Source organism: Polypterus senegalus, chromosome 1 (genome assembly GCF_016835505.1).
Source record: "Polypterus senegalus isolate Bchr_013 chromosome 1, ASM1683550v1, whole genome shotgun sequence".
NCBI lineage: Eukaryota > Metazoa > Chordata > Cladistia > Polypteriformes > Polypteridae > Polypterus > Polypterus senegalus.
In genome coordinates this window covers 116,579,098-116,651,186 of record NC_053154.1, presented here as the reverse complement: position 1 = coordinate 116,651,186, position 72,089 = coordinate 116,579,098, and the positions used below count along the sequence as shown (strand labels likewise).

The window sequence follows — 72,089 nt, the reverse complement described above, 5'->3', positions numbered from 1 at the left end:
TACAAGAAGCCTTCTATGTCCAGAACATTCCATTTGAATCCACTTATTAAATTTGAGAGATGACTGAACATATCTAAAGAATTGTATTTCAGTAGTAAAGTGTTAGCACCTTCTTCATTCATTTAATATAAAGGGAAACGGTCAGTTATCCCTTTCATATTAGGTGAAGTCTTGCTCTGTGCAATCAGGTATATTTCTAAGAAATCCTCGCTGAAGTAGTCATGAAAAAAATGTAGCTTTTTTTTACCCTAAGGAATCGGTTCATTGAAAAGTACTAGCTGCTATAAAGAGTCAACATGCATCTTAGAGCTTTACAGATTTGTATCAGCATTGTTCCCGTAATTTTTGGCATGTCTGGATTTAAGCTCTGAGCAGAAAGAATACATTAAATCAGAGTGGTTCACTTAGGATTTTGACATATGGGGAGTTTAGCAGACCCAGATGGCTATTGATGTTAGTGCAAAAGGTGTACTACTTCAAAGGCATCGGCTCCAGTTCATACAGGCAAAAAACTACAGAAGAGCGGAACTGCAGCTGGAATTTGAAATTTTAAAGCAAGCATTGATTTTCATAAGAAGGTATCTGAACATACACTTACATAATGTTATTTTTTTCTGAATAAGCCCTGATTTTTTTAATGGATTCAACATCAGTTCTGATCACAGTGAGAGTGTTATGAAGAGAGCAATGGATTCAGCTGCAAAATATATTATTTTCCACATCATTAAATATATATGAGTTATGTCCTAAACCCTTTATGTTTAATATAGATATTATAAACACAGTGTCTTGGTGGATTAACTTTGCATTTCTACCAAAGCTCTAAGAGCCTTGCTGGAGTCTTTATTCATAGCTTTTTCAAGTAAGTTTTAGTCGCATTCTACTGAACATAATCCCCTGGAGACATAATTTGCAAATAGTGCATCCTAAGTTGTAAAGTTTTTATGCAGCTAAACCCATGGCCATTAGTAATGTTTATATTACTTGTAAATTTGTACAATATGATTAACTGAAATTCAAGAGGTGCAATTCAATTAATAAAGCAATGGTTGTTGTTTTCTTTATTAATTGATAAAATATATCTTCTTCCAAATATATTTTTATTGCTATTAAAATGGCTAGTAAGGCATTTGCAGTGAAAAGTTTTTTTTTTCTTTCAAAATAGCATACTTAATTAGAGAACTGACTGACACATTTATCAGGAGAAAGAAGCAAAAAGCTGCTGTTGATCAAATAAAAGCACCATAAAAGTTAATTCAAGCCCAGAAATAAAGCTGGTAAAAATGAAAATAAAAATGCAGTTGGCATTCAAATGAAAATGGTTTTATCTTTAGTGTTTATGGCCATAAGGCTCTATTCGAATGAATTGATAAGCAAAACATACAAAGAATGAATTAGGATCTACATTTCATATGCACAATAACATCTTCATTAAAATTCTGTTTCATAGCGAGCTTTGTTGGACATTGATTGGTAAGAATGAAAGATAAAGCAGACTAAGTGCTGTTCTCTTTCTTACTGCCAGTGCTCAAAGGCTTATTGATTTATGTATTTTGTTGAACAATTTACTATTACTAATGGTATTTTTATGTTTCATACAAAAGGAAAAATTATATTTGAGAAGTGTACAGCATATATTTGCGTTTCAATGTTGTCATTATTTGTTAGCCATTGATTAGTTTTTCAGGCAAGCAAAAATAAAGCGGAAATGAAGTTGCTTGAAAAGCTTACATTTTAATGAGATTATAGTAATTTTTATCACTGACACATATAAGTCATAACATATAAAAGGATGATAAAAATGTTATCTATTCTGCATACATGCTCTTGAATCAACCACTACAAACACCACACCCAAAATGGTGTCAAGGTTTTCAGAAAATGAATGTTTTGTTATGTAGAATGAGTACAGAGACAAAACAAAATTCACCAAAGGAAAATGACAAACATGGCACCCACTGTGGCCTTACCTTAATCTATCAGGCAGGGATGCATGCCCACTGGCACAACTCAAAGCACTGCACAAAGCATTCCTTTCTCTCCCTTTCCCTCTCTTTGTTTCTGTCTGTCTTTAGCCTGGCCTCTCTTCCTCTAATCAAAGGAGTTCTTAAACTAACTCTCTTTCCAGCAGTAGACTACAAGTCTTCTTTGAATTGTAGTGGCTTTAAAATTCTTCACTTTCATTTCCAATAAGACACCTGAATATCTTCTGGGCAAAAATGAGTATATATTTTCTTTCCACAAATAAGAAAAGATCTGCAGAATAGCATTTCAAAGTTGAAATGAAAAAAAATCTTAAAAAAACAAACAAATTGGTGACTGTGTCTCATGGTGTTACAGTGAGACAGACATCAAAGATTTATGTTTATATTGTTGAAAGCTGTCCAGTCCAAGGGGTTGCCATGAGGAAAAATACAGGAGTACCACAAGGCAGCAGATGGATTTGAAAGGAAGGGCCCACATTTGTGACTGAAGTGCTCCTCCAAATACCCATGCAGGTAACTCCATTTTGATAAGTGCTGCCCCAGATGTAATTACACTGAGGGTGCCAACAGAGAGAGAAGTGGGTTAGGGAAGTATAGGATGTCAGCAGAATTTGCAGGCACCGATTCATGGCAATCAATAGTTCCCATATTGTAAAGTCGAAAACCTTCAGTTTGTTACAAAGGAAGCTGTTTAGCATGCCTAGTGCTCTGAACAAAAGTAGGGATTAACTAGTAACACCTGGCACTGCCAGAAAAAACTATGATGGGAAGGCCCATGGACTTTCGTAGTCTACCTCAAATTAAACATGGAAAATCTGAAAAGTAAAGGGCCAGATGTCAGATTTATAAAACTAGCATTTGCACAGTAAGGGCCCAAAATGTATGTATGAAACTTTCCACACAAAATGCAGTATTTCTAAAAGAAAATTTGAATGGACAACGTGTACATATTTACAGCAAATCTGATCCATCCGTAAGCAAACTTTTCTGAGGAACTGTGAAATGACAACACCCTTAATCAAGTGCAAAAATGCAGTAAAACCAGCTAAAACAATGACTTAAACATATAATAATGCATATCACCAAGCCACTATAATAAACTTTAAAATGTTTAAATATGATGGGTAGACTTTATTTTAGTTTCCTTTTCAGAAGAATGATTTTACATATTTGCACTGCAGAACTTTTTTGGTTTTCCATCAGTTCGTATAGGTATAAAGTTTGTTAGGGGTCCTACTCAATGCAGATTTTAGTTAATAAAACCAGTGCAGCTCAGGCTCTGGTGGGCATAGGTGCCTGTGGCTGTGAAACTGTGCTGCCCTGGAGTGTTTAAAGTGGAAACTGGCAGGTTGTGTTTGCATGTGAAGGTGTGATCAGCCTGGCTGGTTTCTTCTTGTGAGTAACTAGGCAAAGCACACCTGCACCCACACATTATAAGAAGAGTCAGGATTGAAAGAGGTTAAGAAAGAATCGTGAATAGCAAGAGAGATTTGTAAAAGAGAGAAGAAAATACTGGCAGAGAAAATCCAAGGTTTTTCCAAGACAGAGATAAGTTAGGAATGGGAAGAGAGCACAGGGTGAGAGATTGTGAAAGCGCTCCATGGGTGGGATGTTCCTCCTGAATGCTCTCTGAAGGATCATTTTACGGGACAGGTTTGGTCATCCCAGCAGTGACCTTCTGAGATGTCTGGTAGGTAAATCATAAATGGTTAACTCCACATTCCGAGACCTGCTAGGTGAGTGAAGCAAGACGGTTTGAAGAAAGGCACTGAGACTCGCAAGAGAGATGAAAAATAGCCTGATTTTAACTTTCTGATTTTTATTCTTGATTTTTAACTTTAATATGGATTATTTATTGTTCTTTGATTTTACTCTCACAGAAGAAAACAGTGTTTATAGATTATTCATGAATTATGTATTTATGTGGGAAAGAGGCACTGCGCTTATTTATTGTACAGTTAAATGTTTGGATTGCTTTAAAGAAAAGCAATAGGCACTTTTGTACCAATCTTGCTATTTCTGTGTTCTTACTAATCGTGCTGGTTGTGTATCCTTATTCACCCTAGTTCATCTCAGTTCATGACTATCAATGAACCGGGTTCAAGGGGGAGATGCCAGCTTTGGGCACAATAGACTTACCTGTTGTCACTTCTCAAGGAACAAAATAGAACTGAATGGGGAGCAAAGATGTGGGGCCTTTATAGGTGGAGTGCAGGAAGAGACAGGTGCATGGAAAGTGCAAGAAGTGAGGTCAGTAGGAGGGCGTGGTCTGGACAGGAAGTTGCTGCCGGTTTAGCTGGGCTTCCCATTCTGTTGATCTGCAGAGGAGAAAAAAAGAGGTTAGTGCACTACATCAAACCCCGAGCTGACATCTTACCCTCAGTTAAGGCCTTTGACTGCTTAATATGTCAATGAGGGACATGGGCGATCCTGCATGTGTGCACTAAGTGCATTGCTGTCCGTTTCTGCATCTTGCACTGAAGTCGCTCAGACCACGCTAACACACCCCACCAGAAGACACTAGCGTTGCTGTTATTTATTTATTTAAAACTTGCCAACCAGACCTCACTTTACCACAGTTTATTGAAGAAATCCAGAAGCTTGGATGTCAAGAGCAATGGTCCATCATTTTTATATCTCCTTTTTGTTTAAATAAAAATAATTAACTTCCAGACATCAACAGCTCCATGCTATCAACAATATGACCGTTGAATCACCAAATGGAGGCAGCTGCTTGAATCAAAGTGTTAGTCATAAATTTAAAAAAAAAATAATAAAAAAACCCAAAATAATCACATAAATAAACAGTAATTTTTAAGAAATAGACGAAATTAGACATAACAACGCTGGCTCCTTCATCATGCTGCCTGAATAAGCTCCACCCCATTACCTTAAATTAGATTAACCAGGGTTTCAGAATGTTTTGTTATATCACAATACATATTACTTTCTGAAATGAAGTTACTGTTACCAGTGAAAAATAAAAATATTTCATTTGTTATTCATCCATCTGCTTGTTTCTGACATCTAAGAAAAGATACAACTTAATATAAGCATCATGAATTTTTGTTTTGAAAATATTCCTTTTATAGTACACATGTTCTTGAGTTGACACATTTGGGTCAGACTGCTTGCTAATCTGTGCCCACATAGTTAATCATATTTTGCTCAGGGTAAATTCTGATCCTTGCATTAAGCCATTTCAAGATACTGTTATGCATTTTGTAGTGTAAATACAACAGGCATTGTTTCTGTGATTCTGTGTTATCTTTTTCTGTATACAACATTATACAGTATACTATAATATACTGCATAGCCTAATGGCATATGAAAATATCAGTTTCAGCCAATTTTTGAGGTTGCATGATAGTGATCAATCACTAACCAGTCACAATTTTCAAGTAAATTTCCTTTCATGATGCTCATTGCCACAGCTATGTGGAAAAAAAGTCACACTTTGCATAATAGCCTGTATTTGCAAAAACAGCAATAACCAAATATTAACAGCAAAACTGTTCTACTGTCCCTATGAGAAGCAAAATAAAGGCAACACAGGAGGAAGAAGTATCAAAAGCTGGCCTTCCATAGTCCAGAAGTTGCTGAATAAGAAGACCTTTGACCCCAACCTGACTGTTAAAGGAGTCCCCAGTCCATCAGAAAACACAGGAAGAAAAAGGGAGAAGCTCTGTTGCACAAAGAGTGAAAATAGAAACAATGCCATTCATTAGATAAATATGATATTAAAGTGAGACTCCAAATTAATTAATTAATTTTTTCTGTCACATGAATGGAAATTTTCGTGGGCTGTGGCTCAAAAGGAGAGAAGGGACACTTTATGGGGCAGGTTTTGTTGTATTTTTGTCCTGGATACAAACATGTTTCCACTTTTATTTCTGCATTTTTGAAGTCATTGGATATATAGAAACATTTTAAGGGTTATTATGATATTCTGCATATTTCAACAATTATATTAAGGGACAGATATTGTTAGTTCCATTTATGCTGATCAGGTTGAAGCTGCTTTGTCTTCCTTTGTAATTAAACAAATCTGTCTTTATGTCATATCATTTTATAACCCACTTAATCCAGGCCAGGCTTGTGAGGGGCTGTGACGGGGATGGGCATAGAATGTTCTAGCTAGCCTACAGTGCAAGGCAAGAACAAACCCTGAACAGGAAGCCAGTTGTTAGCAGGGCAAAAACACACACATACACATCAGGGACAATTCTGCATTGCCAAATAACCTAACAAGCATGTCTTTTGATAAGGTTAGAAAACTGGAGCACTCGGAGGAAACTCACACAGACATGGGGAGAAGAGTCTTTATGTATATGAAGTATATAATTAGTCATTTGTAAAATTTGTTATTGTATTTACTTGTGAATTTGTTACAGCTCTCAGTGCCTGCACTCTGAGTAGAGTGTTATACACAAATCAATTGAATTAAATAAACTTGAAAATTCCATCTTTGTTTGACCATAATTTCGGACTATGTTTAATTATCAGAAATGGCCCTGCACCCTATCTATTGTGCACACTCTTTATTTTCCTAATATAACACATTTTAACAGGAGTAAAAATAAAATAAAAGAATTTCATATAGTTACATGAAATACCAAGTGGTCATTAACAGCAAGACTTCACATAGCACATCAAATCAAATATTTTTGTCCCTCTGTAAAGTACGTATTGTGGGTCAGATACTTAGGTATCCACTAGAACTAATCGTCTTCTATCATATATCACCACCCTTTCTTGGGCAATAACATTTAGCATGGAAAACTAGTATGTCATAGTTGGCCAGGGTCCTTGCCTGGCCAGGATACCTCTGCTATAGATGGATCGGGGGAGCCAGTCTGAACAGAACACTGCCTCCCCCGAAAAAACTAGATGGCAGCCCCCCTCGGTAGCAGCCGTACCTCAGACTCTCGCAGGACTTTATGGGAGATGGAGCCTAATACAGCCCTGTTGTTATCCAGGGGCGCTGTAGCTGTTCCTGAGCCCGTGTGGGCAGTTCTTCCACCACACCCAGAAGTGCTGCCATAAGTAGGGCAACAAGCCCCCCGAGCACTTCCGGGTACCTTATATAAGGTACCAGTGTACAGTACTCGGGGAGCCAGAGAAGGGTGGAAGGTAGACAAAGCTTGCTGAGGAGGAGTGGAGGAGAAAAGTGAAGAAGAGAATTTATTGGTATTATGCTGTTGTGCTTGTGGGACTGTGTTGTGCCTGTTGGAAACAGGGAAGGCATTTCCCATGCGGTGAAGAAAAAAAAAAAAATCTTTGATTTTTATAAGTGTACCTCTAGTGTCTGTCTGTGTCAGGTTGGGTGGCTGGCACACCCCCTAGAGTAGTTACAATATATATATATATATATATATATATATATATATATATATATAGATATATATATATATATAGATATATATATATCCATACATACCCAGCCCGGACACCTGGAAGGACCGGGAGGCGGACTATACATCCCCCGGGCCGCGAGGGGGCAACTGCCCTGGTTAGTGTGGGGACCAAGGGAACGGAGTGTGGAGGCTCAAACCCATTGGGGCCCGTGGCCAACTCCAGGGGGCGCCCTGAACATCACAGAGCCTGGGATGTCTGCACTTCCACCACACCTGGGAGGATTGGCGGAGGACTTTCCAGGGACTTTCAGTGCTTCCGGGTGCTCATATGACACTTCCGCCACACCAGGAAGTGTCGCCAGAAGGATGTCAGGGAGCACCTGGAGCACATCCGGGTGAGAATAAAAGGGACCGCCGTCCTACAGCCGGGGAGCCAGAGTCTGGTACAGGAGGAGGATGAAGCTCCAGAGAGAGGAAGAAAGGTGGCCCATGGACGTTTAAAGTCCCATGCAAGGGTGACTGTTGCGGGGCATTGTATGTGTGCAGGGTTTAAACTGTAAACCATGTGTTTTATAGAACTTCTGGTGTCTGTCTGATGGTGTTCGGGCTACATCTCACTATATAGATATATATATATATATATATATATATATATATATATATTGTCACACACGTGCGCATGGGAGGCAGCTAAAGGGCTTGAGTGACAGCAGTGCTGAGACAGGCCGGGCTGTGGCAGAGTGCACTGACTCTTTTTCTCACTTCCCTGTAGACTATCCCTGGAAGACTCCACCTGGCTCTCGTGACATCACTTCCGGGACCGAACCAATGGAGACAGAACTAACCGGCGCCAGCCCCCCTGATGTCACGTCCGGGCCTGATCCAATGAGTGACGAACACGTGCCCGATTCCCATGACCTCACTTCCTGTCTTCCCCTTTAAAAGCCTGCCCTTTTCCCCCTTTCCCTCAGTCTTGTCTTGGACTCGTTATATGCACATCAGTGCTGTATTTCTATAAAAAGAACAATTTTGCAGCCAGGTTTCGAGATTATACGGGTGTCTGCCCCAAACCTTTCTTTGAGTATGTCTCAGCTTTGTGACATTGGCGTAGTTGGCAGGATGGAGAAGTCCTGGAAGAGAAGGGGACAGGACCTGCAACATGTCCAGGTGGGATCGTACCGGGGCCGAGTTTTCAGGCAGGGAGGGTGGCCCGTGTTTCGGAGTGGCCCGGTACAGGCTCTGCTCCCGGCATGCTCAACTAGGCAATCTAGACAGGCCAGGGAGTGTTCGGGAGGGGCTCACAGACTTGGGCTGCTTCGGAAGAGGGAGGCGAAGAGGGCTGTTTGTGCTCTCTCGGAGGAGAGTGCCTGCCTCCCTGCGAAGCCAGAGCCCCGATTTCCACCTAGGGGTGCCCCAGACTGGCAGGTGAGTAACCTGAAAAACTGGAGGTTTGACCCAGAGCGGCCAACCCCACAGCAAGCCTGGTCCCTATGGGTAAAAGTAGGGCAGTGGCTGCGGCCACAGACACTTAAGCCCTTTCAAGTCATAGAGCAGGTGGCTTGCTACCTGCTTCTGGACACACTACCCCGTGGCTTCACCCAGCCGGTCTGGGGTAAAGAATTTACAAACATGGCAGAGCTCATAGAGCTCGTAGAAAAACAAAGGACGGCCTTGCAATCTGAGGGAGCTGAACCGTCCTTTAGCCAAACTCAACCGGGGTATGTCCCAACACCTAGCCCCCGTGCAACCCAGAGCTTGTGCCGGCGTCCCCGGGGCCGCGGGCGCTCAAACCGCTTGGGAATGAGGTGGAATACGGGTGGAAGGGGAGGAGGGGTTGGTGTGCTCTGATAAACCCGTTGGCAGTTCCACACACAGGCACGGTGGTCGTCAACGGGTACAAAACGTCTGTTCTGTTAGACACCAGCAGCAACACTACCATTGTTGCCCGCCGTTTTGTGCTACCGCAACAGTGGTTAAAGTATAAGGTCGGTATAACCTGTGTCCACGGGGAAACCCGCTGGTACAAGGCCGCCATGTGTAATGAAATTAACTGTGGCAATCCTTTCTGATCCTCCACACCCGGTGATACTGGGGCGGAACTGGCCTGAAATTAAAAGCGGTGAGACACATACCACTCCCGGGAATATTTTGGGCCTTGTTATAGACGGGCATGAGCCGTCTCAGGCTGCCTCCACGCCGTGTAATCAGCCGGCAGAGAGAGACGAAGCGGCTTCCCTGAGTGACGTGGTTACCCTCGGGCCGTCGCGTGCTGGTACGTCATCCACTGAAGCCGAGACGGAACGGGAGGAGGCCACGCCCCTTGAGGTCGACGCTGACCCTCTCTGTATTGCGGTTTCAATTTAAAGAGCGCGGCTTCTTTCAGAAGGGAGCAATGGAATGACGACTCCTGAAATTTGCAAAAAATGCAGTGGTCCTTGTAAATGGCCAGCGCACTGATCAGTCTATACCACAGGGCCCTCACTTTGTATTAGACAACGACCTTCTTTATCGTGTAGCAATGCATGATGGGCAGGAGAGAAAGCTGCTGCTAGTTCCGCGTACCTTCCGGCGGCAGGTCTGCGAGCTAGCACACGCCCACCTCCTAGGTGGCCACTTGGGCACCGAAAAAACTCTGGAGCGGATCAAGCTCCGTTTCTACTGGCCGGGAGTCAATGAGGAGGTTCGTCGCTTTTGCACTTCCTGCCCGGAGTGTCAACTGCGACAAATTCCCAGGAGGGACCGTGCTCCTCTTGTCCCTATTCCCCTGATTGATGTTCCCTTCCAAAGAATCGGGGTCGATTTGGTTGGACCCCTAGAGCCCTCAGCCCGAGGACACAAGTACATTTTAGTCCACGATACCCCGAAGCTGTTCCGCTGCGCTCAGCTACATCCAAAGCTATCGCACGGGAATTACTAGGGGTCTTTTCGCGTGTGGGTGTTCCCAAGGAAGTCTTGACAGACCAGGGGACACCTTTCACCTCGGAGACTTTTAAGGAGACTGCCAAGTTGCTGAAAATAAAGCATTTAAAGACCGCGGTGTATCATCCTCAAACCGGCGGGTTAGTAGAGAGGTTTAATCAGACTCTCAAACAAATGCTACGTAAGGTGGTCAGCGAGGATGGAAGGAACTGGGATCAGCTCCACCCCCTCGTCCTTTTTGCTTATCGGGAAGTCCCACAAGCCTCCACGGGGTTCTCCCCTTTTGAATTACTGTATGGGCGACGACCTCGGGGCATATTAGACATTCTAAAAGAAGGATGGGAATTAGAGGCTCTTCCCTCTACAAACATATTAGAGTATATCGCGCAGTTACGCGATAGATTGGGAAAGATTCGGCCTCTCCTTAAAAGTCACATGGAAGAAGCACAAGCAGCACAGGCCCGTTATTACAACCGCGGCACATCTCTTCGGGAGTTCCACCCGGGAGATCGGGTCATGGTCCTAGTGCCTACCTCCCACTCTAAGCTGCTTGCCCATTGGCAAGGCCCCTACGAAGTTAAGGACAGGAAGGGGCTGGTCGACTATTTGGTGAGTCAACCCAATCGCCAAAGGAGCGGGTTTATCATGTGAACTTGCTGAAGCCGTGGAAGGACAGGGACCCCGATCCCTCCTCCGGCCAGCCCCGCTCACTCTTCGCTCACACACACCGCCTTAACTTCGGTACGGACTTAAGTCCCAGACAACGGCAGGAGCTGAAAACAGTTATCCGGGCTGTCCAGGAGGTAGTCAGTGAACGCCCTGGAAGGACCTCTCTGGTTGAGCACAACATTGTGACAGAGCCCGGGGTTATTGTCCGAGAACACCCGTATCGTCTTCCCGAGGCAAAAAGGGCTGAAGTGGAGCTTGAGATCAAGCGCATGCTGGAGCTAGGTGTGATTGAGGAAAGTTATAGGCCCTGGTCCAGCCCAATTGTGCTCGTCGGTAAGCCTCCTGGCAAAGTCAACTACAAAAGTTTGTTATTTTAAGCAGAGTGAATGTATGACATTGCACCTATCTTCAATTTCATGAAACATTCAAACCATAACTAGCACACAAATATTATTTGTGGAATAAATAGCAATTATCATTATAGATCATGCTCCATATGTGATAGTAGAAAGACTACATGAATTTAACAAGGTGCATTGCTTGTGACTGGAAGTGGTAACAGTAGGAAAGGACACTTGGGACAACAAGGGAAAAAAGCTAGGAGCTTGAACCACACCATAACAATCTATTTCTGGTCATGTTATTGGTTTTCAACCTGTCAATGCCAGACCATAGTGTATTATATAATATGAAGAATACCACAAAAAAGTATTTGTCAGTTGACTGTGCATCTAGTTGGCCAAACAACAGTTTTCAAGAGGCAAACTTTTCACCTTAATATTTTCTGTCATTCTTTGGTTATATAAATGTTAAAGTTGGATGATGTTAGTGACAACAGTTGTTTTAAGATTCCGGGACACCTGTGAAATCCAGTTGAGCAATTCAATACAGCACTGTGATCACAGCTGAGACATGCTTCAAGGATCAGCTTGTCATAGACTGGCTCATGCTCTCAGTTATTCCATGTGTTAATGAATGCTTAATGTTTCTATTCATCTTTGCTTTTACAAGCTGCATCAGACCAGTAAGCAGCAACAGACTCTCAGCACATGCAGCATCTCTCTCATTAGAAATATTCAGCTTCCTAATCTCTTGCTTTATTTGTTGTGTTGTGCGGCTGAGTGATCAGAGCAGCAGTAGACATGCTGTGCCTCATATATGATCTAGAGTGTTACCAAAACTCACACAGAAAGAGTCAGGATGTTCTTGATATACACTGTATGTTTTAACATAGACGTGGTTAGACTGATTGAACGGGAACTGGCCCTGTGAGAGTGAGTGTCCATGTTTCTTTTATTGTTATTTGGGAATGCCATCTTATCCTATGCCAGCCTATTCATGCTTGGTTCCTGCTTTGTTGCGGGATGCTGTCAGAACAGATTCTGTATCTCTGCAAGCCTGTATTAAAGCAACACCATTCAGAAAATGAAGGAATATTCATAATGTTTGATGAAAAGACATGTTACTTTTTATTATTAATATAACAATCTTTTTTTTAAATTTTTGATCTTATTGAAGGTTGTATTCATAAGCTGGTGTTGCCAAGATTAAAATGAAATTAAAATGTGAACCTCATGCTCATTGACATTAGGCGGCTATACACTTCATTATAAAATGTAGTACTTTTATCTTACTAGATTAAAATTTCCTTCCGTAACAACATGCAGAATTTCTTCAGGTTGGTGTTATATACAGTAGCTGTTTTCCTAATATAAATGTCATCCAATTGTAGGTTCACTTAAAGAGGAAGTAATATTATGAGCATAAATATCACAGGAACTGATAATACCTTAATATTAAAAATTGGGCTCTGCCGCTTGCACTGCAAATTTGGCACTGCAGTATTTTGCATACTAGTATACCTTATTATGCCATGGAGATTAATTATTTGTCTTTAATTTAAGGAAAATTTACACTGTTTTGAAAGTAAAAGTTGGAATGTATTACACTTTTTAATAAACATTAATGAAACAGTCTCTTGGATTTTCAGCTCTCACATTTGCTGAACAAAACCTTAAGAGAGTTCCTAAAAACATTTACAATAAAAATAGGGAAGTCTTGTATGTGCCTTACAGTGCTGTGACCATAAGAGTATATTGCAATGGTGGGCCATTGATGTGAGTGTGGCATGTTCTCTTTGTGTTCACATTGGTTTCCTCCCACAATCTGAAGATGTGCTGTACTACTGAACCTAAATTTGGGTTTGCCATTGTTTCAAGTAACATTTTATTGTGTTCAAGGCAAATTCACAGCACCGTCCATCTTCTTCAGACATTGGGTGGTGGTGGGTGGGTAGTTTTAAATTCTTGCTTCACATGCCAGCTTCTGGATTTTAGAGTACTCTCAAGAAGGATGACAGAACTAATAAAGGTCAGCAGTTGATTTAAAAAAGGTAATCATTAAGCAAACAAATAAAAGTAATTAATTAAGAGAACCTAAATGATTACCTTGACATACCTGTTTTATCTGATAAATGTGGAGGAAATTCATCCCTTTGCACTGGAAATGTCTTGTCCCAAACTGCATGTGATTCCCCATTTATTAACATGTATCATTACTTCCTTTGAAAACAGTCTTCTTCTATGTCCAAACTAGAATATTTTATCAGTTTTTTTTTTGTTAATTTATTTAGCAACAATTTTATCAGAGCCTCATATATATTTTTCCTTCAGCAGATATATAAGTTCATGGTAATTCAGATATATTAAATGTGACTGTACACTGTGTATTTATACTGTATGCTAGATCCTGCATGAAAAACAGACAAAATATTGCAACAGAATATTGGCAGATAAGATGGTAGAAAAAAACTCAGATAGAATTCATGCTTAGATGAAGTATGAAAAAATGAACAGAGTGCAACATAAAACTCTCAAACTAGTGTAACTCAATTTAGGATGAGAGGTGGAACAGAGCAAATCTCAGCATCATTGGGTACAAGGCAGAAACCAACAGTGAATTATGACATTTTTCTAAGCAGTGACAATTCTCTGTAGGAACACCTAGAGAAACAATAATGAATTGGGCAGATCTGGTGCCTTGCCTCTTAAATACAAATCTGAAACAAGGATGCAGAAGAACCAGGGCCATCAGGCATCCTTGTGGTAGGTGAACACAGTACTTCAGGGAAGTCCTTGACCCAAGAAGTAATTCCAGAGATGTCCTAAATGTCTCCAGGCTTTATTCAATATATGTGGCATATAAGAGGAATAAAATATTTAACACTCTGTAACAAAAAAAGTAAGCATAAAAGTATAAGACTGTAAATCATACAAAATGGACTTCAATGTGTATTAGAAAGTAAACCTTTCTAAAAATTAGACAATTCTCTATGGAGGAAAAAAATGGGAAGTTATACTACGCACAAATCAAACCTGCTCCAGTAAACAAGCAGCCCTCTTATCAGAGGTTGGGGGGTTCATACTATTCCTGGTAGCATTGGGTTTCTGGAGCTGAACTGTTGGAGAAATTCATCTTCTGTTTCTTTATATAAAAAGCCGTTCTGCTCTGAACTTGTCCTCTTTCACCTTTCTCCTTTCACATGCCATGCTGTGTCCTCTGAGAAATTATTTCATCTGTGTTTAATGTTAGTTTGTGAAATATATGATACAAGTCAAACTTGTTTACTTGTCAGACAAATATTAGAACATAAGAAATTGGTTAGCTTTGACCTAGGTGCACTTGAATTTGCCAAACAGGTAGGCTGAGAAAAATGTTTTATTGGCCCCCCGCCATTATAAAAAACAAAAACAGGCAATGTGGCCTATGAGCAAAAGAAGAAGGGAGACAGTTCAGAACTCACTGTCTCCCTGTGTAACTCTAGGAGAGACACTTAAGTAGCCTCTGCTCCATCTGTAGGGAAGACTATCAAAACATTTTAGTTCTTTGTGATTTTTAAGTCAACCAATGTGATATCTAAAAGCATCCACTAAATAAATGAAGGTAATGTAGGCCTATACTGTATATAGAGAATGTAATGTAAGAAATACAGTACAGTATGTATTTCGTGTAGGAGTAGATTGAAAGTCTATTTTCTCTAATTATGTTTTTAATCCTTTTCATCATATGGCTTCTGATGATATACACTTCTGGTACAGGCAGATTAACAGGTCTATTTCTAGGTTTGGGTCACCAAGTTACTGCTTATGCTAAAATTTCCACCCAGCAAACTTTACAAGAATCTTTTCTAATTAAAAAAAATCTGCTTCAGATATTAAAAATAGATTTGATTAAATCCACTGCTGAGATTCTATCAGCATGTCTCATTTCAGAAATCTTGCAAAACCTTTTAAGGATCAATGCAAACAGAGAGAAGCAATTGATAAAACTGGAAATATTGTTGGATACAAATGGTGACAGAGAGGCTGTGTCATGGTCACTAAAGGTTTCCAATGAGATTCATTTTAATTTAATATATTCTTCTTCCAAAATCAGATTTTTGTTCCTGTTTTGCAGCAGCAACAGTGTTGTCTATCTCATCAGAAACGCTGGCCACCACTCAGATAATGTCAACCAAAGATTGCATGACAGAGATTTTCCAAACTGATCTATAACTTGCCGTAACTAATCTTTTATCTCGCACATAACAGATACTTTATTATTCTTCTTAGAAATAAGTAGTTTAGCAAGCAGGGATTCCATTAACCAGAGATAAGTGCATTCTGCAAAGCATCAGCAAGCAAAACTCAGGTCATTACTTTCTTTTAGATCCAGAAACTTTTATATAAAAGTGTCTGAAATGTTTCAAAAACCCAGCATGTATTAAACATCTTTTGCTATTAAGTAGTTTTCGAGAAATAAAAAAGAAACAAGAATATGAATGTACAGTTTATATATATGTATATATTATATATATTTACTGTATACAGTATATATAGTGATAAACAGCCCAACCAAAGAGAGACAGACACTGGATGTCGAATGCCACACACGTTTATTTACACTATATACACATACCAAATAAGTCTCACACAGTAAACAGTGCCCCCAGCACCAATCACCCTCTCCATGGGTCTCTCTTCTAAATGTCCAAGGGCCGTCTTTCCTCCCCTCACAGGAGCTTCGTCCTGCCCCCGCTCCCGACTCTAGTTCCCTAATTGGAGTGAGGCGGCCGCTTTTTTTCTCACCTGGATGTGGTCCAGGTGCCTGATGACGCTCTTCCTGCAGCACATCCTGGTGTGGCAGAAGTGCTGCCCTTGCACCCAGAAGCACTCTGGGTGTTCCTCGAAGGTCCTTCCTCCACCCTCCCAGGTGTGGCAGAAGTGTCAATCTCCCGGGCTCCACGACGCTCGGGGAGCCCCCTGGCGGTGGCCATGGGCTTCAATTGGGCTTGAGCCTCCTTGCTCCTTTCCCATGGTCCCCTCAACATCCAGGGCGGTTGCCCCCTTGTGGCCCGGGGGACATATAGACCACGTCCTGGTCGTTCCAGGCGTAAACCTGTTGGGTCTGACCCCCAGCCTCCTATGACAATATAGGAGCAGAGAAGTAGTGTGTTAAAGAAGTTATGAAAAAGAAAAGGAAACATTTTAAAAATAACGTAACATGATTGTCAACGTAATTGTTTTGTGACTGTTATGAGTGTTGCTTTTATCAAGGATTTGATTATCATTGTTTGTTTCAATCAGGTTCGTATTTGGAGGATGTGTTGTGTTCAAGTTACATTCCATGTTTGTCTTGTCTATCCCTGACCATCTCATTTTCATTGTCAACCGTTGTAAAGATAACAGGTTTCATTCATCGAAGTGATCACTACCCAAATCTGTATTCGTGAATCTAAGATGTTCAACAAGCATTCCCGGTATTAAGTTGTGGATTTGCCTGCGAATATTTAGCAGCAGCGTGTCTTTTGAACGTAAAAAAGTTTCTCTCACATTTTTGCTGAGTTTGTGCCAAACACTATTCTATCCCTGACCATCTCATCTTCGTTTGCATAAGCACAGTCCTTCACCAGCAATTTTACCTCCGTTACAAAGTGATCAAAAGTCTTGTTTATACCCTGCGGCCTTTCATTAAACTTGAAATCTCGCGAATATTGTATTCGTCTTAGGCAGCGTGTCTATGAACTTAATTTAAAGTTAAGCTTTACACCTTGCTTTCCTATTCGTTTGCATAAGCACAGTCATTCACCATCAATTTTAACTCCGTTACAGCAATTTTAACTCCGTTACAAAGTGATCAAAAATCTTGTTTATACCCTGCATCTTCTCATTAAACCTGTATCTCGCGAATATCGTATTCGTCGTAGGCATGACAAACGCCAGCAGCAGCGTGTCTAACTTAAGGTTTACACCGTACTTTGTTTCCGCAGTAGCTGCACTTATGAATATGCTTGTATGCGTCACTTACTTCGTATTCTTTTCCTGCCTTCTCAATTGTGTAATGCATTTTTTGTTCAGTGCTCTTTGGAGCTCTTGCTTGTTCTATGCGTACTGCGTTCACAGTCAGTTCATATGAGCTGCTCGGACAACATGCATTGAAGGTTCTCAGCTGTTCTTGTGCTATCTCGTGTGATCTTGCTATGTTTAATGTTTCTTTAATGTTAGCTAAGACCCAGCACTTAAAAGTTTCTCTTGCATTTTCGCTGAGTTTGTGCCAAACACTATTTTATCCCTGACCATCTAATTTTTGTTTGCATAAGCACAGTCCTTCACCCACGAATATTTAGTGGCAGTGTGTCTATTGGATTGCTGCTGACGGACGGCCTTATATGGGCAGGCACTCAATTACGTGGGAGGCGTGACGATGAGGGACGCAACTCCACCTCACACGGTGACTGAGCTGCAGGCTATGGCTGTATATATGTACGTAAGTAGGTTCCAGTTATGACTTACTCGTAGAATTTCAAAATGAAACCTGCCTAACTTTTGTAAGTAAGCTGTAAGGAATGAGCCTGCCAAATTACAGCCTTCTACCTACACGGGAAGTTGGAGAATTAGTGATGAGTGAGTGAGTCAGTCACAGTCAGTCAGTGAGGACTTTGCCTTTTAATAGTATATATATATATATATATATATATATATATATATATATATATATATATATATATATATATATATATATATATATATATATTGGTTCGAGCATCACAGGGGCTGGAGCCGGCAAGGTCTCGCTCCATAGGCTCGGTCCTGGAAGTGATGTCAAGAGAGCCAAGTGGAATCTCCCGTGAATGGTCTGCAGGCAAAGGGAGAAAAAGAGTCAGTGCACTCTGCCACATCCCGGTATACCTCGGAACTGCCCTTACTCAAGTCCTTTAGCTGCCTTCCATGCGCACGTGTGTGACACTATATATATATACTGGATGTCACCCACGGCTCTGCCCATGTAGTAGTGAAACAGGACAAACTTTAAAAATCAATACAAAGATTAAAAAAAAAATGTTATTCTGGCCAAGCGAAAGGTAGGTACGCTCCAATGTCAAATGATGGCACTGTATCTGATTGTTTTCAGTTCTGATGGGGAGAAAAGCATGTGGCCATGCTATCTCTGGAAATCAGCAGCTACCCTTTAAAACACACATAGCTCTGATCACTTTCTATCAAAAACGTTACTCCTTACCAATCTGTGGATGATAATGTCTGTTGAACAAACAGGTATTGCTAGCTAAGCGGAGGCAAAGTCTGCTCCAACACGTTGTGAGAGGTAGACTGAATCAAACAGAGGCTGACACGAGAGTAAGTGAGGAGGGCCCCACCCCCCTCCCCTTGGCCCACAGCCTCTCTCCCAGATTCATGCAAATAAATCGGTACCACAAGCGAACTATGATGCATCGCACAATGAGAGAAGCTGTAAAATCAACCGGAATGTTCAAGCGAATTATAGTAAAAAACCCAATCTAAATTCATTGAGTAGTTCCATGTATAGTGACACAGTGACACTATGTTTACATGCATTTCTTCCTTTCTTTTCTTTTTATTCTTGGATGGCCCTTTTCCTTTTCATTCCTTCACTTGGGCCATCGAACCGACTGGCTGTAGTTTCTCATACTTTAAAAAGACCCAATTGTGACGAAGAAGCAAAGAATTTGTGAGGTTATAAATGAAGTGTTACATGGGCGGTTACTTTTAATGGCATGACATTACCATTAACCCACATTGATCTTCAACAATATCCCTGTATATCGGACAATGCTTAAGGTTGTCTTTTTATTTTGAGCTTAGGCCTTTCAATTACAGTCCAAAACATCATTTCTCCCAGGTGTGAAACATCTGCATAGTAACAATTAAATATCAGTATCATCCAAATGTGCATCACGTAAGGATTAATGGGACTTCAGCAATCTGTCAAACAGATGTGTTTGACTCTTAAGGCCATCCAAAACAAGTGCACTGCATTGTGAATGTCCAGCATGAGATTGTCATTTGTTAGATCCACTATGTTATATTATTGGTGAACAGACTATAGATACTTTTATTGCTTGCATGTACAGAAGCAAGTATTAATACTTTTCTAAGTGAGTTCATCTGTCAGTGGCTTCAAGTATGTATCAAGCAAGCAAACCTGTTTGATCTTCCAGAAGTGTTTCAGAATAGCCAGGTACCATTCAGACTAACATTTATTGTAATGGGGTGAGACCAAGAATGTCACCTTTTTTGATTAGTCTTAACTTTAACATTTTCAGACTATTACTCCAACATCAGTTCATATACAGTATCTTTTAAAATTATGTAGGTGAGAGCTCCAAACATTCATTCTGAAAACCTTCAGAATGTACTTCATTGCCTAGACAAGTTTCAACTGAAAATGAGTATTTAAAAGTGAAAGAACATTATCAGGAATGAATTCATGAGACAACCTCTCCTCCAATTGCAGTACTTATTATGTTTTTTATTCAAATATCTGATATTTTCAATGTTTAACATTCCCAGTTAGCCTCATTATGGATTAGAATTTGAGAATTTGAGCTTACAGTTTATTGAGCTGTATGAGAAGCCCCTTTCATATGTAAATACTTGTATCTTTAGACAGATTACAAGACAAGACTAAACTGAAGATCAAGAACAAGATCATTAATATAACTAAAACATTCCAAAATCTTCTGGTTAGAGACAGGAAATAAACACGTTTTCATTAAAAATATTTGAACAAGAAGATAAAAAAATACTTGACTGTCCTTCTGTTCTTTGCAATAGTTCTTTTGGAACTCATCAAGCTATTGAGCCTTTGGACTTTTTCTCAATTAAAGGAGAAGTAAAAAGCAAAATAAACCCTACAGCCACTGTGGTCCCCAAGAGTTGCACCTTCTGTTGTATTTTAATACATTGTGTCTCCAGAGAATGCATAACACAAATCCAATTCTGTTACAACATACTGCATCAAGATTTTTTTTTTAAAGTTCATTGAATCATACAGAAGTCACATTAGCCAGAGGGTGAATGTATGTGAGAAAAAAATGCCAATCAGTAAGTCCACATGATTAAACAAAGGCAATGAGAGAACAATATGCCTTGTTAGGGTAAAAAGTGTTCCAATAAGGAGCACACTCAGGGAGCACTAGATTCAAAGAGATTGGCAAGATGACACCATTATTTCCCAAATGAGCAGAGTAAATTCAGGCTTTTATAATATCTCCACATATGAAAATAAATTAGCCATTCCCACCCAGTGGACAATGGGAAGGTGAGAAAGCACAGCCATAGACTGAGACCTGGAGCTGACTTGGAGCCTGACACTGGAGTGGGGTGTGGTGTAATGTGACCATGTGGGTGGGTCACTGGGACAAGGACAAAATCTTGTATATAGTTAGGCCCAGTGAATCAAGCTCAGTTACAGGATGCACTGTGGACCCCAAGTAGAAAGTTAAAAAAAAAATAAGTGCCATTATGAACAATGCTGTAAATCCTCTCTGTGACACACTAACACTGAATACTTTCAGACAATGAATTATTCAGCAAAAGTGTGTCAAGAAACGCTCCTGGGGCTCCTTTATACCAACAGCAATACGTCTGCATAATGCCTCACTGAGACTGTGACAGCCAAGCCAGAAGTTTTCTTTCTTTTGAATCTGCTTCTGTGTGTTCAGACCAAAGTGTGTGTGTATATTCATTTACTTGTTTACTTACTTGCAGGGAAAACTTGTGGGTTGGTGGCAGGATTGTAAAAAAAACTTCACACTGTTTCATTCCCTTCAAACTAGTATGGCGCTGAGGTGTCACCCGATGGATGGCTGCGCTCAGGTCCTATTCTGGGATCTTGAGGAGGTTTGTCGTGTGGTGGGTGCGTCAACACACTGCATCAGTGCATGCTCCCAACCTCTCTTACTTACTTATGTACCTTTTCATGTATTTATTTATATTAAGTTCAGTCTTTAGAGACCATTTTATTGGTTTCTGATGAGTGGGTATTCCAAAAAAAAGAGTGTAAGAACACCACTCACTTTTGTTTGATCTGTTTCTTTAGAATGTCTCCTATTTCACCCAAAAAGCTAGGCCCCTTCTGGTTTTCAGCAGTAAAGAACTAAAGCTGTCACTGGAGGTTAGCATTCACTTTTAGGACTAGTTTTATATGAGAATGGACACCCGAAACTCTGAAGTTTATAACTGAAGGTGAAATGCCAAGCCTTTAGTTCAGCATATTTGTGCTCTATCTTCGTCGTCTCTTGGACAACAAAATAGACTACTCACTGGAACCCCAACCCTAATTTCCTTGCTCTGATTTTCCAGTAATATATAACAGTATATATGCCAATAATGTCTTCATAACTACATGGCATTTGATTTTACACACAACCAAATCTGTTGCAGCTTGCTTCATTATTTACTGTATATTCCAAACAACTGTAAAATAGCTAACATTAGGTTTGACGTTGTCACAACAGGAATAGTTTTATATAGATCTATGTAGCCGTAGCCATTATTGTCATGTCCTCATGCCTAAATATGCTGAACAACATTCAACAGACTACAATTTGCAGCTTCACTTTCCTGGGCATCCACGACCACTTTATTCACCAAATCTGACACAATGAGTCTTTCTTCTTTCCCATAAGTTGAAGATTCAATGAACTTGAACTAGAATGTATTTTGAACTTCACAAATTTCTAGCTACTTTTCATATATTTAAATATGTACTGTATGTGTAGTGTGTGTATGTGTGAGCTTATATAGTCAATTTTAACATTTGTTTTATATTGTTCCATGTTACACCGTGGAGCGGCTGCTGCTTAAACCACCTGAGGCCACAGGTCTGCCATGCCCTCGACCCTCTGCACAAACTGATGAGGAAGGCAGGCTCTATTGTAGGCACGGAGCTGGACAGTTTGACATCCGTGGCAGAGCGGCGGGTGCTGAGCAGGCTCCTGTCAATCATAGAGAATCCACTGCATCCACTGAACAGGATCATCTCCAGACAGAGGACCAGCTTCAGCGACAGACTGCTGTCACTGTCCTGCTCCACTGACAGACTGAGGAGATCGTTCCTCCCCCACACTATGCGACTCTTCAATTCCACCCGGTTTGTAAACGTTAACATTATACAAAATTATTGTCTGTTATACCTGAATTTTTATCACAATTTAATATTGTTTTTTATCAGTATGCTGCTTCTGGAGTATGTGAATTTCCCCTTGGGATTAATAAAGTATCTATCTATCTATCTATCTATCTATCTATCTATCTATCTATCTATCTATCTATCCATCTAATGTTACTTCAGATTTTTTATTTAAAATTTTATCATTTATTATAGATGCAGTCACTGTTTACATGTCCTTATAAAATTTCATGAAAAGTCAAAATTGCTAGATGTCAGAGCAGTAAATGCTCATTAAATCTGACAAGGCAGGGAAATAAAGCTATAAAGCAGTACTTTGGAAGTCCCACACTGGCATTAAGTATGAACGTATATATCTAGATGTAAAGTAAAAAGCTTTGGTGTTCCAAATGTCATCTGACATAAGCATAAATTCCTTTTAAGGAACATGTTGCAGCCTCTCTTCTCATCTAAAGAGAAGGGGACTTGAGGCACATAAGACAATTAAGTGTTGTGTGCTTTGACAAAGTAAATAGAAAAGGCAGCTAGACATCGAACGGGCAGACTGCAATGATAGATTGAGAGAGATTTACTTTAAATATAATAATAATAATGTTTCTGGGTATATATCATAATGCAAGAATGCTCATTTTACTGCAATTTCCTTCCATACATAACTGAATTAAAATGTGTATGCAGTATATTATTGTATATACTATAATTATTAAATAATTAAGTACTTTGCCTGAGATGATACCTCACTTATTCCAAGAAATACTGTTAAAGATCTATAATTTATTTAACTGGAATAAGGCCTGATTAAAAACAGATAGGTGGATGAATAAATGACTTACAATTAGGTCACTTGAGAGGACTAAGTAGTAAAATGAACTGTCGGTGGAATGTTTCATGAAATCTGCATGAGGGTCTTTTATGGTTTTCCATGTGACAGAGCAGTTTATCTTTTTCACATTCTCAGACCTGTTTAATCCAATTCAGGGTTGCAGAGCACAAGATTCTATCCAAGCAGCAATGAGCATAAATCAGAAAACAGCCCCTGGACAAGGCACCAGTCCACTAGAGTGAAACACACACATACCAACACTCACAATTCAGACAATATGGAATCCGCAATCTACCAAGTCAGCAGGTCTTTGGAGATGAAGGAGAATGCAAATTCTGCATGAACAGTGACCATAGCACAAGTCACTGCCCATCATCATTATTTTACCAAATAAATACCATTATATTGGGCACTTAACCGTATTGTCTTATTACTCTGCCAGTTAAATGCCAATTATATTCAAAAGTGTTTACAGACCCCAGTAACACTTTCAATATCTGATTTTAGTGTACTTCTATACCAGGCCAATTTAGAATTGTCAATCAGCTTGACAGCATGTCCTTAGACTGTGAAGTGACATTACTGGAAGAAACCCACAATGACACAGAGAAATGATGCAAACTCCATATACAATATACATACATTAGCAATGAGAACTGTTCTTCTACTGAGCCTTTCCTAATTTTAATATTTCAAACAGAGTGTATGATTTAAGCAAATGTTATTTTCAAGTTAAACATTTCAGTGTTAAACACAAATAAGCAGATTTAAGGGCATCATTTAGATTTTCAACTACCAATATGTTTGGTTGGCTCAATAACTTAAGTATCAGCAACCTTGACATTTTTTCATAAAGCAATGTGCTCATCATTCAGGCTTATGATGGTGTAAAGGCAATGTAAATGTTTTCATTTGCACACATGCTGGGAATGAGTAATGGTTATCCTGAACGGCTTGTACTTGACTTGGACTGTCTTATATTTGATTAAACTGCCAAAAAGGCATGGAACGGGAGAGAAAAAAATGCAAATTGTATATGTTAGTTTTGACCCCTCTATTAAAAGTCATTTGTCTCCTTATGACTTTCCCTCACATTCTATGCAGACATCCAGGCTTTGTGACATTCTTACATTTGGTGCAAGTGACATATTTTCATGTTAACATAATAACAAAGTTTAATTCTTAAGAAAAAAAAAACTTTCACACTGAACCACATATTGTTACATGGCAAGCCTTTCTCAGGAAATGTTTTCAGTCACCTTATAGAATCGAGATAGGAAATGATTAATGTGCTGCCACAACCGATTAGGGCTTCATTGCCGAGTTCTGGAAAACAGCCTAGAGAAAGATCAGAATTCTGTGAAACAAGATCAGATGGTGCCTGTAGTTTTTAAATATAAATGGCAAATCAGCTGTAATGATATTGCAAAGCATCACTTTACCATATCTTAACTTTACTTAACTTTTTTTCCACATTACATCATTTGAAGTACATATCAAAATTGTTCTAGAATGAAAATAGTTTATCAATTTCCATGAATTGCATTGTGCTATTTTGTAATTATTATGTTTTGTAAAGCATCTTGAGATGATGCACACAATGAAAAGGGGTCCTGTAAAATAAAGACAGGTTAATTCAAGTACAAAATTCATTGCTTAAATGAATGACGTCATTAACTAACTGAAATTCAAATTCAACAGTCCAATTCAAGTTGCTCAAGTGTTTTTATTTGTACACCTATGTCCTGACACCATACAGCCTATTAATTTAATTTTAGTTTATCTTTTGTATGACACTCTTCACTGACAGCAAGGGTAGACTGCATGCACAAAAGCTAAATCATCCAACAATTACATACATGATCACATAAAAATCATTAAGCCCACAATAAGAACATATAGCACAACTACATAAAAGCCATTAACATTATAAGTGAGTAGATGTGAGATAGCAACGGGATCTCGGACATCTGGCAACATTTTCTTGAGAACTTTGTTTTGAGTTACAACCCAGAGCAACATTTTACTGTTGATGAGCAACTGTTTCCAACCAAGGTCCGTTGTCCTTTCTTGCAATATATCTCAACCAAGCTTAACAATTTTTAGATTTTGGCAGACTTGTAGACAAAGTACATGTGCAACGCCATTCCTTATTTAGGAAAAGATTCCAGTTGTCCCTCGGGAGAAAGACTTTTCAAGACTCTGATCATGAAGCTTATGGAGCTGTTTCTGGACAAAGGCAGAACCATAACAACAGACAGCTTCTTCATGTCACTTTCGCTGGCTTATAGACTGCTTGGCACCATAAATAAAGTGGGATGGGAACTTTCACCTGCAGCTAAAGTTACTTCAGTACGCAAGCAATTCTCCATGCTCTTTTTGAGATCTGGCAGTGCCATGCTGTCGGTGTACATGCCCAAAAAGAAGAAGTCTCCCTGCATTCTATGCACCATAATGTGGAGACTGGGGAAGATCAGAAAAAAATAAACATGTTCAAATAACATTTTCATGCATGGATGTTGTGTGCATATGAGAGAGGCAGAGACAGATTTGATGTCATTCAGGTGGTTGCTGGAATATAAAATAAACACTTTTGCAAAGGTATAATGAAACAAGTGTGCTTTTATTCAAGAATAAAACTGAATTAAAAAAAACTCAAGTAACAACAAGATACCAAGAAGACATGATTCACCAGCATTTGTGTGTCTGCTTTTATCCTTTCAGTGATATCTTTTACAAGTAGCAAAAATGTACACCGGCTGTTACAGACTTAGATTAAATGTATGTTTTTATTATATGACAGTATAACAATAATAGAAGCTCATTATTCAAAACAGTAAGTGTGTGGAGAACCCGGGATTGAACCTACAACCTCTTGATACAAGGCAGCAGGTCTTACCTGTGCCCCAGTCAAGTCTACTTTGTGTCAATTGATATTTGGGCTTCCGTTTCTACACTTTGACAGCAACATATACATTGAATAATTTCTTTTTCTTCGGTTATATTCCTGAATACAAAATACACTTATTTTGTTAAACCTTTCGTGAAAAGGTTTATTTGATATTTTGACTTCAGTCTTCACACATTATACACTTTACATGAACATTTTGTATATAATTCTATTCACCTAACTCCCAGATAAATGGACTTCAACTTTGAGAATTTTGTGTTTGACCTCAGCTGCCTCGGTGGGAGAATGGGAGAGCAGGCTATGTGGTGCTTGTGCTGATTGACACAATTTCAAAACAAAGATGGTGAGGAGGAGGTGCAAGGAAATTTAAGGTGGCCCGGTATTACAAATATTTTCTTAAGCTTCAGGGATTCTAGTGTTAGGGATGTTAAATATTCTATTTCTTCCAGGTCACAACCTCCTTTATCTTTTCAAGCCATGCTTTCAATTATAAAGATTAATGTATTCCCCAGATATTACACTGAGGTCATATCTGTGTTATCCTCATTTCTGTGAAATGGCAAACATCCCGAAGTCAATGAGACTACATTGATTCCTGTAAGGTCGGAAGGTTTGGGCGGGTCTCTATTCCAGAACTAGAACTGTGTCACTTGGCATTCAGATTGGACAAACCTGGAATTGGATTCATTTATGGTTTATGGTGGCAACAGCTAGTTTCTAATAAGATCAAAGCATTGTCCACCATGTTTAGTCCCATTGGAACTTATGCTCACCACATGTAGTATCAAGTTAAAAAAAATATTTATGTAGCTTGGAATTAGCACAGTCTAACTCCATTGGTTCACAACACTGCTTTTATTACTGGAGGCTACACAGGATATTTGCATACTTGTTGCTGTCTTTGGTGATGAAGGAATCAACACATTCCAATAACTTAGGTTCTGATATTCAATTCCTCCTAATTACTTATTTTTTCCACTAGCTACAATCAGTTAAGACATGTGGCATCCCATAAACCTCCCCCCTTCCCAACTATCCCCTTTTCTCTTTTGCATCATATCACTCATTTAAATCCAAAGTGGTATCCCTTGTATATGAGTTACTAATTAAAGAGTCTCTCAAATCTCTCTGAAACATTATAAACTGAACAAGTGCTGATCACCAGCACACACAATTTAAAAATTGTACATCGATTATATCCTACTCCATGAACCCAACACCTAATGGGTCTAGCCCCTGATTGTATATGCCATCTTTGCTGTTTCAGTGTACTTAGATCCTTTCTCGACATGTTCTGGGACTGCCCCATTGTGGTTTCTCATTGGTGCTATGTTGATGACTCCCTCTCTTCAATTCTTTTCTGCTCAAGTGTTGCCATTGCTTGATTTTTCATCCTTATCTGTCTCTTCTCTCCAGTGGAGACTTGTAATAATATATAATAGTACTAAAATATAAGTATTACAATATTTATAAACTTTTACTAACTGTTACTGTTATTCTGTTTCTGTTCCCAGTATCCTCATATCACACTTAGGGCAACTGCTCTACTACCAAGTTGTTTACCTGCATATGGAAACGTCATCTCAGATAAAGGAACACAGAAATCATCAGGTAGAAGGATCTTGTCATCAGATCGATCAGTCTTGCACTGACTCAACTGTAAAACGGCCATTAGTGGGGAGGCAGATTGTTGGATGAGATCTCTAGGACTCTGACTGTGTCCGGCTTGTCTCTGACTCATTTTCTACAATCTGGCCGTGGTTCTACAATTAGCTGATGGACAGATATTGTTGTTCTTTATTTACATTAATTAGTTTGTACTTTGTTTTTGATATATTTAAACAAATCTATATCCTTATATGTGATAGTTCTGTATTTAGTGGGTGGTATAATCTATTCTTCAATTTTGCCTTGAATGTTCGACAGTGCTCTGTGCCTGCAATTGATGAGGAACAAAGCTGAACAAATAACAAAATAGTCTGTATTATTGTACGTCTGAGGTGGGAATGATACTGTAGATTGGCCATCTAGCTCTGTGAAATGAACTACTTGTATTCTGTTTTGTGTGCAGTTTTTGACACCCATTGCACTCCCAACCTATCTGGAATGGGGTGTCTCTCTTAATTGCATTTTCCAAGATTTCTTCCATTTTTTTCCCTACAAGGTTTTTTGGGAGTTTATCTTGTCATCTTAGAGAATCAATGCTGATTGGCTTTCAAAAAAACAGGGCCTGGTAAACACCATTAAGGCATTCCTTGTGAGATTTTGGGCTATAAAAGAAATAAATTGTTGTTATTGTACTATTTAATGGCTTCATTGGCAGCAGAGGTGCTATTAGCTTCATGCTGGAAGCATCCTGAACTGTGCTCTCCCCTCACTTTGAAATCCATCCATCCATCCATTTCCTAACCCCCTGAATCCGAATACAGGGTCACGGGGGTCTGGTGGAGCCAATCCCAGCCAACACAGGGCACAAGGCAGGAACCAATCCCGAGCAGGGTGCCAACCCACCGCAGACTTTGAAATCTTCTTTCTAAAATTTCTCTGACATTTAGAAATTTTGGCTGCCCAGATCAACCACTCACCAAGCTCCAATATTCAGTCTTGGACTAATACAATTCAGTTTGTTAAGGGATGGGCAGTAGTTTATGTTAAGGGATGGGCATAATTCATGTTTCTGTCCCTTTCCTTTTTGTTCTCTCTTCTTGCTTCTGTCTTTACTGGCAAAGACCACCATGGTGGCCTGGGCCTGCAGTTTCTATGTTACTCTTGGCTTGAGATACAAGCTTATTCTTTGTCACTTTTCAAGGCAGATGGGTGGGTTGGGTGATGTTGGATGGTGGTTGCCAGTGAGTGTTTTTCAATTTTGTTTGTTTATTATATTATCATAATTCATTGTTTTCTTTTTTGGCCATATGTTTTATGTTCATTTGAATGCATATTACATTACCTTGACTTATTTTGACCAATGAATATTATATACATAGGAGAGATCTCCCTTCAATGGTATCAGGTCAAGTCAAGGTGGGTAGCATGCACTGGTACAGTGCGTTGCCGCACCAACTAAATGACGAAACAACTCTGGATCCCGGTTGGCATCCCCCCCAGGCAGACACGCGGTCCAGTCCCATCATCCAAAATGACCCTCTATCTGCTGCAGCCAGGTGTTACGTGGGTGACCCCTTGGCCTGGTCAGGCCACTCGGGTCCCCAACAATGAGGATCTTACGAGGATCACCCTCGGGGAAATGCGGCACATGGCCGTAGTGCCGTAACTGACACTCCCTCACAATGCAGGTAATGTGCCTCATTGGGAACTCCATGAGCAACCGCTCATTCAAAACAAAGTCAAACCAGCAGTACCCAAGGATTTTCCGGAGAGAAACGGTACCAAAGGAGTCCTGTCTTTGTCTCAGATCACAGGATAGCGTCCATGTCTCGCAACCGTATAGCAGGACAGGAAGCACCAGGACTCTAAAGACTTGGACCTTCGTCCTTTTGCATAGATATCAGGAGCGCCACACACCCCTATCCAGCGATCTCATGACCCCCAATGCTCTTCCAATCCGTCTACTGACTTCATAGCAAGAGTCACCAGAGACATGAAAGTCACTCCCAAGGTAAGTAAACCTCTCGATAAGGTCAACACTATCTCCGCAGACAGACACGCTGCTGATGGCTGTGCCCAAGAGGTCATTTAATGACGTTCAATAGTATGTTCAGGGAAAATAAAATTTGGTGATTCACAATGTTTATAACAGGTAAGTTACAAAGTCAGACAAAGGCACAATTCTGATGACATAGGTCAACTAGCCAGCAATGACCCACTTTGTATTCTACAATATCATAAGTACATGCCAGACAGTAAAAAGAAGGATGAAAATCTTTCACTGCTGAAACAGGAAGACTTCCAATATTTCTAATAACATATGCTATGGGTAGTAGTAGTTTGGTAAAATAGTATTGGCAAGAAATGTCACAGCAGGATACTGAGTAGAAACGTGGGATAAGGGAATGTCATATGAGAATGCCTGTTATGAGTTTGACAACTTCTTGAACATTATTTTGGTTCATTTTTTGGAATTTCATATTAATATTATTTATTAAATATTGTTTTGCCACAACTTTTTTGCTTTACCATTTCATGGTTACAGCCATGTGTAATCGCACATTACATGATGACACATCCACAGAAAAAATTTATAAGTAACAGATTGTTTGCCCTACCAGAGCACATGCTGGATGATGAAGAAAAGAAATGAGCACACACACACTTTGATCTGTGAATGTGGACATGGACAGACGCATTAAGCCACCCCTGTACCAATCTGTCTATTTATGCAGCTTGTTTACTTCATTTGACCTAATGTGTTTAGCTTCAAATTATTATTAAAGTTATTCACACAGGTCAATTTCCTGTTCATTTTACACTACATTTTTGTGTATGTCAAGGTTAATGTAGTTGATTGGATATTTTATATGGTGCAATTGGTTGTATTAAATTATAAAATCTATGGTTAGTATCTTTTTGCTCTTGTTTTGAGTTTGACTTTGTAATACACCTTGGCTTCTTTCATGCTTCCATTTGATACAAACTACACCTTTATGTTCAAATCCTGCTATGTTTGGCCCTTGAGTTTTTCCTTCGTCCCCTGATATTGAGCTCTTTCTGTCCTTTTTATGGACTAACCAAATAACACTCAGTAGCTATACTGCTAAGCTTTTATTATTGAGCAACCCTCACAATGGCTGGGTCAAGTTGTACTCATTTGGTGTAATTTGTATTGTAGTATTGCAGAGATTGTAGAGAAACCCATAGAAAGTCACTTAACCTATTGAATCTATTGAGCAAGAATACACCTCAGGACACATGGATGCATTACTTTAGGAAATTAAGCAGGTATTTTCCACAAAAGGCACAATATCAAAATGGGTGCTTTTAGGATTTCATTTATTACTTTAAACTACAGAATATACTGGACTTTTACACATTACACATGGATCGTCAGGTGGCCTAGCTTAAAAATGTGTATTTGCCTGTTATAAAATGTGACGCCCCCTCCGTTTTTTTCTCCAAGAACAATGTTCACTGGACCTAACTGTTTTTTTCTTTGCTCTGAACTGGCCATAATAATTTTTGTTAGCAGGAGTCTGTAGCAAACCCTGACTTTCAGTTGGTGATGAAATTACAGACAGAATTGAGTAGTGATTGTGCAGTTTACTGAGAAAATAAGGAAAATATGAATCAATGCTTAAGCCCTCCTGTATACTTCCACATACAACTGGAAAATGTTTAAGTAAATATTTACAAACATAACAACAAAAAGTAACAATAAATATGTACTGCTTAAAAAATTAAAGGAACATTTTAATCAGAATATAGCATCAAGTCAGTGAAACTTCTGGGCTATTGATCTGGTCAGTTAAGTAGCAGAGGGGGTTGTTAATCAGTTTCAGCTGCTTTGGTGTTAATGAAATTAACCTCAGGTGCACTAGAGGGGCCACAATGACATGACCCCCAACATAGGAATGGTTTAATCAGTGGAGGCCACTGACATTTTTCCCTCCTCATCTTTTCAGGCTGTTTTTTCATTAGTTTTGGAATTGGCTACAGTCAATGTCACTACTGATAGCATGAGGCGATACTTGGATCCTGCACAGGTTGCACAGGTAGTCCATCTTCTAAAGGATGGCACATCAATACGTGCCATTTCCAGAAAGTTTGCTGTGTCTCCCAGCACAGTTACAAGGACATGGAGGAGATTCCAGGAGACATACATTTTTTCTAGGAGAGCTGGACAGGTACTTAACCCAACAGCAGGGCTGGTGTCTGCTCCTTTCGGCAAGGAGGAACACTGCCAGAGCCCTGTAAAATGACCTCGAGTAGGCCACTGTTGTGAATGTCTCTGACCAAACAATCAGAAACAGACTTCATGAGGGTGGCCTGAGGGCTCGACGTCCTCTAGTGGGGCTTGTGCTCACTCCCCGGCACCATGGAGCTTGATTGGCATTTGCCATAGAATACCAGAATTGCCAGGCCCACCGCTGGTGCCCTATGCTTTTCACAGATGACAGCAGGTTCACCCTGAGCATACGTGACAGACATGAAAGGATCTGCCATTATGCTGCCTGTAACATCGTTCAGCATGACCGTTTTGGTGGTGAGTCAGTGCTGGTCTGGAGAGGCATATCCATGAATACCCAGCCTCATGTGGTAAGAGTATGCAGGCAGTTCCTGGAGGATGAAGGAATTGGTACCATTGACTGGCCCCCACGCTCACCTGACCTAAATCCAATAGAACACCTCTGGGACATTGTGTTTCAGTCCAGGTTGCACCTTAGACTGTCCAGGAGCTCAGTGAGGCTCTGGTCCATATGGGAGGAGATCCCCCAGGACACCATCCATTGTCTCATTAGGAGCATGCACTGACGTTGTCAGGCATGCATACAAGCATGTGGGGGCCATACAAACTACTGAGTACGATTTTGAATTGCTGCAATGAAATTTCAGCAAAATGGACTAGCCTGCCGCATCATTTTTTCACTTTGATTTTCAGGGTGTCTTTGAATTCAACCCTCTGTAGGTTGATAATTTTCATTTCCATCAAACACAGATCTGATGTGTTTTCAAAGTGTTCCTTTAATTTTTTGAGCAGTTTATAAAATGTAAGCTCATTGTCATTCTCCCAGACAATATATACAATCCAAAACGTCCTTTCTGTAGTCGGCATGTGTAACTCTCAAAATGCAGTTTATCTGATTCAAAAAATATGATGGATAGTCACGCGTTTAAAAGTGCTTCCCGAAAAAGTTAATTAAATCATCCAATCTTACCACTAGTATCCAGAGGTTTTTAGAGTTTTCTGAGGAGTGCATCTTCCATGAAGAGCACAAGGACAGGTATAGTGAAAATGCTCGCTGCTGTCCCTGTACCTGATGGCAGCGCAAATTCTTCTCAGGTGTGCTAGGTAGTTTAAAGAAAAGTCACCTTACTACTTAAAATGGTTGAGTAAATAGAAAAGTCTAAAGTCCCATTGTATCCTCCTCTTCTGGTTTTTATATTCAAAGTGCATACAAACACAAACTACAATTCCTATAAGTCCCACTGCATCCATGCAAACCCTGTTTAAAGCCACAGACCATGTATTCTACAATCTAGGAATGTGTGTAATCAATATTGTTAATGAGAAATACCTAACAATAAATAGGACACACTAAAAGAAACAAAAACCCAACACTACAAGTTTACATTGCTTATGTTAACCAATTAATTTATGTTGATGTCGGTGTTTAGGATTCCACATGCTGATTACAGATTTATATGTTAGTGTTAATGCATTATTTTTATGATTTTACTGGGGTTTCATCTCTGGTCAATTCTTTGGCCTGCAATTAGTACCTGGCCCTCTTATCTGGGTCAACAAATCATGTAATGGCAGAGGAAAAAGAGATAAAAGGGAAAGCACGAATGAAGCTCATTGTACTGCTATCATAGTCATTAGTCATGTTCTACTTTTGTTATAGTGTTTTTTAACCTTTATTTTAGTTTTTAGATTCCTTATGTCTTGTGCTTATTTAGAAGTATTTTCCTGTTTCTTTTGTCCTATTTCTTTAGAATCATGTTCATGTTTCAATACTATTCCTTGGATTGCAGACTTAAGCAAATAACTGTTCTTTTACTATTTTGACATGTATATTTTAAAGTCAAATCTTTAAGATTTACACACCAGTTGTGTCTCACAGGACTGAGCTGAAATTCTGTGTCTCAGCTTTTCTTAGGGGTGTACATCCAATTTCGTGTGTCTGAAAATTACATTTCTAAATCTGTATAAGTACTCTCAGCCTGTACACAGTGAACTAAGATTATTAATGTGAAAAAGATTATTAACCAATATAGGCAAGGATTAAGTATTCATTGGCAGAAAAATTTGTGTAATACATTGCAACATTCTACCTGCATTTTCAGAACCCACTTTGTTCTATTCAGAGTCACATTACAGGCTAAGCCTGTCCCGTCAGCATTGGGCATGAGACAGGAAACAACCCTGGATGGATGCCATTCTATCATGTGGCAAATTCCTTCACCCATAATTATATAATATATACTGAGCTAATTTATAGGTGCCTGTTAATTTTACCTTTATGTTTTTGGGATGTAGTTGGAAGATTGGGATACCAATGTAGAGGCAGGAATAATCATTGTCACTTGTTTTCCGGTAATAACCATATTAGTCAGTCAACCTCCCACTCATTTTTAATCCACTAAAAACACTTTACATGAAATTTATTGGGCTGAAGCACATTCTTTTCTTACCATCATATACCTCAAGTGTTTTCTTTAGTCTCTCTCTTTGTCTCGTCCCCTTCTACATCCATCCTTGTGTACCTCTTGACTTCACTCATCAGTCAGCCTTTAACTCCACATGCCCTAAAGACCTGAGATTGTTTCTCTTCAAAACAACATTTATTGCCCCCCAAGTCCTAACTTGGTATTTGCTTTCCTCTCCCTCTGTAACAATCCACACATCCATCTGGTTATTCACATCTCTTCTATTCTTTCCAGCCATGCTTCATATTAGACTTTCAACAGCCATGCCTGAATCCCTAAGATCAATCGTGTTACTTCTCACACAATTTTCAAATACTTTGCTCTTCAATAACAACGGGCAGGGAGAATCTTTTAGAAGTCAGAATGGTTGGCAGCTTCCTGGATTTTTTTTCCATGCCCCTCTAACCTTTGCAATCACTACTGTGCTTACATCTCAGTCTGCACTCATGTCCTGTCAGTAGCAGAATTTCCCGGCATTTTCCAAAGCAACTGTACTGCAAATATTACACTTGTTAAATCAGCAGTCTGCTCCACTCTCACAAACATTCTTTAAAGAATGCACTTATTTCCCGCAGATCAACCTGTGCTCCACTACATCTTTTGTCCACTCACTTCTCACAGACTATGCACTGGATTTCTCACAATACCCATACCACAAGCGCTGCGTGGCCATAAACTCACTTCTTCCATGCCTTCTGCCTTTTCACCTCCAATCATCACCTTAGTCTTTCTTGCATTTACATTGAGGCCTTTGTTCTGAAATAACTTTCCATTTTATTATTTTCTCCTTCAGCTTGTCTTCACTTTTTGTAATCAACATGAAATCATCAACATACAAGAGCGTCCATGGCAGTCCTTCACACACTTTAATGCTTACCACCTCCATTTCTATCACAACAGACCGAATAAATCCATGGTGCAGCCCCTGAATCCTCCTTTCACATATAATTTTGTTGCACATGTCTGTCAACCATTTAATTCCAGGTAGTCCGGCTGCTTTCAGCATTTCTGACACCACTCTGGATTCTTTACATACAGTGGGTGGAAAATAGCATTGAACACGTGAACACGTCAACATTTTTTTCAGTAAATAAATTTCCAATGAGGCTAGTCACATGAAATTCTCAAAAGACATTGATATTAACTCAAGAAATCCACAAATATAAACAACTAGTTGAAATACCAGACATTGCCCGGGAGGAAAATAAAGTTCTTTTTTTATTATTATTATTATTTGAGAAAATATAATTAAAAAAAACACAACTTGACAGATTAATTTTTGTTTTGTGGTGTAGTAATAGGTTTTTACATACAGAATTTTTGATGACAAAAAAAATACATCAATTAATATTATTATTAGGTTGATTTAATTCTGTTACCACTACAACATTGTTACAATAAGAATAATGCAAGATGAAAATATAGTTAACAAAAACAAATATTAAATGACAAACAAATAATACTATGAATTTTTCATAATAAAACTGTCGTTTGCTTTTACAGAGTACGCCAGAAACGTTCTGAGCATCAACTGGATGATAAAAAATGTAATTAAAAAAACACAATTTGACAGATTAATTTTTGTTTTGTGATGTAGTAATAAGTTTTTATATGTAGAATATTTGACGATGAAAAAAATGTCAATTAAATGAATATTATTATAAGGTTGATTTAATTCTATTACCAGTACAACATTGTTTTTGTTAACTATATTTTCATCTTGCATTATTCTTATTGTAACAAATATTAAATGACAAACAAATAATTCTACAGATTTTTCAGGATAAAACTGTCAGTTGCTTTTATGGAGCACACCAGAAACGTTCCAAGATGCTAACATACATACAAGATTGCAAGATTGTTAGAGTCTGCTTAATATATAAGATTGTGGCTAATTGTTGGAGAGGTGTTCATTGGAAGGTGCTTTGTGGAATAAAAACTATTGTATTTATATTCTTATATTGTGGAATGTATTGCTGTGTCTGGGGCTCTATGGTGCCTCTTTGTGGTTACTAATCATGGATGATAACATACACCACGCAAGATTGTTACAGTCTGCTTTATATATAAGATTCACAACATTAAAGGTACTCCTACATAACCAACATTCATCTTGACAAATACAACAGGTGTTTTCACCTTCTTTACCCCCATGATTTTTTCTGCCTATTTTTTGAGACACAAGTACATGAGCCCCACCATTGCCATTACTTTTTACCTGCCAGAAAAATGTGTACCTACCTTTACTTTCACCTTTCTGTCTTGTCTCCTGGATGAAAGTTACAACTTTCCTTCTGTTCGCCATTACTTTGCCCAATGTTCCTATCATTCTGCCATTATTTCAGGTGCTTCATCACAAATTTTACTGACTACCTCAACTTAATCTCCAATACCACCAAAGCAACCCCCACAGTTCATCAAATCTAGAACCATTATATTTTTACCCCCTCTGTTGCTTGGTTGGATTCCCTGATTTTCTGTATGACGTAGGCAGGTGAGGACACACATGGTACACTATGGGCTGTACTCTGATCATGCTTGGTAACTCTCATCACTGTATCTTATTATCAAGGGGGTGCCAGAGCACACGTTTGTAGGGCCAGATACCTTTCATAACCTCAATCTTCTTTAGTTGCCTTTACAACACACCAGAGGGGACTGGGCGGTCTCGTGGTCTGGAACCCCTACAGATTTTATTTTTTTTCTCCAGCCTTTGGAGTTTTTTTTTTTTGTTTTTTCTGTCCACCCTGGCCATCGGACCTTACTTATTCTATGTTAATTAATCTTGACCTATGTTTATTTTTTATTGCGTCTTCTATTTTTCTATTCATTTTGTAAAGCACTTTGAGCTACATTTTTTGTATGAATATGTGCTATATAAATAAATGTTGATTGATTGATTGATTGAGGAGCAGTCAAAGAGAAAGCAAAATTGATTGAATAATAATTAAAATAATTTCATTTGCAACAATGAAACTACTCTGATGACCTTCACAGTTTTGAAAAGCCTCCCAACATTACTCCCAATGAAAAGCCTTTTAACATTTGAGAATATCCCTCGGTTTCCAGCCAAATAAGTTTACTGTCTAAATCTATATGGAATTTTAGAATCATTTCATTCACTGTTTACTAAAAAATCATTTAATTAGAAGCACTTGATGACAAACATCCATCTATCTTTGCAATTATTATATTATGTTTCTGAAGCTTGCACAATATCTAACTTGCATATATGCATGAGAATAGTCTAAAGTTGCCAGCAGTAAAATTTATATTGTTCGTTCATATAAACCTTCAAGAATGTTTACTAAAATTATCTTTCAACAAAATTCCAAATGGCTATATGACAGACCTCACAGAATTGTGAAGACATAAGAAGAATGTACAAATTCCATACAAACAGTGAACTCATTGAAATTTTATTCCACTGTCCTGGAGCTGTGAGGAAACTCACAGAGAACATCATCACAGAAAGGCACTTTACATGTTCAATAATTACCTATAACCTACTTATTTGCTTAAGGCGAAAGCTGTATCAGGTTTAGAGACAACTGAGGTGAACACAGTCACATGGATTGAATCAGTTACCTTGATGTCTGTAGCCCAAAGCATTAGCCATTTATCACATTTCTTGTCCAGTACCATGTCAACTGGGAGAAGGATTTGGCATGACTTGTTCAGCTCAAAGCCTCACTGAATGGTCTGGATGATATTAAATATAACTTAGCAAAGGTTGCACTGTACTGTTGTATAATCCAAGTAACAACTCTAAAATAAGTGGCAAAGTGGTTGAGTAGTTAGTACTGTCTCATGCCAGTTTATTCCCTTCCCAGTTCCTGTAGGTGTGGGTATTTGTAAGGTTTCAGAATGCACACAGTATGTGAAATTTAATTTGAGAGTCTCTAATTGCCCCAATCTGCGGTGGGTTGGCACCCTGCCCAGGATTGGTTCCTGCCTTGTGCCCTGTGTTGGCTGGGATTGGCTTCAGCGGACCCCCGTGACCCTGTAGTTAGGATTCAGTGGGTTGGAGAATGGATGGATGGATGGATAATTGCCCCAATGTGGGTGTGACCTGTCAGAGACTAACTGCCAATCCAGGGTTGACTTGTACCTTGCACCTAAGCCAGTACAGAAAAAGAATCAAGGACTATGTCAAAAATATTGTGTACACTAACAAAACCTTGTACTTATTTTGTAATAGAAATAAACAGCAGTACAACTGACAAATGAATATACAATATTAAATGCAATATATAATTGTGTTGCTGTTTTATTTCCTTAGTGTGACATTACACCCAACAATCTGAAATAGAAGCTGAATGAAATTAATATGTATTAGATTAGGCTGGAAATATGCTCAGTACACTGATAAAAATAAAGATGCCAGAATGGTTCTTCAGAGTGGTGCCATAGGGGAAACATTTTTTTTATTTATTTAGATTGTTTTTTATTTATTTTGATCTGTAGCAGGGTCCATGCAGTAAATAACTATGAATAGATGGTAACAGATTTGTGAAATACCAAAGGAGGATGATTTTATATAAACTCTCGCCGTGTACAATAACACAGTTTAAATCCAGGTTTTCTTAATCTGTTAAGTGTCCTACTAAGTAGCCTGAAAACATTTTTCAAAAAACTTTTTATAACAAAAAGAACCTACTTCAAAGAACCTGTCAGATAATGAAATGGTGCTTTGTCAAGCAATTGCTCTACGAGGAACCAAACTACCCAGTAAAGACCCATAAAATCACTGTATTATAAAAAAAAAATCCTGAAAAGGAAAAGCAGGGCGACGGGACGTGATCTTCTCGGAAGACACTTAAAAGACCTGCGAGACGCAAACAATATCAAATAAGAGCATGGCCAGCAAAACACTCAGTCATGTAAATGCACGTAGCACACACACATCCTGTGCTCTCAGCATATAAGGACAATACGTTCTACATGAAACGTCAACGACTAAGCAAAGAAGAAAGAGCAGCGCAGAGAAAAGAGCCCCAAAAGCACTGGAGAGAAAAAATGCAGATAAGAGATTATGAAAGCAGTGGAATTTGAAAGGCTCAAACAAATGATGGCGCTATACACATGCAGAGAAAGGTAAAGACTATGAAAGCAGTAAAATTCGAAAGTATTGTAGCGTCCCAGCCAGGTTGAAGCCTTTTTTGTTTTAAGTGACTGTTAGGTCAGATTGAGGGAAGACGGAGTACAGCACGGAAGAATGATAACGGGGTATTGATTGATACGGGGGATGGGGCGAGACACAGGGGATTAGGGGTTGGAGAGGGTGCTAGAAAGTTCTGTAGGAGGACAAAGCAAGGTCAGAAATAAAAGGCAAAGAGCAGAAAACAAAGTCTTTTCACCTTTGCATCATTTAATGCACAAAACGTAGACATACACAATAATGGACCATATGCTATGAGAATCTGTGATGCTGCAACAGTTAAAGCAACAACAAGTTTAATTAAAAAAAAAAACACAATTCGGTCAGGTGTATATTTATGATCACGGAGAAGCGATCACAATGCGAGCAGCAGAGACACAAGTGGCAAAAAGGATAGCGGCTGTACAGGGTTTAAAATGATCGACGGGCAGCGCAATAGCAGCTGACCGCTTCACAACGCGAGCAGCATTATACGTCCTGCGAGAAAGAGATTTAACAATGCTCAGGGCCGAAAATAAAGGACAAGTATTGTTTTTACAACGTCATGCAAGACAAAGCAGTGAGCCATCATTTAAAACAAGGCCATGGACATCTAACATAACAGTTAGAGCATAAACAGCATAACAGGACAAGTATTGTTTTTACAAATGTTTTTAAAGTAAAAGTGAAAATAATGCATATATAACAATTCCCATGAAAATAACAATCTCTTTAAATTTTATATCCGGTAAACCAAACACGGGGGTGGGCGAGCGAAGCGAGCAAGGGGTGAAGGCCTCTAATGCTATTAAAGAACCTGTATTTTATGAGTATAGTTAATGCAGCTTCACATACAGTTGGAAGCTATGTATATTGGACTTGTGTTGGTTTCCTCAATTCTTGACTTTGTATTCCCTTCACTTGTTGCTTGTCGGATGCATCTCAGCTTCAGAAGGTTCTGAAGTAAATAAGTAAAGAATATGAATAACTGCATTTATAAAGCAACATCAGGACAAATGAAATCATCATGTAAAGAAAGCAGTCTAATACTAATAATTTTTGCTCTGTTGTGAACTACTCCATTCTATAGGACTGGCCAATTGGAAAATTTCCACATTGGGGAACAGTTAAGTAAGAAAGAAGAAAATACAAATGGCATTTCACTTCACTCCTCAAATTAATGGACTGTAGCACTATAAAGCAGTTTCTTCAGGATTTTACAAGGTTGTTTTCACACACTCCATCATATTGACAGAAGACAGCTATAAAATCTTTGTGCTTGGTGTTTTAAGGAGTGGACAGCAATTAGCAATTTAAAATTGACTTACTTTTGTTATTAAATATCATACTATTCGCATTAGTGCACTTGTCAACCAGAATGTAAAAGTGACAAATTCATGTTAATCAGTTTAAAGAGTGACCCTGTGTAAAATAGTGCACATTTGATCTGAAGATACTTTGTACTTTTAAAGAGTGAACAAACAAATCTAAAAATAGCATTACTAGAAGTAGAAAACTGTGGCATTATTTTGTATTTTTGTTTACTTTGTTAAAACACATGATGATGGGTTGCTGTGAAAAGCACTTAATTGATTGATATTTCAAAAAAAATAGCAACAAAATCAATATGCAGCACTAGCAGTGTATGGTTTTGCTAAAGTCATTTGAGTCTTTGAAGGTTTAGTCCAATTGCAACAGATGCATTAGGTTATGGAATGAAGCAGGATGAATGAATACATTAAAGAAAGTGCAAAAAAAAAAACGTATATACTGTATGTAACTGATGTTAATTAGAAAACAAATAAATGAGAATGAAGTTGGACTGTCAATAAAAAAAGAAACAGGACTGTAAATAATGAATGAAAAGAGTTAGATATATAACATGGCAGTTACAGTATATAAGTAAGCTGATAAATCTGAATGTACACTGTAAATAAATAAAAAGCACAACGGAAAACAATTCTCTCTATATATAAAATCCAACATCTGTCTGTCTGTATGTCTGTCATGAGAGAACTACTTTACGGATTTAGATCTGGTTTTTTTTTTCTATAATTTGCTTGAACATTAATTTTGCGACTTCTTTCATTGTGCTAAGTATCATAGTTCACTTGCAGGAGCAATTTATTTGCAGAAAACTGAGACGGAGGGAGGGCAAAGGGAGGGGAGAAACATGATGTCAGAAGTTGGGAGTCAGGCAGGGCCCTCCTCACTCACGCGACAACCTCTGTTCGAATCGTACCTTGCTTCTGCTTAGCTAGCAATACCTGTTTTTTATTTTTATTTTATTTTATTGATTTTTAAAGTTTGTCTTGTTTCACTACTATGCAAGCAGAGCCACTGGGGATAGCTAGTCAGTCAGTCAGTCATCGTCCAACCCGCTATATCCTAACACAAGGTCACGGGGTCTGCTGGAGCCAATACCAGCCAACACAGGATGCAAGGTAGGAACAAATCTCGGGCAGGGTGCCAGCCCACCACAGGACACACACACCAACATACCAAGCACACACTAGGGACAATTTAGAATCACCAATGCAGCTAACCTGCATGTCTTTGGACTGTGGGAGGAAACCGGACCACCCGGAGGAAACCCACGCAGACACGGGAAGAACATGCAAACTACATACAGGGAGGACCTAGGAAGCGAACCCAGGTCTCCTTGCTGCAAGTGCAACGCTACCACTGCACCACCGTGCCACTCAGGGATAGCTAGTTAATACATAAATGAAACAACCAACAAATAACCAAAAATACAAATTTACTGATAAAAGTAAAAAAGAGAAACACATGCACACATACGCAGAAAATGTGAACAAAGAAGCACAAAATGATTGTAGTGCATAGTACAATTCCTCACAGCAAGTATTCATCCATGTCAAAGATAGTTTACTTTGTTTGTTAGTAAAAATAGAATTCAGTATATGAAAAATAATTGAAATTTAGTAAAGAAACATTTTGGGATTCTGTGTGCTTCTTTGTATATGCAGAAATGCTGTAACTTGAGACCACCCTAATCTGAAACCAGCCTGTACATGTATATTATTGCGTTTGGGCTGCTAAGTTTCACAAAAGACAGCCAGGAGAGAAATGAGCAAAGAGACTTTGTATTCTGGCAATTGAAGGAACAGTACTGGAGTTTCATTCTGTTTTGGAGGTTTATTTAAACGCTCAGCAAACATGACAAATTTTTAGTTAGCTTGCTCCTGTGGTGATTCCTTTGGATTAAATTAAGTTAAATTCATCTTTCTCTGGAGCGTTCAGTTGAAAAGAGGTTGTAGAGGAAGGAATGGAGCTGCCGGTAGTCTACACAAGACAGAGAATAAAATACTATGTAAATGAGCTGGCTTTAAAGCCTCGTAACACCAGCTCCAGTGAACGAAAGTGAAGTGCAATTGGCCACTAAAAAAATATATATATATATATATATAGATATATATATATATATATATATATATATATAGATATATATATATATATATAGATATATATATATATATATAGATATATATATATATATATAGATATATATATATATATATATATATATATATACACATACAGTTGGTATGGAAAGTATTCAGACCCCCTTCAATTTTTCACTCTTTGTTATATTGCAGCCATTTGCTAAAATCATTTAAATTAATTTTTTTCCTCATTAATGTACACACAGCACCCCATATTGACAGACAAAAAAGAATTTTTGAAATTGTTGCAGATTTATTAAAAAAGAAAAACTGAAATATCACATGGTCCTAAGTATTCAGACCCTTTGCTCAGTATTTAGTAGAAGCACCCTTTTGAGCTAATACAGCCATGAGTCTTCTTGGGAAAGATGCAACAAGTTTTTCACACCTGGATTTGGGGATCCTCTGCCATTCCTCCTTGCAGATCCTCTCCAGTTCTATCAGGTTGGATGGTAAACGTTGGTGGACAGCCATTTTTAGGTCTCTCCAGAGATGCTCAATTGGGTTTAAGTCAGGGCTCTGGCTGGGCCATTCAAGAACAGTCACAGAGTTGTTGTGAAGCCACTCCTTCATTATTTTCAGAATCAGTGATAATAGGAAAAAAGTCATTCACGGATTATTTTGGTTTGAGCATTCACTTTGTTATCTCTCCACATGCCATTTTAGAAGCTGTTTGCTCTTCACTACTAATGCACGGGCAGGGAATCGAGGTCAAATCAACAAAGCTAACTTTCCTTCTAGCAAAAATGTATCGAAAGTGCTGTAACAAGAAGATCACTGATCTCTATTGATTGCTAGCAAGACTGAGGCTTTCAAAATAATAATAACAAAAACTGCGTTAACAATAAAATAATTGTCACCATTAATTAATTAATGCATTAACGTGTGGGAGAGGTTGCCCGAACACCATCAGACAGACACCGGCAGTTCTACAAAACACACGTTTATTTCCAGCAAAATCACTGCACACACACACTGCCCCTGCACCAATCACCCTTACACGAGCCTTTAAACGTCCCTGGAACACGTTTCTTTTTCACTCTTGAGCTTCGTCCTCTTCCACCCGATGTGGTATGCTTCAGATCATGAGCCTTTCCTTCACTTCTCCATACTCTTCCCATCATTCTAGTACATGTTGATCTTTCATCTGTCCAAAGAATATTGTTCCAGAACTGGGCAGCCTTTTTCAGATGTTTTCTGGCAAAGTCAAATGTGGCCTTCCTATTCTTGAGGCTTAATTATTTATGTTCATGGAATTTTATCTTGAGTGTAGACTTTAACAATGACATGTTTACTTCCTCAAGAGTGTCACTGACTTGGTTAAATATTGTGAAAGGTTTGCTTTACTGCATCAAGGAAAGAATGTGCTCCATTAAATACACAGTACCAGAAGAAACCAGCCCTTCAATATAACATCAGTCCATTACAGGGCAAAATTACATTAACTCTAACTCATAATGGAGAATTTAAAACTAGCAAGTAGCCTAACACATATCTTTAGGATATGGGAGGAAAGACAAGTTGCTGAAAGAAATCCCACATAAACACAAAGAGAACATGCCAGATTTACATGTATAGCGGCAAAGGAGTAAAATTAGGATGTCTAAATCAAAGAGGCATCAGTGCCAAGGTACCAGGTTACAAATAAATAATAATATAAAAATAAACAATAAACTTGCTACAGAAATACATGATTAAACAAATAAGTGGTTACATTAACTAAAAAAATCAGCCAATAAATAAATGGGAAATTAAACTGTTGAATGAGTAAATCAATCAATTAATCAGTCAATTACTTATTGGTAATATTCTTTTAGAATAAGCAGTGAAACAGTTACATTTCCTTCAGTCATGAAGTAAGATGATCAAATTCAATTTTGCCTTGCATATTTTTGTGTAATAAAAGCAGTAAATGGCATTTCTTCATTCCGCCTCAGTCAGTCCCCTGGCCAGCAGGCAGTTAATAGTCTCTTTTATTTGATTGTGTCTCACTTTTAACTGGAGGCTGCACATTACAATCAGGCAATTGCACTAAAGCTAGAAGGCATTTGGGCCATATTATCTGAGCACATCACGTGTCAATATCTTTTTGTTCATTCTCATTCACACGTTATGTGTCAGGATGACAAATCTGAAAACACTGCAGAAGAAACAGGCATTTAACAGCACTGAAGGACAACAGAATATTAATGTCTGAAACAAAATGTGACAAATAAAAGCACCTATGTGTTCTCTTTGTATTTTACTTTAAGAAGAAAAAAATATTTTGTCTAATTGTAGCAAAGGACAACGAGATTCAATCTGATCACACTGCGCATAAGAACATTGATTTTACCGGAGAAAATTACTGAGAGAGAGAATATGAAAAATGGAGAGAGAATATGAAAAAATAAACAGAGCAGTCCATTAGTGTGACAGCAGTTGTTTCACTCGTAACATACCAGAGACAAGGTTTATGCTTTCGGCAACAAATCTCGCCAGTGTAGCTGAACTTTTATTAAAAGCCTAGCTACTCCAAGGTCACAATACTCTAGGCTCAAGCTCTTTTACTGGCCTGGTGTGTATTAACAGGAGTGACTCCACTTTTCTACTTGCTTTTATAACTGCAGAACACCACACAGATAAGATTTTTTTTATTTCTAACTAGGTGAGTTAATATCGGGTGGCACGGTGGCGCAGTGGTAGCGCTGCTGCCTTGCAGTTAGGAGACCCGGGTTTGCTTCCTGCATGGAGTTTGCATGTTCTCCCCGTGTCTGTGTGGGTTTCCTCTGGGCGCTCCAGTTTCCTCCCACAGTCCGAAGACATGCAGGTTAGGTGGATTGGTGATTCTAAATTGGCCCTAGTGTGTGCTTGGTGTGTGGGTTTGTGTGTGTCCTGCGGAGGGTTGGCACCCTGCCCAGGATTGGTTCCTGCCTTGTGCCCTGTGTTGGCTGGGATTGGCTCCTGTGACCCTGTGTTCAGATTCAGTGGGTTGGAAATGGATGGATGGATGGAAGGATTCTTAGACTTCTAGAAACATGTTTGAGCAGTTTATAAAGCATACAGTAGATTGATTTAGTAAAAACAAATGAAAAAGTTATAAAATATAAAAAGTTATAAGATAAAAAGCAGTGTATTCAAGACCAAAAAATTACAATGTTTCTGAAAACATTTAAGCAGCTTATCCTAGAGAGTGTTAAGAGGAGACAAACAGTGTGAAAGGGTTGGGGCACCACCCTGGTGAAACCCGTATAATTGAAAGAAAATTGCAGTGAACAGGTTGTGGATAATGTCTTTTCAGACAGGAGGGCAGAATTGAACTGCCTCAAAAATGGTTCTGGTCACAGGGGTTCCAGGCAGGAAGGGTTGAGCCATGGAGGACAGATAACGGAAGTGTCATCGATGGTGGAACGGCCATCAATCTTCTGTTCTACAGACAGAGGAAGAGAGAAGACATTAGAACACAGCACCAAGCACTGGTAATTACTATCACCAGAGTACTTAAGATGTCTCCCATGCGCACATGTGTGACAACAGGTTATAGAACATTTAAAATGACATGTTACTAAATTATGGTAGAACACTTTTGCAACAATTGCCAGTGCCTTTTCACAATGATTCCCAGCCAGGCATGTTTTGTGTCCCCATTTTCAATCTTTTTCTTGTACTTAAATAGACTTCCTCCCAGGCCTATCCCTCATACTTAGGTTAATTTTCCCTTTTTATGTGAATATGGCTTATGATAGACTGGTTCACTCTTCAGGACTGGTTTCTTCTTTTCACCACTTGCAGTTTGGAAAGGGTATGGCTTTCCATAACGAAAGGTTTTGAAAATAACTCTGTCCATCATAACTAGTTTTCACCAAGGAGTGAAGACCTAACTTCTTTGAATTTATTTTCATGTATTTTGTGCCCTAGCACTGCACATTGTACATTCTTTTATACTCTTGGATGCTGTATTGTTTTTCCCTAGGTCTAGTATTTTGTAAGAAGTATGCTACATTTACTAGTGTACAATTACAAATCATTATATTATTGTACTTTTTAATTACTATTATTATGTATTTATTTATTAATTTTGTTTTGGCTCAGTGAAAACCATAAATACATTTTCTAATGCATAGCTTGTACAAGGCACCGTATGTACACCTTGAATATTATTAACTCCCTGGATACTGTTTTTATCTTTTTTTATACGAATTCTTAAATTGAAATCCTTAATTTTCCTCTAATTTTGCTGTTATTGAAAAAATACCTATTTAACTTGTACTTGAAGGGAATGTCCATTACGCCAGTGATTTTCAAATGTAGTCCTCACTGATCCTGGCAGTTGTAGGTTTTTGTTCCAACCAGTTTTACAATCTGTTTAATTTAATTCTAAATAAAATCATTAATTAATTTTTTCATTTCTCATTCTGTGTTCAGAAAAGCACAGTAGTGTGAGATTTACGATTGTAATAAATTTGTAGATATTTGTTTTTTTGCCATAGTACTTCACTGTGTTTTGTTGTTGTACGTTTAAGTCACCTTTTTGCTTCTTTAATCTGCATACACAAAAAGCTAAGGTCTGTCTTTCTGTCACACAGCTACTAGAATACTGATCTTAGTTTTATTTGAAAGTTTATGTCCTCATCTGTTTGAAAATTCAAAAAAGTTTAGATAGCAACAATCTCAACAAAGTGACCTGTGATTGTGCTTTATTATGGCAAATGACACAGCAGAAAAAAAAAATAGAGCAGTAACATTAGCTGTGCATCAAGCAAATTGCAGAAGCTTATTAAGCGACAAAGAGCACCACAATAGGAAGAAGAAGAAGAAGAAGAAAAACAAGAAAAAGTAGAGAAGTAACATTCCATGAGAAAATATGGGAATCCAAGAACAACAATGAACTAAAAATAAAGTTGAAAAAATGTATGTATTTGCACTCTGGTGGCCATGGTCTGTGGTTGTGTGTTTATAGCAAAGCGATTGAGAAACCAAGTGAGAGCCATGATAACGGTAGAAAGGAAAAGAAGAGCGTCAAGCACATCATAGAAGGTGATCAAGTGATGAAGAACAAGAAAGAAAAAGAATACAAGACACTAAAGCACATAGATTAGCAAGAACTAATCCTGAATATACTGTAGCCTGATATATTCTGGAAACTCAATAAATTTTAGATTGCAGCACCTGGTGACCAGGAAAGTTTAGAGTAAACTTGTGAGAATGCCCTAGAGACAGAAATGCATGGCAACAATCAATGTTTCTTTGAAGACCACTCTACTTTTCAAAGTTGCATTAGTGATGTGATCTCTGTCGAACCATATTCTTTATGTTGAAAACCAAAGAATGTGATGCCAAAATAGAAAAATGGAAAAGTTCCACCACCTCTAGGTAAGCTACCAGCAGTAATACAATAAATTATGACCTCTAGAGAAAATGAAAGAAGTAACTATGTAGGAAACAAAAGAAATGTGAACAGTTCCTTATCTTTAGCAAAGTTTTATTTGCATTTTATCTTAGGACCGTAGGTTCACATGTTTCACTAGTTATACCCAATAGTGCGTTTGTCTATAAATAATGACTTAAATAACCAGAACACCTGTAAAAGTGGAAAAAAACTGATGGTGATGATAATAATGAAAACCTTAAAAATGACATAAAAACATTAAATTATCTCCATGTAGCATTAAAAAAATGCTCGCTACATTCAAAAAAAAAAAAAATAGAAACCCGAGTTTTGTAATTTCTCTACTAACAACAAAATACAGACACTGGGTAATAACTTGCTTAATTACGGCAGAAGTTTAATTAAAAGCAGATGTTGGTTGAGAAAAATGTATGCAGCCGTAAGTGTCTCCTAGAACTGAGCTTGGGATCCTCTGTTTTCTATCATTTTGTGAAAATACCTGTGGAATAATGCAGTTTTCTGTATACACCGTAGTCCTTACACCTGCTCACAGCATTGCAAATATCCCAAAAGGCTTTCATAATGACTCTGTCATTCTGTGCTGGTAGTATTTAAAACAGCACCACCTTCTGTGTGCAATATATGTCCATTGAAATCAGTATTTTACAGTCCATCCTTACAGCATACCGTTACATTACATAACATTCTCAAACCCGGTTAATCACATTTAGTGTTGAAACAGACAACGGCCTTTCCCAACAGCACTAGGCACAAGGCAGGAGCCAACTTTGGACAGGGCGCCAGCTCACTGCAGGACAGCAGAATATAAAAGATTTTTTAATTTCCTGAACAATTAAAATAACAATATTAAATGCATCATAATCTTCCTTATTTCAATTACATACAAGTTAAATGCATCCATTTTTCATTAAAGTAAAAATGGTCTACTGTAACCAGCTTCAGCCAGTACGGCTTTTGTTCTTGAGTATGACTGTTGTCTGTATATGCACATACTAAAACTGATTTCTGAACTTGTCTGCTAAACTGGCATAAATCAGGAACAATCCATGCAAAGGACACTAGCGCATGGCAGGACAAACGCATATACATGATTGGCCAGTTTAGGACTGCTAATCCAGCTATCACACTATATGGACACATAGGGAACTTGCAAACTCCACACCGGCAGCACCCTTTTATACAGTATCTATTACTTGATAAAAAGTGTTTACTAAGATTATGCTACCCCCAGCTCCTCATAGAAACCCACTCAATATTAAAATTCATGTCATAATCCATAAACACACTCCAATCAGTTGTATTTACACAATCGTTTTCATATCATTTTTCAAAAATATATATTATTTACATTATGCATGGTTCAATAAAATGATATACAGTAACAATGTGTAGCATCTTTTACGGGAATGAAGTCTTGGAATTTAAATTGTATTGGACTTCACTATAATGGTCATCTTATTTCCAGTCTTGAAGACCAAGTGGAACTTCTCCTCCTATAGTAAATTTACTATACTTAGAAGATAGCACTGATGAAAAAAAATGACATTGTTTTTGTCTGAAAGTGATATATTGATACTAACACAATTAACCAAAGCCAGTCAGTCAGGTATAGTGTTGTAACCTTTGGGCTTTGGACCTCAGACACTGAAGATGTGAGATCAAATTCTGCTACTGACACTGTGTGACTTTGAGCAAATAACTTCATCTGCCTGTGCTCCAATTATTGAAACAAAAGAAATGCAACCAATTGTATCTCTCAAATGTTTTAAGTTGCCTTGGATAAAGCAAATAAGCAAGTGTAACTTTTTAGTCCATTTTAATATTCCTAAAAATAAACATGTTAAAAAGAAAATACAGCTCATTAAAATTCAAGCAACATGTATTTAACAGCTTGAGCCATAAGTGTTACAGGGTACGCATGTCAAAAAAGGTGTTTTTCTCCTTTATTCTTTTTTTAATGTACTTGGGGTTTTCACTTTGGAAAAACATGTAAAATGTAAGAAGTAAGAAATGAAGAAGTCTGGAATATTGTTTGACATAGGTGACTGTTCTCTGTCTGAATCAAAGAATATTATAAGATCAGAAGACTATGTCATGAAAGAGAAATGATGAAACTAAAATGAAACAGAAAAATGTCAGCACTCATTTTGATACCCAACAGTCCTAAAATCCAAATAAATTACAAAATGAATAAATAGAGTAATATGTGAATAACTTATTTATTTACGTCTGAGTCACATTTAGCTGGTCATTCCAGCAGCACTGGGTCCTGTTTGGAGGCACCAACCCTACACTAGGTGCCCCTCCAGTACACTCACAAACACATATCCACATTACTTATATTGGGCCTCTAGGATATAGGAGGAAAACTTTAAATGAAAATGAAGAAATATGGAAAACTCTGTACAAGCAGTGATTGTGCCTGAAGTTTAACCCAAGACTCTAGAGCTGTGATGCAGGAGTGCTGACCACATTATTAATAAACAATGTACAGTATTTTAATTTTATCATATAGTTTTTATCACAGTGCTCTGTCCTGTGATGCAGTTGTTTTTTATATTGTCTTTTACCCAGCATTCTGTTTATTTTAGGTCATGTTGGATACATATTTTTAGAAATAAGAACTAATAATGTGTGTTTTCTCTGAGTTCAATAAGGGTATAATCTTGTGTTGTTTTCACAATATTGATATTACATAGCATGTTGTGTGGGTGTTCACTTTGAAAGCCATTACATAAAATAAATAAATACTGATCACCTATCTTGGTTAAATCTCTTCACGTCTGCGGGCAGAAAGACAGAGATAAAGCAAGTAGATTAGTGATATTACAAAATACAAATATAGGTTCAATTATTTGTACACTAACATCAAATATACACTAGCAATCAAAAGTTTATAATTTAGTATTTATTACTCACATACATCTGCAATGCCCCCGTTTTCAGCAGCCATTACTCCAGTGCCCTAATGGTAAATGCTCTTGGCATATCCTTTATAAATCAGGTTAACTCTTATTGGGTTAGTATTGTAATTGTGTTACCTCAGCTATAACCTGTTATTCTTTTCAGTAAAGCAGGTAAATTGTCTTTCTTTGGCTTGTAATGTACATTAAGTTCAATTGTACTATCAAAAATGGCAAAAACAGAAAAGCTTTGTCTAGAAATGTATGAGTCTATTGGTTTTTTTTTTGCAAAATTAAGGTTATTCAATGCAACAGATTGCAGAGAATCTGTAGATTTCATACAAAGGTGTCCACTACTGTCTAGACAAACTGGATTTAAGTAGATGAGGAAGGCTCAGATGAGCAACTGAAGGAAAATATAAATACATCAGAAGATGAGAAACAGACACATTACAGGTCCTAGTTTGTTGCTTCCTTAACTCTTTGATGGCTGAATATTTTTTACAGAAAACAGTTTTCTGAAAAGCAATATAGAAATCAAAATAAAACATCTGTTACTGCATGCTGGGGCTGCTAGCTTGCCAAGAATGTGCGGCAGGCTTGCTGCCAGGCTGTCTTTGTGTGGCTGGGGCAGCAGTGGTTACGGTTGCAGTGTATTGTAATCTGGTTTCTACCTCTTACCATTGTTAAGTGGCAGTTCTCCCAGGCAAACAGTGCCTTAGGTGTGTCAGCTACTTGAACCTATTCAGCACCATGATTAGTTGGGGACCAGTCATCTGAAGCTGGAACCTCACATTCTTTTTCGATCACTTGTATCAGAATTGGAGTCGAACAAGTCATAGTACAATTCAGAAGGAATAGGAAAAACGTTGTTCACTGAATATTTTGATCTCTCACCAGATGTCAGTGCCATTTTTGCCATTGTTTGTAGCTTGCTACTCACGGGAGCACAGGAAATCTCGGTCAAAACTCAATGAAGCTAACTTTACTTCGAGCAATGTAATGGTTGGTTTTGTCACTGTTTACAGTTGATTACCGTCGTCAACTCCTCCTTTTGACAAAAGTCGACATCAGCCCTGAAAGAGTTAAATAGTACAAATCACTGCAACAATCAAAAAGGTTACAATGGGCAGAAGTTTGTAAACACCCACAAATCCACCATCCAATATCTGTCATCTTTTGTACATTTTAATCTTTTTTTATTTTCCAATTTCAGGTATAGTTTTTTTCTTTGAAACTCTGCCTTTACACCCAGCAACCTGCATTCATATTTTTACTGTTGATGTTTTAGACCAGGAAATGTAGGCAAAATCACAACATAGAACTGAAAGGAAGAGTTTAAGCATGATGAGGAAGTCTAAAAAAAAGAGAAAACTGACAAAATTCAAAGTCAAACAAGTATACCAAGTTCCTGGCTGTCTATTGGCCATCAGGTATATAACTTGACACAAACAAAAGTTTGCTTTTAAAATTTTTAATGGCTTTCTGAAACACTTGGCAATCAAAGGACCAAGCTCAGGACAGCTAAAAGGAAATTGAGAAAGTCCAAATCTTGGACAGACTAAGTATCAGTCCCTTCTCGCATCCTTTTTTCTGCCACCATCAATGCTAAGGTAAGGTTCTACCAGACCAGAATTAACAGCACCACTGACACACACTTTCTGTTCTCTGCTATTCCTTCCCTTCTTAACCCTCCTCCACCTCCTCCCCCAACTTCCTTGTTTGCTGATGATTTTTCCACATTTTTCCAGGATAGGGTGGCTGCTATCAGCTGTGAATTCTCACCCTTGCTGCCACCCATTATGCCTGCTTCCAAGCAACACCCAACATTCTCTCTGCATTCTACCACTGATGTTTTCAACCTCCTCTCCAATCACCTCACTTTCTTTCCACTCAATCCTATTCCCTTACATCTCCGCCTTACTCATTCCTGTAATTACACACATCATTAACACTTCACTCAGCTCAAGAATATTTCCTAATGTCTACAAACACGCTCTGATAACTCCCACTTCTCAAAAAAACCAACACTCAATCCATCCCAAGTTAACAACTACAGGCCTGCCTCTCTCCTGTCCTTTCTTTCCAGAACACTTGAACATGCTGTTTCTGTCTGAATCTCTTCCTTCCTTGTACACAATGAATTGCTTGATACCAACCAGTCCGGTTTTAATAAGAACCACTCAACTGAGCTCTACTGACTGTGGTTGACCAGCTATGCTGTGCTAGAGCTAACAACATGTCATCAGTCCTGATTCTGCTAGATCTGTGTACCACCTTGTTCGACTCCATCATCTAATCATATGGGTTCTCTTATCAGTGCTGTGCCGATGATACACAGCAGTATCTGGCATTTCTCTGGGAGGACAATACAGTATCAACTAGAGTGTCTGCATTTCTTATTGATATCTCAACCTGGATGAAGGACCACCACCTAGAGCTCAACCTGACAAAAAACTGAGCTTCTTGTGATGCTGGCCAGCCAGTCTGTTCAACTTCCAATCTCTGTACAGCTTGGCTCACTGTCGCTAACACCCACCAGGTCAGTTTGCAACCTTGGTGTGGTGATTGATGAGCAGCAATCTTTTTCTGACCACATTTCTACTGTTTCTTGTTCATCCAGGTTTGTGCTGTACAATACCCACAGGATCAGAACTTTTCTGACAGAGTATGCAGCACAACCTCTGGTTCAGGCTTTGGTCTTGTTGCATCTGGACTACAGCATCTCACTTCTGGCAGGAGATGATTAAAAATGCAGTGGCCATCTTGTATTTAACCAGCCGAGACAAGCACATGTCACTCCTCTCTTTGGGTCACTACATTGGCTCCCTGTAGCAGCATGCATCAAGTTCAAATCCCTGATGCTTCCCTGATGGTTGCCTACACAGTAGTCAATAGTTCAGCACCCAAGTATATGAAGACAATGGTGAAGTGCTATGGATCTTCTTGCCCACTCAGGTATGCCAGTGAACAGCGTCTGGTGATGCCACCTCTATGTGGTATCAAATCTCAATCCAGACTCTTTTCATGTATGGTTCGAGGTGATGGAACAGGCTGCCCACCTCCATCAGTACTGCTGATTCCCTCAATGTATTCATGAAGCAATTGAAGACCTACCTGTTTTATGAATATCTGTCAAATTGTGCAATCAACTTTTGTTACCTGTCCTATTACACTTGCTGAACAAACAGACCCTAGTCTAATGTTACTTGGTTGTTCACCTCTTTTGTAAGTCGCTTTGGATAAAAGTGTCTGCTAATCAAATAAATGTAAATATAAATATACAGTATAGCCATGAAATAAAACCCAAAGTGGCAATGTCCACACAAACATTTGTTTCTATAATGGCATTATGTTAACGTCATAAAAGTAACATTAAAATATAATAACAATAAAAAAGGTGTAATTATCAAAAATTATCTGATCAAAAAATCAGTTTCATAACAGCAACTTGGTTTAAAGCAACATAAACTTTTATTCTACATAATTTGTTATTAGTTCTTCTGTATAGTTTATTTTCTGTTCCCTATTTTGGGCAGCATTGGAATTTCTTGCTATCCCCTTAATCTTTTTATGTTGATTCAAAGTCAACTTGGCCTTGAGCATATGACTGCTTCACAGCACAAATTTAAAATTTATAGCCAAAAAAAGCCAAAATACTAAGATCTCAGCATTTTTTCTTACAGGCAGTATAATACAACAAAGACACAGGAAAATCCATGTAGAGGTGTTTTTTTTCTTAATTAAGTTTATTGAATCACATTGATGCTCATTAGCATGTTTGCAGCCTTCTGAAAGTTAAATTGCTAATATTATTGAAAATGATACTCAACAGAAAATTCTTAATTAAAACTGTGTAACCAACACACGAACGAGGAAATAAATTATCCCAAAATCCCAAATTAAAATTCCCAGCTAATTAAATGATAAACAATAAGAAGCTGGCAATGAAAAAACTCTTTTTTATTCCTTGTTTGCTTAGGTTTGATAATAGTGCTAGCAGTCTTTACATGAGAATGTATTAAACATAACCTGATGGTTACCATTCTACATTAAGCACATGTATATAATGTGGCAGAAGTAGTATGCGTTCATGTTTTCTATATAAAATGGTTAAATGAATTTTAGTAGTAAGATCCAAGTTTTATAAACAGAGCCAAACAATGTTTGAAAGCATATCTGTTACTCCTTATTGCCCAGACAGGGATGAAGACATTAGCAGTAATATAATAAAGAGAAGAAAAGTTACTCTCTCTTGTTGAGCTTATTTTCACAATAGTAAAGATGGAACTTTACGTGTTGTGGATAAACAATTTGTCCAATACAAAACAGCAAGTTTCCTCTCTCTAACCTGAGAATCACTGACCTTTCCAATTATTCCCAGGCTAAACTGTGCTGTTGAATATTGAAGCCGGCAAGCTGATATAATGTGAAGCAAGTAAGGTGACCCAGGTCTAAATCAATTAGTAATGCTGCCGCTACATCCATCTACTGTGCGGTCATGTCCTACAGGTAGGAAAAGCTACTTGACTTTGTCAATAATCCTAAAATTTCAACATACAAATAATACATTGTATACCTTGAACACAGAAACAACAGAGGATCCAGATTATGCTAACACATTAGCTATTTGGCTTTGATTTAAATGTTCAGACTATTGGGGCATACTGTACATTCTACAGTTTTGGAGGTCAAGCACAATATGCATGGCCTTCCTAACATACTACTTATGAGGTTGACTGCACCCTTGATTATAGGCTGGAGTACAGGACAGCAGGGATATCTGGAACCAATAGGGGAATTCTAGGAAGATAGCACCGGGATTTCCTGTAGACAATTTGGATCCCCAGAAGTAGATAAGAAGGTGATCCTAGAAGTAATTTTTGACTAGGATTTAAAAGTCTCTCGATCTGGTGAATGTGTACTAAGAAAAAGCTGCAAAAGGGGTTCGAGAAGAGCACCTTATCAAACAGACATAGATAGGTCCAGTGGGCATCCAGCATTTTGTTTTTGTATGCTTAATTTGTGCATTTCTTGTGTTCTTGCTTTTGTTAATAAACACACTCATTTTCTTTTTCTATGTTTTGACCATTGGCCTTTCTCTCTGAGTTGTGTATAGCTTAGGAGCACCACCTATTATCTATAATATAATTAATTCTTTTGGCAGCCAGATGTTTTCAAAGTGCTATTTTAATTTCACTTTTTACATAAAAACACAGTGGCATTCACATTTTTAAATTAACGTACATCTAATGTTGTGTTATTATCTTATCTATCTTTTGATCGTTTTGTTTTAATGCAGAATTTTGTCGACAGCCACTTCAACGTAAACTCAAAATATCAAGAACAATTATGAGTGTTATTGATATCAGCCTGGTCTGATCTGCTTTATCTGTTCATTGTCTTTGTTAAGGTGTCCTGTTGCCTTTTGCCTACCACAGTTATTTCAGCTAAGAAAGACAGAAGTTTCAAAGTAAGGAAGACAAGTTTCAAGGTAAGAGACAAATACTCACTGATCATGGTGCCAGATAGTGGTGAAATGTTGCATGTTGATTAGCAAATGCAAGTAAGAATTTCACAACACTTTGTACATGTGACAACATTGATCCTATGAACCTATGTGACTCTGTTTTATCAGCTGGACATTTCATTTTCAGTTAACTATATGATGTTTTTAATATTGATGATAGCATCAACCTCAGTACTTCTCATTACATTTTACAACAAACATACTTTTCTGCAAATAATCAAATGTACTTCCCTTCATTTAATTAATATAATGCACTCACGACAGAAACATTCCTGAATACAGAGATTATCCATCAGGAATCGCATTCATACATATTAGGACAATTTAAAATTAACATCAGCCTAACAACATGTCTTTCTACTGTTTAAAGAAATTGACTTCCATAAAGGAAACATGGACAAAAGACAAAATGATAACACCAGGGACATCCTAGGCCAGAATCAAGCCAGGATTTGCACATTAAGAAGCAGCAGATCTGCCATTTAATATTTGTATGGACTTAACTAAAGCTTATGGAAATAAAAATAAAAAAGTACAGACTTTAAAATATACAAAATCTTCAAGTTTTTGAGCTACCTTCTGATTATTTGGGCCCTTCAGGTAAGAAAGGGCTGATCTGAGCCTTACAAGGACATTAAAACTCTTGCTCAAGGACACACTGCCAGTCGGGGCTTAACAAAGGATTTCATCCGCTAACCTTCTAGCTGCAAACCTTTCCCTATAACCACTAGACCAGACAGTCTGTAGAAGTCTAATACTAGTATATGCACTCTTCCTGCGTGTTGGGGATTTTGAGCATTCAATCAAGCATAAATTCCAACCTCTCAGTATTGATGTCCATGATCATTAGTGCACAATGATTTTCTTTGAAGCAAACAAGACTGTCTATAGTATAATGAATTTTGAATGTTCTTAGGGATGGTGAAATAGATATTGATTGTGAATATTTGGATCCATCTGTGGCTCACTGGGGATTATCACAGAAACTAAAGAATCGGACTAAGCACCAAGCAATATATGGTGTACAAAAGCAAATGACAATTTCCACTCTAAATAATAGAAATATTGCACTGACATTCTTTGACTGTTTTATACGTACCACCTTGAAACATATTATATCCAGTTTGAAATTATTGCAATTATGTTTATTTCTATTCTATATTAAAGTACTGGATCCGAAGACATGGATTTGATATCTTCCTTTTTAAGAAAAAGTGAGGCTTATGGAAACAGATTTTTTTAATTTAATGAACTCAACTTGTTTACCCTTTTGCTTTCCACACATCATGCTTTCCCACAACATAATAAAGTTTTGACAGGTTAGCTGACATGCACCTGTTTGTTTCCTTTGTATAACTGTGTCTTTTTAACTGACAGACAGACATTCAATTTTAGTGGAATTCTAACCTTATGCCTATTGCAAAAGGGATTCCAAAAACCCCAAATTGAAATTTTTTGGTTAAAACTTACATTCATATACTTTTCAGTAATTCACAGCATTAAAGATGCAATGGAATATCTGAGCAGACATTGAATTTTAAACATTCTTCATGGAGTGTGGGCCTTGATAGGTTTACTTTCACCAAATTTCACATTATAATGTTGTTTTATTATTCCTCTCTTTTATTACAATCTGTCATTCAGTGCCTTTAGCATATTAAGCAATGTAATGGATGTCTGGCTGGCATGAGGTTGTTGGGCAATGGCACCTCCCTTGGCATACACAGTGGATCTGTGTGCCTGAAGAATCAATTTGCTGTTTAAAAATAAAGCTTAAAATACTTGCAAAAGTCTTTATTGGGAGAGAGCCATGCATAACTGCATGGTCTGTGTTAGTTTCTCACTTAGAACTAACTCCACAGTAATACAGCAAGGATTATCAAGCTTATTTGAAGATTGGAGTTGTAACCTAATTTGTTATTGTCTTGTTCATTTCACAATGACTCTAATAAATGCATTACATTGAAATAAATTGTACTTTAACAATTTCTTTGCCTGTAAAATAACTGTGATATGTTAAACTTTATCATTTTGCCATAATGGCTCTTTTCTGAAAACATATTAAGCTGTAAATGTAACATTTATTTAATCAGCATCAGTGTCAAGAAGAGCCTATGTTTAAATTTGCTGTTGTAATAGATTGATAAAGCCTTGCACCTTACAGTCTCTGGGTGAGAGATATGTAATATTTTTACTACGTTTTGTTTTTATTGATTTCTAAACATGCTCATATTACTCTTTATGAATAGGCATTTTCGTGAATGTAATTTTTTGTTGAAGAAGTGGAAAATAATTATAAATATGCTATTAAAACAGTAATGAGAAGTTCCAAAAATTAAGATAACATCTGATAACCCAGAGATTCTCAGCATGTGTCTCATGATATCCTGGTAGGTGCTTTTTCTGCTCTTTACATTTCACCCTTTTTGTTTTTGAAAGTCATCTTCAATAAAGGAGCCTGTTAAAGAAGTAATAATAATGATCAAAATACAACATACAAAGCTGCAGAGAGGTAAAGGAGTAGATCTATCATACACTATGATTTGTAGAAATGCACACTATGGACTCTAGAATTAGATTTTGAAGTGAGCTTCATTACAAACATTAGGTTGGGTGCACATCAAATAATACTGCATTAATTGTAGCCAGATCTGGAAAATGAAATTTGCTTTTTGATCCACATCTATTGCAGACAAGCCCTATGAGTTTTCATAAACACACACTGTTGTATGTTTACTGTATTTTTTTTTCTAGGACACCCTCCAAAGACAAAACCGATCAGGTCAAAGAAATTAAGCCTAACTCTACCTGACCCACTCAAAATATTATCTCACTTGACCTGCACGTGATATGAGGAGCAGAGAATTAACCTGACAAGATGAAATTCCTGCCCTCTTCCTGGAACGAAATCAAATATTTCCAATAGAAGGACCTTTTTTGTGCTACAAGTTAATATGAGGTTATACTATATTGATATAAGATAAAATCTGACAATCAAGATAGATAGTAAAGTAACCCCCCAAACCAAGGCACCCAAATGTCCCGCCTTTAGAGGATGAACAATTATGACGTCTGTGCAAAATGGCATGAAAGACACATCAAGCACAAATGCAGAGAAGACACACAGCAAAAGGGATCAAATAAGATGAGTTCTCTGTCAATTTTAGGAAATCAATTTTCATTGACTTAGCCTTATTTGAACTTGGTGTGGATCAAATGATTTTCTGGCTGTTACATTGAGAAGTAGCAGTCCACTGAAAAATTTGTTTGGGGTCTATGAAACAATTTACCAAACTACTGTGATCATTTTCTGAATGGCAATAAGCACAGCCCCATTTACATTAAAAGCTATAAACATTTTACATTTTTACATCTAATATTGAAAGACCAAAGGCAAGTTTGAAAGGACTAAGAGATGAAACGTAGGTCAAAAACAAAACAAGAGCTAGTTACTAAAAAATTAAGAAAATCAAAGTTGCCAGTTGTCAAAATGATATCCAAAAATCAAAAGTCTAAAAACATAACAAAAGTCAAAATCCTGAATACCTGAAATTCATTAACTCTTACTACATAACATTCCAATTCATTTTTGTTTATTTATGTACAAACGTGGACAACCGGTAATACTGCACCATCATCTTTAACAAAGTGACATTATGCATCAGAGTTTCAATAGTCATGAAGTAGCAATAGGGAGCTACCATTAGTAATAATCTGGTTCCTCCCATAAAAAAAAACTAAAAATATGGCAGAATTCATGAGTGAAAAATATTCAAAAAAGTGTTACAAAAATATAAAAAGTTGACAAAAAACAACAATAGAATGAAAATGATTTGATTCATAAAATTAGCATTGAATATGTTCTGAAACCCCTAATAATAAGACACACAATCAGAAAACTGACTCAAAATCCGCATATTAGTAATAAATATTTGTGTGTCTCCCACTTAAAATTTTGAATGTGGAAAATGCTCTGTTTTTATGTTTCAATGAACCTGATTTCTGCTGTTGTGTCTAATCTCTCATGCAAACACATCACATAAAAGTGTGAATCATAGCACTTCAATGTGTACTGCCACATCAGTCCAGATTAACAAGCACCACAACCAGGGACCTCTTGCATAACACCGTGCATAGAATTCACACTCTAACATGGTATATGGACAAAAGCGGAAATGTGCTTACGCACAAAAAATCTGTGCGAACACCAACTTCCACGTTCTTCCACTCCATTAATCCCGGTCAGCATGAAAAGTAACAACATGCACCTGCTGCCGGTTCCTAACTCCTCCCAGAATTATGTCTACTTGAATATGCAAATTAATATAAATAGCCCTTAAGCTCAGGGTTCTGTGAAAAGACAATGCCAAAAGCACAGGGAAAATAGAAGAATTTCAGTGAATACCAAGTGGAGGCAAGAAAAAACGTACTATTTGTTGGTTTAAACAGTGGTATAAACAACAAAAGGAAGTTGATCGATTGACAGGGTGTCGGAGAAACTCTAAAACTCAAGTTCACAAACTCACACAGTGCCCGAAATAAAAAAGAAGTTGTCAGATATCAAATTTACTGTGAAAAGGAAAGTCGCAGCCCAACATTCTGAGAATTATACAAAGAGCACTTGATGGACTGATTGATTGCATTTATAGTTCTTGGGATGAAACTGTTCCTGAAACACGAGGTCAGTACAGGAAAGGCTCTGAAGCGCTGCCATATGAGAGCAGTTCAAATAGGCAGCATGGCTGAGACATCGTGTGCTAGATGCTGTATACCGATAATTCTCTTTCTGATCAGCTGCTGTAGAGCTGTGATTCCATACTCAGATACAGTGACAAAAATACTCTGAGTGAGAGTAATATGGAAAAAGATGATCTGCTATGGCAACCCCTGCAACATATAAATGCATTGTTTATACATGAGGCCCCGGGAAATAACTGAAAGAAACTCTGCCTTAAAACTAGTAAAACTCAGAAGTCCAAAGATTATTTGTATACCAAAATATGAAAGACCAAAACGCCAGCCAAACTCACAGTCAAAAGGAACTCATAAAAACCTTTCTCCCAGAAGAGATTTCACTAACTAAACACAAGTGATGGTTTTAACACAACTTTCACAAACTACCAGAGGTGGGCAGTAACAAGTTACACTTATTCTGTTACATTTACTTGAGTAAGAAACGGTACTCTTACTCCACTACATTGGGCAACACTCGAATCGCTATTTTTTTTCCATTATATACGCTATATTTCAAACATGCACGGCCCGGCCTCCACGTATTCTTTAGCTAAAACTCCCTAAACCGTTTCCCATTCATTCTCTATGGTAGTGCTAAACCACTACAAATGCTTTTTATTTTCTGCCACTTCCATTTCAGGGGGCACTGTTCTGCGCTTTTCACCACTTTGCCTGCCTGCCTACAGTGTCTGCCTTCATAGACGTGCTGGGGTGTTTTTCTTTTTTGTTTTTCTTAAGTAAATCGTCAAGCTAAAAATGTCAATCACGGTTATTTTTGTTGATTAATTCATGCTTTTATTGATTATAGCTAATACTGCTATCAAGTGGTCACTATTTTTGCCTGTTGTATACAATCTATCTACAGTATTGTCTTTCATATTTATCTCCACTCTCACTGCCCGCTTGCCTGCGTGCATCGATTGATGTATCATTTAATGTATTTCTTTTTGACATAATTCTCAGTGTTGTAAAATACATATACATTATATATAAAATCCATCCATCCATCCATTTTCTAACCCGCTGAATCCGAATACAGGGTCACGGGGGTCTGCTGGAGCCAATCCCAGCCAACACAGGGCACAAGGCAGGAACCAATCCTGGGCAGGGTGCCAACCCACCGCAGGACACACACAAACACACCCACACACCAAGCACACACTAGGGCCAATTTAGAACCACCAATCCACCTAACCTGCATGTCTTTGGATTGTGAGAGGAAACCGGAGTGCCCGGAGGAAACCCACGCAGACACGGGGAGAACATGCAAACTCCACGCAGGGAGGACCTGGGAAGCGAACCCGGGTCTCCTAACTGCGAGGCAGCAGCGCTACCACTGCGCCACCGTGCCGCCCCTATATATAAAATGAAACTACTATATAGCTAATACTGTTATGCATCTGTCCAGTGCCTTCTCTGTCTGCCTATTATATATTGTAAGTGCCTTCCCTGTCTATCCGTTTATCTAGTGCCTTTCACATGTGAATGTACTCTCACTGTCTGCTTGCCTTTCTGCAGCACCTGTCATATAGTGCCTTCACATCTATCTATCTATCTATCTATCTATCTATCTATCTATCTATCTATCTATCTATCTATCTATCTATCTATCTATCCCTCTAGCTGTTTTTTTTTTCTCCTGACAGTTTTATATCTTCTATTATACAGTGCCTTCTTAATCTGACCACAATCATCACAAGTTTTGCGACTGAGAGGTTCGGCTTAGAGGAGCCTAAGTTGAGTAAACGTACCTATACCAGGAACTGCAGGTCAGAAAAGATCCATCAACTCCAGAAAGAGCTGCGGATTCTGACGAAGCAGTTCAGGAAAGCAGCTGAGGAGGAGAAGCCATCTCTCAGTGAGCTTCGGCAGATTATTAGGAAGAAGCTCATGACGATGCGTAGAGCAGAATGGCATAGGAGGCGGAGAGTTGAAAGAGCCTCATTTGTAGCTGACCCCTTTAGCTTTACAAAAAGACTGCTGGGAGAGAAGCGCAGTGGACGTTTGGATTGCCCTAAGGAAGAGGTAGATCACTTCCTGCATAACACCTTGAGTGATCCAGACAGAGAGCAAGAGTCAGGGCCACAGACAGCCCTCTTGAAGGTACCAGCACCAATAGTTGAGTTCAATACTTCAGAACCCACCTGGCAAGAAGTTCAAGAGGTGGTAACAGCAGCCAGAGCGAGTTCTGCTCCAGGTCCCAGTCAAGTACCATATAAGGTGTACAAGCGCTGCCCAGGACTCCTTCGAATCCTCTGGAAGATTCTCAGAGTGATTTGGTGAAGAGGGATCAACAGTGGAGGGAGGCTGAGGGCGTCTGGATCCCTAAGGAGGAGAATTCAACAACACTGGAGCACTTCTGATCCATCTCACTCCTCAGTGTGGAGGGCAAAATCTTCTTTAGCATTTTAGCTAAAAGGATGACAGACTTCCTACTGAAGAATGGTTATATTGACACATCGATACAAAAGGGCGGCATTCCTGGAGTGGCAGCGTGCCTGGAACATACAGGAGTCATCACACAATTGATAAGGGAAGCACGTGAGCGAAATGGAGATTTAGCTGTGCTTTGGCTGGACCTTGCCAATGCATATGGGTCAATCCCTCACAAGCTGGTTGAGACGACTCTAGATTAGCACCATGTACCCTGCAAGATCAAGGATCTCATTCTGGATTATTACAGTAAATTCAGGCTGAGAGTTACTTCAGGGAGCATTACATCAAACTGGCATCGGCTCGAGAAAGGGATAATTACTGGCTGTACAATTTCTGTGATCCTTTTTGCTCTCGCGATGAATATGTTGGTCAAGGCTGCTGAAACGGAGTGCAGAGGCCCCCTGTCCAAGTCTAAGTCGATCAGAGCCTTTATGGATGACTTGACAGTCACCACTACCTCAGTGCCTGGGTGCAGGTGGATTCTTCAGGGCCTGGCTAAGCTAATTTCTTGGGCTAGGATGAGCTTCAAGCCAACAAAATCCAGGTCTATGGTACTGAAGAGAGGGAAAGTGGTGGACAAGTTTCACTTCTCAGTGGATGGCGTAACAATACCATCAATTAATGAGAAACCAGTCACTAGCCTAGGTAAGGTTTTTGACTGTAGCCTCAGAGATACTGCGTCAGTCCAGACAACGATCAAGAAGCTGGAAGCTTGGTTGTCGGCAGTAGATAAGTCTGGTTTACCTGGCAGATTTAAGGCATGGATATACCAGCATGGCATCTTGCCACTGATTCTTTGGCAGCTGTTGGTGTACGAAGTGTCGATGTCTACAGTAGAGGCCCTGGAGAGGAAGATCAGCTGTCATCTTCGAAGATGGCTTGGTCTGCCTCGCAGTCTAACGAGTGTAGCACTATATGGCAGGAGTAATAAGCTTCAGCTTCCTATCAGCAGCCTGGAGGTTTCTCATATAAGAGAGGCCCTAGTCTACCAAGGCTCTGGAGATTCTAGAGTAACAGCAGCGGTATTTAAGTGCGAACAGGAAGGAAGTGGAGAGCACAAGAGGGACTGGAGTCTCAGCTGAGACACACGGCACTTGTGGGCACAGTGGCAACGGGGCGAGCAGGACTGGGAGCAATCCCAAAGCCACAGTACAACAAGGCTCAGGGCAAGGCGAGACGAGGATTGGTTCTAGAGGAAGTCCGAGCAGGTGTTGAGGAGGTGAGGACCAGCAGGGCGGTGAGCATGCGGCAGCAAGGGGCATGGACGAGGTGGGAAGGAGCGCTGGAGAGGAAGATCACCTGGAAGGCAGAGCCACAGCGTATTAAGTTCCTGGTCCAAGCTGTGTACGACGTGCTCCCCAGCCCAACGAACCTGCATGTTTGAGGCAAGAGTGAAGTTCCGACGTGTCCACTCTGTCCTGGACGAGGATCCCGGGAGCATATTCTGAGTAGCTACCCATCTGCCCTTGGAGAGGGCCGATACCATTGGCGACACGATCAGGTCCTAAAGTGTATAGCAGAGACCATTTCACATTCAGTGGCCAACAACAAATATGTTGGCAGCCAGAGAAGAATTGCTTTCATAAGGGCTGGTGAGCAGGCACAAGCAAAGCAAAAATCAACCAGCCTCCTTTCATCCAGCAGACTGGGAGCTGCGGGTTGACCTGGGCAGGCAGCTTAAGTTCCCGGAATTTGTAACATCAACCTCATTGAGACCCGATATAGTTTTAACATCTGCATCGTCCAAGCAAGTCCTTTTGTTGGAACTGACAGTCCCATGGGAGGACCGCATGGAACAGGCAAATGAGCGTAAGCGGCTCAAATACCAGGAGCTCATTGAGGACTGCCGAAAGAAGGGCTGGAAGGCTTGCTGTGAGCCCATAGAAGTATGGTGCAGAGGCTTTGCTGCTCGATCCCTGTGTAAGATCTTTGCCAGGCTTGGAATCACAGGAGCTGCAAAGAGGAAAGCCATTAAGTCCATGACAGAAGCCGCAGAAAGAGCCTCGAAGTGGATTTGGATCAAGAGGTCCGCAAAGTGGGCCAGTGCTGCTGGGACACAAGTTGGGGCATGATCAACCCCAGCTGGGTCACCTGAGAGAGGGTGTCTGATGTTGTGAGACCCGAAACACCCGATGATCTCAGGAAACATCACTGATGATGTGTCCCAGCGCATCCAAAGTATCTAAGTATCCAGTTTATCTATCTAGTAACTTCTATGTCTGTGCATTATTCAGTGATCTGTCTGATAGTGTATGTCTTACAGAACTTAAAAATAAGAAGAGTTATAAGGTCACTTGTTCATGTTAATTGCAGTCTCAATTTTTAATTTTTTTAAAAAGAGCATCCCACATCTATTATACAGTGACTTTCCTATTTATCTGTCTATCTAGTGCCTTTCAGATCTACACTCACCTAAAGGATTATTAGGAACACCTGTTCAATTTCTCATTAATGCAATTATCTAATCAACCAATCACATGGTAGTTGCTTCAATGCATTTAGGGGTGTGGTCCTCGTCAAGACAATCTCCTGAACTCCAAACTGAATGTCAGAATGGGAAAGAAAGGTGATTTAAGCAATTTTGAGCGTGGCATGGTTGTGGGTGCCAGACGGGCCGGTCTGAGTATTTCACAATCTGCTCAGTTACTGGGATTTTCACGCACAACCATTTCTAGGGTTTGCAAAGAATGGTGTGAAAAGGGAAAAACATCCAGTATGCGGCAGTCCTGTGGGCGAAAATGCCTTGTTGATGCTAGAGGTCAGAGGAGAATGGGCCAACTGATTCAAGCTGATAGAAGAGCAACTTTGACTGAAATAACCACTCATTACAACCGAGGTATGCAGCAAAGCATTTGTGAAGCCACAACACGCACAACCTTGAGGCAGATGGGCTACAACAGCAGAAGACCCCACCGGGTACCACTCATCTCCACTACAAATAGGAAAAAGAGGCTACAATTTGCATGAGCTCACCAAAATTGGACAGTTGAAGACTAGAAAAATGTTGCCTGGTCTGATGAGTCTCGATTTCTGTTGAGACATTCAAACGGTACAGTCAGAATGTGGCGTAAACAGAATGAGAACATGGATCCATCATGCCTTGTTACCACTGTGCAGGCTGGTGGTGGTGGTGTAATGGTGTGGGGGATGTTTTCTTGGCACACTTTAGGCCCCTTAGTGCCAATTGGGCATCGTTTAAATGCCACGGGCTATCTGAGCATTGTTTCTGACCATGTCCATCCCTTCATGACCACCATGTACCCATCCTCTGATGGCTACTTCCAGTAGGATAATGTACCATGTCACAAAGCTCGAATCATTTCAAATTGGTTTCTTGAACATGACAATGAGTTCACTGTACTAAAATGGCCCCCACAGTCACCAGATCTCAACCCAGTAGAGCATCTTTGGGATGTGGTGGAACGGGAGCTTCGTGCCCTGGATGTGCATCCCACAAATCTCCATCAACTGCAAGATGCTATCCTATCAATATGGGCCAACATTTCCAAAGAATGCTTTCAGCACCTTGTTGAATCAATGCCACGTAGAATTAAGGCAGTTCTGAAGGCGAAAGGGGGGTCAAACACCGTATTAGTATGGTGTTCCTAATAATCCTTTAGGTGAGTGTATATGTACTCTAATGGCCTTCTTGCTTTCCTGCAGCGTGTGTTGAATAATAAACAGACTGAATCATTTTTCATTTATTTTATTGACCTAAATCTCAGATACACACACACACACACACATATATACTGTGTATATACACACATATATATATATATATATATATATATTAGCAAAATACCCGCGCTTCGCAGCAGCGAAGTACTGCTTTTAAATATTTGTTAAGAAGAAAAGTAAACCTTTTTAAACTGAGGGAAAATATACCAATAATTATTTGTTAAGGATCTCTTTGTATACCACGTTGTCAGTTCGCCACTCCAGTTGTAATATGACCAAGCTGTGCAAGCTTACTCTTGAGCATGCAACGTATAGTTGGCCATGTGAAAAGCAATCTTGCCTCAAATCAATGCCAACCTTTTGTAGGGTCTGTCCCTGTGACTTATTAATTGTCATTGCGAAGCACAACCTTACTGGAAATTGGAGGCATTTGAATTAAAATGGGAGATCAGAGGGTATAACAGGGATGCAAGGAATAAAAACTCTCTCCCCTGAGTAGCTGCCAGTAAAAATAGTTGCCTCAATTAGGTTCTTTTGCAGACACGTGTCCTGAAGTCTCGTGCCATTACAAAGTTTCGGTGGCTGTAAGTTTTTCAGTAACATTATTGGTGCCCCAACCTTCAAAATTAGATTATGTTCAGGAGTGCCTGGAGGATTCAGAGTGTGGAGAAACTCTAGTGATAGTGTGTCTATTAACTTGTAAATTTAAAATGAGGTGAACTCTCCACAAACACAATCTCTTGGATCTCAACTCTCTTTTATATAAATATAATGTATAATATAAGGGAGAGAGGAATAAACACTAAGGAAAAAGAACGGCAAGACCGCATCAGCAGCGTAGCTCGGCTCGGAGCGAAATGAAGTGAATGAAATGATGTAAATGGGAGGGGAGATGATCATGTGACTCCCCCACCCGCCCTAACTCTCCATCCCTCCACAAACACAGTCTCTCAGATTCCTATTATACAGTGAATTCCTTGTCTATCTGTCTATGTAGTAATAATAGTATTATTACTTTTTTCCCTTTCTGCCTAGTATATAGTGCCTTTCCTATCTATCAGTCTTATATAATGCCTTTCATGTCTGTCTATCTACCTATCTAGTGGATTCTCTGCCTGTATATTATTTACTGTATACCCTGTTTTTTTCTGACAGTTTTGTATCTGTTATACAGTGCCTTCCATATATTTCTGTCTGTCTAGTGCTTTTTACATCTGTATGTACTCTCACTATCTGCTGGCCTTCCTAAAGTATCTGTTGTTTAATAAAAACGGATGTACCATTATTCATTTAGTAGTGCTTTCTCTGTCTGACTTTTATACATTGAACTCCCTGTCTATCTATATAGTAATAACAGTAATTTTATTATTATATAGCAGCTCCCCTGTCTGCCTATCATTTAGTGCCTTTCCTTTCTATCTATCTCTATATATCTATCCCCTTAACATTTTTTTTTTATATATCTATTATACAATGCCTTCCCTGTTTATTTATATATCTAGTGAATTCTCTGTTTGTTTGTTTGTCTGTGTGTCTCCCTATTACGCAGTGCTCTGTCTGTCTGTGTCTTATGGATCTTATGGATCAATTGTAAAAAAAATTTTAAAAGGAGCATCCCACATGAAAATATAACGATCTCATTAACTGACAGTGCATACCAATTTATAAATTTATGTCTGTTTGAGGTTAAAAAGAAAAAGAAAAATAACACTTTCTCCCCAGCGGGGAATCGAACTTGGTATCTGAGGCACGGCAGGCCTGCTGCGCTCTGATTGGCTGAGCAGTCTGTGTCAACTATTTGCGACTGGCCACTCAAGGTAAAGTGAGACTTCTTGTACGTGCACAAGCTGCCTTGTTCTGTTATTTTCTATCAGTTGTACTATTTGGATGGCAAGTGAATATGCAGTATTATACTGTCAGTGTATGGGTTAGCTTGTCACTGTAAGTACTTTGCACTGTTCAAACATACATGTTATTCATTTTTACTCATTTTTATTTTATTATTTGGAAACAGCAGAATTTGCACATTATTTTATATTTTTGTCTATCTTATTGCAACATTTCTAAAAAAATAAATAATTTGTTATGATCAAACAGTTACTCAGTACTTGAGTAGTTTTTTCACCAAATACTTTTTTTGCTCTTACTTGAGTAATTTTTTGGATGACTACTTTCTACTTCTACTTGAGTAATATTATTTTGAAGTAACACTACTTTTACTTGAGTAAAATTTTTGGCTACTCTACCCACCTCTGCAAATTAATGACAGTAGTGTGCTGCCATCTTATACAGGAATGGAGCAATGACACATTGCATGCAAAACCACACAAAATGGTGGTGACCAGTATCCAAAACAAAATAAAAATGTAGCACAAAAATATTCATATTAATAGAAATAAAAATTATGGATGCCAAAATGCAGAAATAAATAAAACCACATAGGACATTAAATTCTAATTCTAACAAAGTGGCTGTGGCAGTTTGGAGTGAGCATCTGACTTAGGCCAAAATAGCAAATCCCACACTACAATTTGGGTAAACCTGAATAAACATTTTATTTACAGACAAGGTAAGCACCATTAATGAACAAATAGTGTTATGCCCAGTGTGAAAAGAGTCCTCCTTGGAGTACTGTAAGAGATAATATGTTGCTAGTCACTAATATAGCACTACATGTAGTTGTTGTTATGTGTTAAACTCTGATTAACTACAGAAAGTGGTGTTTTTAAGCACATTGTTTAATGGAAACTTGGAAAGTGACAGGATGCCTGAGGAGTGGAGAAGAAGTGTACTGGGGCCGATATTTAAGAATAAGGGGGATGTACAGGACTGCAGTAACTACAGGGGAATAAAATTAATGAGCCACAGCACGAAATTATAGGAAAGAGTAGTGGAAGTTCAGTTAAGAAGTGAGGTGATAATTAGTGAGCAGCAGTATGGTTTCATGCCAAGAAAGAGCACCACAGATGCAATGTTTACTCTAAAGGATGTTGATGGAGAAGTTTAGAGAAGGTCAGAAGGAGTTGCTTTGTGTCTTTGTGGACCTGGAGAAAGCATATGATTGGGTGCCTCGAGAGGAGCTGTAGTATTGTATGAGGAAGTCGGGAGTGGCAGAGAAGTACATAACAGTTATGGATATGTACGAGGGAAGTGTGACAGTGGTGAAGTCTGCGGTAGGACTGAGGTGGGATTACATCAGGGATCAGCTCTGAGCCCTTTCTTATTTGCAATGGTGATGGACAGGTTGACAGATGAGATTAGACAAGATTCCCTGTACACTATGATGTTTGCTGATGACATTTTGATCTGTAGCGATAGTAGGGAGCAGGTTGGGGAGACCCTGGAGAGGTGGAGATATGCTCTAGAGAGGAGGGGAATGAAGGTTAGTAAGAACAAGACAGAATACATGTGTGTAAATGACAGCGAGGTCAGTGGAATGGTGAGGATGCAGGGAGTAGAGTTGGCGAAGGTGTATGAGTTTAAATCCTTAGGATCAACAGTACAGAGTAATGGGGATTGTGGAAGAGAGGTGAAAAAGAGAGTGCAGGCAGGGTAGAATGGGTGGAAAAGAGTGTCAGGAGTAATTTGTGACAGATGGGTATCAGCAAGAGTGAAAGGGAAGGTCTACAGGACGGTAGTGAGATGTTATGTGGGTTGGAGACGGTGGCACTGACCAGAAAGCAGGAGACAGAGCTGGAGGTGGCAGAGTTAAAGATCCTAAGATTTGCACTGGGTGTGACGAGGATGGATAGGATTAGAAATGAGTACATTAGAGGGTCAGCTCAAGTCGGACTGTTGGGGGACAAAGTCAGAAAGGCGAGATGCATTGGTTTGGACATGTGCAGAGGAGAGATGTTGGGATGATTGGGAGAAGAATGCTAAGAATAGAGCTGCCAGGGAAGAGGAAAAGAGAGCCTAAGCGAAGGTTTATGGATGTGGTGAGAGAGGACATGCAGGTGATGGATGTAAAAGAACAAGATGCAGAGGACAGAAAGATATGGAAGAAGATGATCCGCTGTGGCAACCCCTAACAGGAGCAGCTGAAAGAAGAAGAAGAACTACAGAAAGTGGGAAGTGGGCACAGTTACATACAACCGTGAATCCTTAAAAGTAACATTGTAATCCTATCATACCAAATGTCAATTGGCCTATAGTCTGAGGTCATTCTAAAAATATTTACATGGGGTGCTCATCATGTTATGCAAGTTACACTTTCTAAAATGCTTGCTATTATATTATCCTCATTGTAAATATAAAAAAATTACATTTGGAATAATCATGCACAATTTCCATTAATAAAAACAATAGTTACAAACATTTAACAAGT

The 72,089-nt window shown here is 38.8% G+C and overlaps 1 pseudogene; it reads left to right on the top strand.

Annotated features, from left to right (window-relative positions):
• Positions 1-31,787: 31,787 nt before the first annotated feature.
• LOC120527605 lies at positions 31,788-66,190 on the top strand (annotated as a pseudogene).
• Positions 66,191-72,089: the final 5,899 nt, after the last annotated feature.